Source organism: Dermacentor andersoni, chromosome 10 (assembly GCF_023375885.2).
Source record: "Dermacentor andersoni chromosome 10, qqDerAnde1_hic_scaffold, whole genome shotgun sequence".
NCBI lineage: Eukaryota > Metazoa > Arthropoda > Arachnida > Ixodida > Ixodidae > Dermacentor > Dermacentor andersoni.
The window spans coordinates 19,724,728-19,789,763 of record NC_092823.1 but is presented as its reverse complement, the minus strand read 5'-3'; the positions used below and the strand labels follow the sequence as shown (position 1 = coordinate 19,789,763).

General features: G+C 45.7%; 1 protein-coding gene across 1 annotated transcript; it reads left to right on the top strand.

The window, feature by feature from the left end:
- Positions 1–8,400: 8,400 nt before the first annotated feature.
- Positions 8,401–56,164, top strand: LOC126519145 (uncharacterized). The gene is made up of 3 exons (XM_055065212.2): positions 8,401–8,678; positions 32,939–33,082; positions 55,971–56,164. The coding sequence occupies exons 1-3, from the start codon at positions 8,471–8,473 to the stop codon at positions 56,111–56,113; spliced, it is 495 nt and encodes a 164-aa protein (XP_054921187.2). The 5' UTR covers positions 8,401–8,470; the 3' UTR covers positions 56,114–56,164.
- The last annotated feature ends 8,872 nt before the right edge of the window (positions 56,165–65,036 follow it).

Below are 65,036 nucleotides of genomic sequence, written 5' to 3'. Positions count from 1 at the left end.
ACGAAACATAACCTTGCGTCCCAGAAGGCTTTTAAACAGCAGATTCGAGATGCAAACAGTTGTTCCCGTGTCGACTAAAGCCATGGTGGAGATACCGTCAATGAGCACACGAACCCTATTCTTCAGCATAAATATAGTTGGGGGTATATCATCATCATCATCAGCCTGGTTATGTCCACTGCAGGGCAAAGGCCTCTCCCATACTTCTCCAACTACCCCGTCATGTACTAATTGTGGCCATGTTGTCCTTGCAAACTTAATCTCATCCACCCACCTAACTTTCTGCCGCCCTCCGCTACGCTTTCCTTCCCTTGGAATCTATTCCGTCACTCTTAATGACCATCGGTTATCTTCCCTGCTCATTACATGTCCTGCCCATGCCCATTTCTTTTTCTTGATTTCAACTAAGATATCATTAACTCGCGTTTGTTCCCTCACCCAATCTGCTCTTTTCTTGTCCCTTAACGTTATACCAATCATTCTTCTTTCCATAGCTCGTTGCGTCGTCCTCAATTTAAGTAGAACCCTTTTCGTAAGCCTCCAGGTTTCTGACCCGTACGTGAGTACTGGTAAGACACAGCTGTTATAAACTTTTCTCTTGAGGGATAATGGCAACGTGCTGTTCATGATCTGATAATGCCTGCCAAACGCACCCCAGCCCATTCCTATTCTTCTGATTATTTCAGTCTCATGATCCGGATCCGCAGTCACTACCTGTCCTAAGTAGACGTATTCCCTTACCACTTCCAGTGCTTCACTACCTATTGTAAACTGCTGTTCCCTTCCGAGACTGTTAAACATTAGTTTTCTGCAGATTAATTTTTGGACCCACCCTTCGGCTTTGCCTCTCCAGGTCAGTGAGCATGCATTGCAGTTGGTCCCTTGAGTTACTAAGCAAGGCAATATCATCAGCGAATCGCAAGTTACTAAGGTATTCTCCATTAACTCTTATCCCCAATTCTTCCCAATCCAGGTCTCTGAATACCTCCTGTAAACACGCTGTGAATAGTATCCGAGAGATCGTATCTCCCTGCCTGACGCCTTTCTTTATTGGGATTTTGTTGCTTTTTTTGTGGAGGACTACGGTGGCTGTGGAGCCGCTATAGATATCTTTCAGTATTTTTACATACGGCTCGTCTACAGCCTGATTAAGCGGGTATATCAGTTGGGATTACGGGGTATATCAGTTGGCAGCACAGGTTTTCCAGCGACCTCACCTCCATCGGATGTGCTGGATAGTTTTCCGGCGGGGGTGACGTGAAGCGGCGCCGTGGCGATGATGACGTGATGCACCGCCGGGGAGATGGTGATCAGTGCTCTCGAAAAGCTGGTGGTGGTGTCAGAGTGCGAGCGAAAGCAGGCGAATGGTTGCAGGTCCTTCCTTCTTCAAAGTAGCTTCATAGGTTGGAGTAACACGGCCTCTTTCTCTGAAGTGGCCTTCTAGAGCGGAGTTCCCTGGCCGCTGTGTGCCCAAGATGCGACCACTGTGCCACGTACACGACATCGATTGCCCATAGCACGATGGGTGGCGTTGCTTGCAGTATCAGGCTATGTGACCTGGTGAGCCACAGCTGTAGCACACTGGCATAGGGCGAACTTCGGAATGCTCTTGACAATTTTCTGCCGCGGCCGCGCGTGGAGCGTAACGAAGATTCGCGCCATAGGCAGTGGCTGGTCGTCGAGAACGAACGTAGCGTGGGCGCTGATCAAGGCTTCGGTCAACAGAATCGCTATAGGATGGTTCGCTCAGGGTATAATGCGGGACGTCTCTATAGCTGCCAAAGCCCGCAGTGCTAATGGAATGCTGTCAGTGGATGGTTTGCACAAACGGCGCGTCGGAAAGCGCAGCAGCTGTAATGTGGCGCCACAGAACATGGTTGTTCTTCATGTTCAAGGAGCTCCTCACGAACAATCTGACGAATGGTGGACGATGAGTCTGTTGGAGAACTCGTGTCCACACTTGCCACAGTCGTCACGTTAGCTAGCCGTCCGAATTTCGGTGTAATTCGACAAATCCTCATTATTTCGTAGGTACGACAGTACCGTATCACGTATGATACCGTTCCCAAGTTGTCTTTTCTACTGAGGAAGTTATACACGTCTTCCGCGATTCTCTTTAAATGTTGTTCCACCTTCGAGGGTTTACGGTCTTGCACAGTTTTAGAACGTCCTCGATGAATGGGGTGCATGTCTCTCTGGGTACGTGAGCCCTCTGAGCTAACTTTAATTCTGCTCGTTTCTGCGGAGCATCCGAACAGTGCAAACGCTTCTTGATCTTCTCAACGAAACAGGCCCAGGTAGTTAAGCGTCCGCATGGTTGCCATACCAAACCATCGCCATGTCGCTGAAAAAAGAAACAACGTTCCTCAGTTGGGAGGCAGTAAATTGTGATTGTACTGCCTTACCCGCTCATAATGGTTGAGCCACTCGTCGACATCTTCTGCCTTTGCGGAGAAAGTACGTCTCACTCGGTAGTGCTGAACGGGGCTGGTCCTACCGATGCAGTACTAGGAGCATCTTCATCTCGAGGCATTTATTTATTTATTTATTTATTTATTTATTTATTTAAGATACTTTCAGGGCCCGAAGGCATTACAGAAAGGAGTGGGTGAACATAACAAAACATTTGTGCAATATACAGACAGATTCAACGTGGCGTTTCATGAATGCTGGTTTTGAAGGTGTCGGTATCCAGGATGGCTGCAACGGTGGCGGGAAGGTGGTTCCAATCTTTGCTTGTGCTAGGGATGAATGCATTACTACAAAGTTTAGTACGTGAAGACGGCACACCAACTTTGAAACTATGGTCAGAGCGAGATGATATGTATGACGGTTGGGTGATAAGCTGTTCTTTCAGCAAAGGGTTGTGGTGGTAGATTTTATGGAATAGCGAAAGGCGGAAGCATCTACGATGGAAAGAAAGTTCTGGCAAGTTAAGTGTTGTCTTCATTGAGGTAACGCTAGCATGTCGAGAGTAGTTTAATAAGATGAAACGCGCTGCACGATTTTGAATGGCTTCTATGCTGTTTATGAGTGTAATGTTAGCCGGGTCCCAAATGGCGCATGCGTATTCTAGTTTGGAGCGAACTAATGTTTTGTAGAGAGTTAGTTTCAGTGACGATGGTGCGGATGAGAAGTTTCGGCGCAAATAGCCCAACATGCGATTGGCATTGCTACATATAATGTCGACATGCATGTGCCAGGAAAGGTTGCTGGTGATGTTTAGTCCAAGGTATTTGTACGACGAGACAACTGAGAGAGGGCTATTATTCAGGAAATATGTATGCAGATTAGTAGTATTAGTACGCTGTGATACCCGCATGCATTTACATTTGCTTAAGTTAAGCTTCATAGACCACTTGATACACCATAACAGAACGTTATTAATGTCGTCTTGGAGTTTACGAGAATCATTGAGGTCAGTAATTTTATGATATATAACGCAGTCATCAGCAAAAAGTCTAATAGTTGAAAATTTCACACAGGAAGCAAGATCATTAATATAGATTAGAAAAAGTAGAGGACCGAGAACCGACCCTTGCGGCACGCCTGACGTTACCGCGAGGGGCGCAGACGACGAATTGTTAGCGATTACGTATTGTGTTCTATCAGCAAGAAAGTTTTTAATCCAGTCCAGTACTAGCGGGTCAATCTTAAGAAGACTAAGTTTATAGATTAGTAGGTTATGGGATACGGTATCGAAGGCTTTAGCAAAATCGAGAAAGATGCAATCGGTGTCAAATCCTAAGTCGGTGTTAGAAAAGAGGTCGTTAGTAAAGCAAGCTAGTTGCGTTTCACAGGAGAAGGATTTCCTAAAGCCATGCTGACTGTTGTTAAAAAAGGAGTTCGTCTCAAGAAAATCAACTATGTGGGAATATATTATGTGCTCCAGAATCTTACAGGGAATGCTGGTTAGTGATATGGGACGGTAGTTTTTGGGACAATGTGTGTTACCTGATTTGTGAACAGGAACCACCTTCCCCACCTTCCAGTCGCTTGGTAGTGATGAGCAGTGTAATGATTGTTGGAACATCCTAGAAAGAATAATTGATGAATACAATTCAGTACACTTTAGTATTTTTGAATTAATTTCATCTGAACCCGCCGACGAAGATATTTTCAAATTACCGATTAGTTTTCTAATGCCCACCCAGTCTATAAGAATTGAATCCATAGGGGTATCATAAACTGTCGTTGGAGGCGGCAAAAGCATAGGTGCAGCGTCATGAAAAAAGGAAGCAAAGATATTATTAAAAATTGTGCAACACTGATCACTTTGAACAGGGGTGTTAGACTGGGACAATTGTATTGCGGCTGGTGTATTACCACGAACAACATTCCATAATTTACGTGGGTTGACATGTAAGTATGATGGTAATGTAATGTTGAAAAATGTTTGCTTAGCTTGGGAAATAGCGCTACAATATTCATCGTTGATGCGGTGATATTCGGCCCAACGAATCGGGTTGTTAGAGCTTTTTGCGGAACGAAATAACCGTTTTTTCTTGCTCCGAAGACGGCGCAAGGCGGCCGTAAATCAAGGCGACTGTGGATTACAGTGTACTTTTCGTTGCGGAACATATTTTCGAATTAGGAATAACAGTTTGCATTTATAAAGGGTCCAGTTTTCTTCAAGTGTTCGTTGGTCAAAATCGGGCATCACTGCATCCATAAAATGCTCCATTTCTTGCGTGATTGCGGGAATATCAGCTTTGGAATAATCGCGAATTGTCTTAACCTTCTTTGTGTAAGAAAAGCGTGTTTTTAAATCAAACTGCAGCAATGAATGATCACTTATCCCAGGAAGATAAGTTAAGGAGGAAACTAAGTCGGGGGTAGTAGTCAGCACTAGGTCAAGTGTGTTAGAAGATGTTGGAGTGACTCGGGTTGGTTTGTGGACCAGCTGTGTTAAGTTGAAGTCAAAGCACAAATTTAAGAATTCAATGGGCTCGGCTGAAGTACGTTTAAAATTAACACAGTCAGTCTCCCATACTATATCTGGAAAATTAAAGTCCCCCAAAATAAATAACGGAGAGTTGGGAAACCTAACAATCAATTTGTTAAGGACATCATGGAAATCTGCAGAGAATGTAGAGGACGAATTTGGTGGTCTATAACATGCACAGAATATAAAGGGACGGTCTGAAATGCTCACGCGCACACAGACTAATTCTAGGGGTGATGTAATGCTAAGAACAGGTGAATTTAGGTTATCTTTGATGTCAATCAAAACGCCCCCTCCTGACCGGATATCGCGGTCACACCTGTAGATATTATAAGCACTTTCGCAGTCGAATATTTCACTGTTCTTTATTTTTGCGGAAAGCCAAGTTTCAGTAAGGACAATGACGTCAGCGGAGCAAGAATCGATAGTTGAAGATAAAGCTGTTCGCTTGTTGGAAACGCTACGCACATTAGTGAAAAGAACAGAAACGCTATTTTGACAAGGTCGACTCGAAGATAGCTATGCAGAATGAGAGGAAGGATTTATAGGACCTGTGGCATCGTTATTTACTTCAGCGGCGAAATCGGAAGAATGAAGTTCGCAGATAGTATCGGTGACAGAAGAATACACATAGGTTTTCTTGTTCATGACTAATTTATTTGTCCGCAAAGAAAATGATTGCCCGCTCGCTTTTCCGAATTCAATTAGTTTCTTTCGAGATTGGCGTGTAGCCCTGCAGAAATCTTCTCCCACCGATACTTTTGTGGCCTTTAGTAGGCCTTTCAGTGACAGGATCTTTTCTCTTGTCTTGAATGATGAAAACTTGATAATAATGGGGCGAGTCTTGCCGACCACAAAAGAGCCAAGACGATGTGCCCTAGCAATCGCTTCATCAAATATGTCTAATTTTAGATGGTTTTTAATAAGATCGCGCACGAGGATTTCAGTTTGTGCCCATGTTTCAGAAGCCCCATCAACAACCCCATAGAACAAAAGGTTGTCCCTCCGGGATCGATCCTCCAAGTCGTCAAGCCTTGATTTTAATTCAGAGTTTTCGGTACTAATGGCAGTAGTAACTATTTTGGATATGTCCGTGGGAGGCGTGGAAGATTGAAGTGTTTCCACAAATGTTTCAAGGGTTAGCAATCTGGTTGACAGGTCCGACACTTTGTGAGTGAGGGCTTCTTGGGTTGCTTTAAGTTCCGAAAAGGAACGCATTACGTCTTCATGACGGGACTCAGCTAAAGCGGATAAAGCAGCAATGGCAGCAAGGACTGGGCTAGTTACATCATCAGGCCCAGGATTCATCTCTACATCCCCGCAGAGAACGAGCAGTTTAGAAACGTGCGCACAATCACAAAAAAATGGTATATAACACACTCGGGCACGGCAGGTGCAGCAAAAAGACGTTATTTGAACGCTTGCAATGCAGTGACGGACTGCCACTAACCTGCACATAGAAGAAGGAGACATTGAGCGGCGAGCGCATTTTGGCTGCTCCTCCGTGCCCACTGAAGGCGGCTAGGCCGTGCCAGTCCTTTAAGTAGTGGCACCGTTGTGACGTTGCGTGTGACGTGTTGAAGAGGGAGGCGTGGCCGGTCTCATGGCGATGACGACAGCAGAACCCACACTGCTCGGCTGATGTCGAAGATGGAAGCACTCGTGCTGACTATATCTGGTAATCAGCAGCTTGTGGTACCGAGCCTAGCGATCCGCCAAAGAAGAAAATCTGCACATAGAAGAAGGAGACATTGAGCGGCGAGCGCATTTTGGCTGCTCCTCCGTGCCCACTCTGGCATGGTGGTGGTCGAGGGCAGAAGTCCGGCAAGGTGGTGGCTTCTACGAAGATCTCTTACTGACGGCTCCGTTGTCTGTAGTGGGAGTTACCCCGCACAGCTGCACCAAATGTTATGGGCGAAGCGTTTACTTAAATATGCAAGGCAGATCAACGGAAACGGTTAGCGTTTTTCGGGACCGGTCCAAAAGTAGTCCGCCGAACGTCGTTCTCTTTGTCCACTTCTCGTCTTTGTTGTCATGCGCACCCCTTCTTCCCTTTGTTACGATAGCTCGTGACAATGCGTTGCCATAAAGAAACAGGAAGCGACTAATAAGGTGAGGGCTGTTTTTCACAGGTGTTTTAACTCCTCTCCGTTTCTTTTTTTTTCGCCCTTAAGCTGAGATAATCAGCTTTCAGTCAACCACCAATGTAGCCATCTCCTCCGTATTAGTAAAAACAAAATGGTCAATAACTTATCCATGATTTGCGGGTGTCAACGTAACATATCTGACAGCGTAATAGTGGGCCCCAGAACAATCTCTTTCTTCTGACTCCATTTCTTGTTTTTCTTGCTCCGTATCCCATCGGCCAAGACTGCAGGGGCCTGTACTCACAATGGACAATTGTACAGAAAGCCGCTGCTGGTTGTAATGATCGCGAGGGAAATGCTATTTATTGTTTGTGCCTTCCTAATGCGAAGTGATCTTTGCCTTACGCCAGGCATTTTGGGGCAGGTAATCCTGAATAAAAAATGCACGTGTACGATGAAACTTGGCCTTCCTGCATAGCAGATCAGTGTTCAAACCAATAAAACATCTTTTCTATTGCCTGTTTTTGCATTTAATGCAGATTATATACATAACCTTGAGTCGTTGGTAGGTTCCAGTAGTGTCAGTTAGCAGCAAAAAAAAAAAAAAAAACAGTGTGGGCCCTATTATGTCCAATCCCAGGCACGCCTCTCTATTTACAACTGTAGCACGACTAACTTTCTTTTGGGCCACTGACCAGAGCAGTAAAGCAATAATGAAACGCGCAAATGACGCTCAACCTTACTGCTTACTTTCACATAGAACGCTCTACTAGAATATTGACGTAGAACGTTGTCTTAGAAGTATGTCTAAAGAATGTCAGTAAATCATAAATTTGCTGCCGTATACACACATATGCATATGCTTCAAAAGAAGCTGATTTTCCTTTGTAGGCATTGTTTCAAAACGACATTGTTACTTTCATGACATAGCAGCCACCGCTATGCGTACTATGGCGCAAGCAGCTGTGCGAATAGGCGCCGACTTTACCTTTCCGATTTTTGAGCGTTGTTGATATTCCCAACTGTACCTGTAAGCTTAGAAGCGGGTGCTGCGCCCACCGTCAATGTAACCTCGGGGGAACAGCTGCTTATTGTTCTTCGTAAAGCTGCAAAACACTCTTTTTTTAAACATCGCTGCTGCACGCACCTGGTGCTGTGACACAGGTATATCTGAAAAATTTGCGCAGCGAGCTAGCACAGTTCTTTTCTTATTCATTTTTTACCACGCTCAACAGATACAGAATAGGCACATCTTCTCTCATCGTTGACTTCATTTCGCCGCTCTAGGAACTAGGTGGCCGCTATAGTCAAAGGGCCATTTTTGAAGTTTAGCATTTACGCGATTCTTGTAAGTGGTTTCGTTTAAAATAGGGTTCAGAGCATTGTGATTCGTCCACAGCAACACTCGCAGGAACTCACTGGCTGGTGTTGAGAACAAATGGAATCTTCAGGCTGCCGAGCTTCAAGCTACTTGACGGATCGATGCTGGATTATACCGGTTGTAGCGGGTTGCGTAACATTTGCAGCCTCATTGCTTGAGTCCAGCAGGGGGTACCTGTACGTCCTCTACATGGAGAAGTTCAACGCCGACCACGGAGCAGCGTCTTGGCCAGACAGCATATTGGTAGCCAGCGAGCATCTGTCAGGTACGTAACAGTAATCGACAAAAAAATTTGTATCCCAGCATAAGGCAAGTATGATTTCAGGCAATCGTCGTCTAAAACAGCATTTTTCTAGAAGCTGCACTGCACTCCCTGCAGCGTAAGTTTGACGATCAGTAATGCATTTTGGCATATGTCTATAAGCATCTATAATACCCAGCAATATTCAGATGCTACCTCTGCCCCAAAACAACCAACGTTCCGGGTGAAGTGTAGCTGCCAGCCCATGTTGCAGCGTCAGAATACTATGGTGCTAAACATATTTCAGCGTCCTGGTTATGGGTTGTTAGAGCGAAGCTGTAAGCCACTCGGCGGTCGGTATTTTTCATGTCCAGCCATGAAGAAAAAGTATTATCGTCACCAATGGCTCTTAAAGCTCTAAAAAAGCAAAAATGCAGTGGCTCATCCTTCACTTAATGCAGAGGCTACGAACGCTCAGCAGAGTGACACGAACAGTGCATACGTTCATTACAATCACGCATACAACGTACAGAACAGCGTACGCTTCGATAAAGAACGAGCTCAAAACAAGCATCTGTAACAATCGCCGGTGGCTCATACCCGATAAGCAATCGAAAATGCAATGGATCATACCCACAACAGCAAGCTATAAATCCAATGGCTCATACCCCCTTAAGCTAGAGGCTACAAGCGCTCAGCAAAGTGATATGAACAGTGCATAGATTATTTGAAATCACCCATAAAACACAGAACAGCATACGTTTCAATAAAAAAACAACCTCAGAACAAGCACCCGAACCATCAATAAAGCATTGTATACCCCCTTCAGCACTTGTAGTGATGGTTGTGCAACAGTTCCTCTGGACGTTCCCTTTCGCAGGGCAGGGACAGCGGGTCGCTTATTTTAGCTTGTATTCAGTAAGCACAGTCTGCCAGCCTTCAGAAAACTTCCGATTAGCTCAAAGTGTAGGCCAACCGCCCCACAAAGGTTTCGGTCACGGATTTGTCAACGAATCAAGATGCGTATCACTTTAACCACGAGGCTGACTTTTCTGCTTAACTCTTTTTCAACTCTCTTCAAGTGTCGGGTGGATGACGTTTTTTTCCTCTCCAGAAACTTCCTCTACTAAACGGAGTAGCGCATTACTGATTTAACAGAAACGCCGCTTGTTTTTTGGACGTTACCTTTGTGTCGTACATATCGGCGGCCCGATTCTTCTGGTCAATTTCACTGGCAGCGCAGCCACCTCAATGGCGGGAAAGAATCTGATATTGTCTCTACAGTCATGCAAAACATGAACTGTTGGATATTGAGCTTAACGTGGACCAGCATTATTTATTTCATGCGCGACTATATTTACTCAAGAACACTAGAAATTATATACATACTTCATGCTTGCTTCATTGCTTGATTATCTCCGCAATGACACTGGATATTATCTATATTGTTTATGCTGACTTCAGTGCTTTGATTACATTTATTGCCATTTCAAGTTTATTCGGCTTGATCGACTGATTCAATTGAAGCGGCTGCTGCCATTTTGTTAATTTCGCTTCTTTTAAAGCACAGTATCCTGCCGACAGATGTAGGCTTCTGTCAAGCGGCAGCTCTTTTTCTGATGTTCCATAGGTAAAGGTATCTTCACTATTTTTTATTTTACATAATTGCTTTGTCTTCCTTACTTATGGCATGCTGTCATTTTTAGGCAACGTCCAGCCTGTAGTTACTTTTATTAAGGCGAAGGACTTATATGGCCCATGAGACGGAAAATAGCATCTGGCGTTAACAACCGATGGCAAGGAAACCTACGTAGCCGAGTGATGACGTCACGTTCCCGGCGCTGGACCTGTTGCGATTCGCACTGTGAGATCCCACGGTGCGCAGCCACGCGTCGGACGGACGCCGTGGCCCACACACAGCAAATTGACTTCGGCCAATTCGAAAATTTATATGACCCACGTTCAAAACCATCCTGGCCCACTCCCAAAATTGACTTGGACATCCCTGAAAACTGACTTTGCCCAATGCGAGTACATGGCCAAGTAAAACGTATCTCGCGGAAAAGTCATACTGCTTTCACATCCTATGCACGTAACGAGACTTAAGTGCCTTCGTAATTGTTTTTTTTATTGCGATACAAATTATACGGACAGTCCAACCGCATCTTTGCCGTCGGCGTCGCCGTCCTCGTAATGTTCTGGATAAATTTTAATGCCGATATCATCATCGCCGCGCGTCGTATGCTGTATGTGCGAGTGTCAGAACGCGAGGGAAGCCGATGATCGCGGCTCAAGCCGGCACGCGCGAAGAAGGAAAGCGGAGAGCAAACGCGCCGCCTTCCATCGCGCCAAAGGTTGTGGCAGGATGCGAGGTAGGGAGAGGGGCGGCGGCGTTGTTCCTGCAGCAACTGCGCATTTCGCGACCGGGCGCAAGACGAACTGACGAACGCGGCTCAATCTAGCGCGCCGTGTATGGATGAAAGCGGGTAGGCAGCGCGGGAGGGAAGGCGGCCGGCTCCGACTCCGCCAACAAGTGCGTACTTTGGACGGCCGCGCGCGCCCTATATTGAAAGAGATCCACAGAGGGCTCATACCTTTGTGCGCACTGCGTTCTCGACGCCGCGGCGTTGAAGCGATAGACAGCACGAAGGTCACTTCGCTCGCTGCTGCTGACACGCTTGCACACACCAGCGTTTTTTGACAGCGAGTGTCCCCGTTCATGGAGTGGGATGTGTTCATGCTGGCTTGTGGACGCTCACACAGTGCATGTTAATTCAGTCAGTAAGCGAATGTTTCCAAGATTTATACGGTCGATAAAACCAATATCCTAACTTCTTACAGCTGTATGCTAATGTCCTATCGCAGTGGATGCTTAACCTTTCGGGCGAGACTGCGACTTTTTGTTTCAATGCTCGATCAAATTTTCAGAAGGCAATATTTAGCGCATTCTCAATAATGCCACATATACAGATACAAATCACTAGTATTCCTTTGGATGTGAAAAATTTGAACTACAGCACGCAGAAACTTCGGATTGAAGCTGATGAAGCCAACAGAGGTGATTGGCTGGTATGCTCCAGAGGTGGGCTGGTATGTGTCCCCTATGCATATGTGTGACACATATGTGTGGGAATGCATTAGAAATTTTCCCTGAAGGATATAAAGGAACGCTTCTCGTATCAGTGAGTTCTTGGAATACATCTGGCTGGGCATAGTGGTAACAACTTGCAACTATTTTTATAGTTCGGCAAAGCCAACAATACTCATTCAGAATAACCCACAAGTTATATTTTTCACTTAGCGTTCACTCGGACTCAGACTCACCAAAAGTTCTACTCAGCCGGGCTCGCCCGGACGAAGACTCATTGGGATTCTGCTCAGGCTGGGTCACTCAGACAGAAACTCGCGAAAGTTCTCCTCAGTCGAGGTCCCTTCATTATACACTCAATATTCTTCTAGTCATTCAAAATTCTACCCAGCCTGGCTCACACGGTATCAATAACCAGAATAAGGATAAGAAAGCTTTACTCGGCCTGGCTGTCGCTTGCTGAAGCTTTGTCAGAAACAAACACACCAACTATTAAACACATTTGTACCACACTCACCACGTGACGCGCAATCCGTAAGGTTTAGCCGCTGCGCACGCAGACTTGTACGCGAGAGAGTAGACCGGATAGCGTGTGGCGAGGCTCGATCGTGACGAGGGCGCCACTAACAGCCACCGGCTACAAAAATTTGGGGGACGCTTAAGCTTCACCTTTAAGAGCAGGACGCGCTAGCATTCAAAGATCCCTGACTGCTTCTCACGCTTCCTAGCCACGAACGCTAGCCACGAACGCTATGCACGAAGGCGAGCTTTCTGGTAGAGACAAGGCCTCTTGCGTGGAGCGCAATGCGACGGAGGCGAGCGCCAGCTGGAGGTATTGCAAGGAACCGGGCGCACCGCTCCGTGGCTCCCAAGACACCCATCGCACCGGCGCGCTCAAATAGCGGACGCCGCAGCCGGTCTGTGTGTGTGAAGGGGTTTCTTTGAATTTTCGCGTAACAGAATGATGCTTTCTCCTATAGTCAAATTACAATCCGAGAGCTATCATGCCTATAGGTTGTGTGTAAGTCCTAGCTTAAGATTTTTCCACACATTTTGCATGATAAATTCAAATAGTTCGGAAAATTCCTTGCCTCGCATGGAGGGCCTGAATTTGGAGGGGGGGGGGGGGGGTGCGGTGTGGAAATCTTTTGCCAAAACGACGTTCGAAGCCGGACGCAGACGCGGCATGCCGACACCGGATTCTCTACGACACGGGCTCCTTAACGCTATCACGTTAAAACAGCGTCTTGAAGCGGTCCGGAAACCGTAGAGCGCCTGCTCTCCAGCGCTTGATTAAGAGGAGGGGGGGGGAAAGTCCTATAGCAGATGATGATGAGTCTGATGGCAGAGTCTAGGCGGGAAAGGAAAGAAGACGTCACACGGGCTTTTGTCCGCGTAGCGTGCGGCATGGATTGTTCTCTGTTAAGGCTAGGGTTGTGGAAGAGTGAAGGGGGAAGTTGGAGAGCTGGACACAAACGCTTGTCTCCAGGGCCCATTACTGCCTAGTGGCTGCGCACCCTCACGCGCGCTCGACGGAAAAAGTAGGTCAGACTGGCCGCCGAACTTTCCAGAACGAAGTAGGAAAAGATGACTCAGAGGTGACGGAAGGCACCTAACTTCACCCACGCTAGGAGTCGCCCTCTCCTCTTCGTTCTCGCGCTCGGCGTCGATGGGGCGAAAGAAAAATCGACAACCTCCCAGAACAGACAATTGCTCCTAGCCAATAGGAAGACGAGACCCGAGCGGGTGAAGGAGGGAATTTGTAGAAGGAACTCTATGCGTATGTGAACGCCTGCTTTGGCGCTAGTAACAGACAGACGCGGCGAGCGTCTATAAAAAGAAAATTGATCGTGGGCTGCGATTCGGCCCCGAGCCGCCGACTAAGCTTGCATATGCCCGCCCGCTGAGGAGCTCCCGGGGGACGCACCACTCTCGGCCAGCCACGGACCATCCGGGCAGCGTGCGCCATTCATCGGGACGGCCATTGTTGGACACCTGAGGTCGCGTCGGACTGACGAGGTGCTCGATGAACAATTAGCATCCATCCATGCCAAAATACTCGGTCGGAAGCATCAAAGTGGTGCGTGTAAATGAAAGGCGAAGTTAGAAAGAGAAGAGCGTGAAAAGAAGCTACCAAAGATGACAAAGTACCTACTGAATGCTGCTTCCGCGGAGCAGTACGACAGCTCTACCCAGAGTCCGTGTCAAACTCCCAATAGTACCGACTGTGCTTCTGTGGAGGACTTGTCAACTCCATCACCACGGTTTGCTGGCAAGAAGCAAGGCTTGACTCATCTTGGTTGTCTGGATCCTGTGAAAACGGTGCCAACCTCGGTAGTCCATATTTCTGAGCAACCGACGCTAACCGAGCCCTGTCCTGTTCCTGAGTCAGCAACGTCTATGCTATTCGCTTGGGCCCCTGCCACAGAGCTCCAGGTGTCCGGTCCGCCAGGCCCGATTTCTACTACTGCTGATTAACAGGTGCCAAACCTCCCTGATGAGCCTCCTTCTACTGACGAGCGCCAGGAAACAACACTCCAAGAACCGACTCACTTGTTTCCTGTTAGTTTGGCTTCAAATAATCATGTTCCCACCCACAAAGTGTGCCTCGAGAGGACGAATGAGACGGCTTCTCGTTGCGACATTAGGGAACTACAAACACCCCCGAAGCAAGAGGTACGTTGCGAGATTCTCCGAAGTTACCCTGCTAAGTGGCCGGACGTTATTGCTGACAGCTTTCGGATTGTATGCCTTGAGAAAGGGCCATTGTATTTTCAAAATCGGGCAGAAAATGTTCCGTCTTCCGAAAGGCAATACAAAACTCAGAAACGCTATATGTCACCTCATCTTTTCGTGCGAAAGGCTGTAAATGCGGAGGCGTACGAGCGACACTGGTTAATGTACTCGGAGTCCAAAGGTTACGTTTACTGTTTCATGTGCAAACTATTTTCGATTTCGAACAACCCCAGTGCTTTCACCACGCACGGCTCTTCTGATTGAAAAAGAACAGAAGAAAAGATTTCCGCACATAAAAATAGCGTCGAGCACCGGAACTACGTAGCAGCATGGCTCGCCCGCTCTAACTCGAGCAGCACAATTGACAAAGAGCTGGTTAAGCAGCTTGTCACTGAGTCCACTTACTGGAAGAGGTATTGAAGCACATAGTCGTTGTTGTTAAGCTTCTAGCTGAGCGAAACTTAGCATTTAGGGACAGCGAGGAGATTTTTGGTTTACTGAGAAATGGCAATTATATGGGAGTGCTTGAGGCCATTGCCAAGTTTGATCCCTTCCTAGAGGAGCACAGCAAACGCTACGGGAACAAAGGAAAAGGTCAGCCATCGTGTCTGTCAAAAACAATTTGTGATGAATTTATCGACCATATGGCAAAGGCTGTCAAGGAGCATCTCGTTGACGAAGTGAAACGCGCAAATTCTTATCTTTAATTGTTGATTCGACTCCAGACCTGAGTCACGTTGATCAGCTGTCAGTTGTGTTACGATACTATTTAAAAGGGAAAGTGCACGAACGCTTTCTTGGATTTGTTCCAATTGAATGACATACCGGCTTGTATCTTTTCGATACCGTGATGTCCCTCTTGACAACCAATGGCATCTCTATTGATGATTGTAGTGGCCAAGCTTATGATCATGCGAGTAATATGTAAGGAAAATACAAAGGACTGCAAGCTCAAATCAAACACCTGAAGGAATTGGCTGTCTACGTCCCTTGTGCTGGTCATTCACTGAACTAAGTTGGCGCGTGTAGGGTTGACAGTTGCCTTGAGGCAGTCAAATTTTTCACTGTTTTCAGACACTGTATGTGTTCTTTTCTGCCTCAGCTAAGCGATGGAGGTATCGTTTGGACAGCATGGGCGGAACTGGCCGGCGGCTTGCTTTGAAAAATCTCTCTGAGACTAGGTGGTCAAGACAAGCTGAATCATGTAAGGCCATTCTGAAAAATTTCAATGCAGTCTTGTGTGGCCTTGAAGCTATCTCAAAGAACGAGGAAGAAAACAGTGACACTAGGAACGAAGCGCCCTCTCTCTTCAAGAAAATGACAATACTAGGGACTGCATTCATGGCGATTTTCTGGAGTGAAATCTTGGAGTCCTTTGACAAAACGATCGCAGCACTTCAGAAACCAGACCTAGATATTTCAACTGCTATAGACATGCTGAGCTCTCTAGGAGGCTTTGTTAATTTATTGCGACCTCCCTTTGATACCTTCGAAGAGAGAGCACGCACGCTAAGTACCAATCAATGTTATCAGAATGAGGGCAAACGCATCGTTTTGAGTAAGCACCCGGACGGAAAAAGCGATAGTGCGCTACAAGGTAAAAAAAAAGCTCATCGTAGAGACCTACAATGTTGTACTTGGCAGTCTAGGCTCTGTTTTGCGAGTGCGAAAGGCTGCCTACACTGAACTCTGCGAAAGGTTCGGATTGTTGAAATTACTGACACAAGTTGGGAGCGAGGCCTCTCTGGCATAGCAGGCTGAGAAGTTGGTGAAAACCTACAAAAATTATTTGGAGCCAGCATTTTCCACTGAAATCGTTCAGTTTCCGGACTTTCTGCACAACTCTTTGTGCCAGGGCACGAGTCCCCTGGGAATAATGAAGTTGCTGCACGAAAGAAAGCTTATTGATGTGTTTCCGAACCTTTCTATTGCTTTGCGAATGTACTTAAGAATACCCGTGGCAAACTGTGAGACCGAACAATCGTTTTCCAAGTTGTCGCTGATAAAAAATCACCTTCGTTCGAGCCTCCTTGACGACAAGGTGAACTCGCTTGCTATCATGTCCAACGAAAGTGACCTCCTCCGCCATCTATCCTTCGAACAAACTGTATCTGATTTTGCCAAAGGGAAGGCGCGAAAGATGCCATTTTAAAAGAGGACTGTGTGCGCTATACATAATTAGTTCCAATAAGTTCGTTGTGTCGCCTCCCAGCCTCCACGTTGCCATTGAAACGCTGAGCAGTGTAATTCAAGATATACAAATCTTCGTTGTTCATCTCTTGTTTGTTCTTCTTGTGATATTTAGCGTAGCTATAAAGAACTGTATTTTTGTTGTTTTTGATAGTGCCACGTTTATTTGGTGTCGTCCTTGCTTGTCTTACCTATAACGAAAATATTTTCAAATAATGTTTTGTAATTACAGTTGGTAATTTTCATCTGTATTCTAGTGCATTTTTATGGTGTTTGTATTGCCTTAAGTATATTATATATCTATTGCATATATATAGACTAACGTGTATAACGATTACTGCAGTGTGATGCTTGAATTTTAATTAAGAATGTTTGGATACAACCATGCGTCGCCTCACGGGGTTAAGCTTAGTGATGCAAACAAAGCCTAGCTTCAGAAGGACCGACATCTTAGCTTCGTTGTCTTTTCTACGTTCTTGTTCGTCTTGAGTGCACTAAAGTTTTCCTTGAAGCCTAGGTTTTGCTGATAGTAGAGTGCGGATTAATCACAAAGTGTACATATGTGTTGGTGTTTACAACAGCACGCGTTTCAAGCAAGTTTTGTTGTTTTCCTTATAATAATAACAATAATAATAATCCCGTTGAACTCACTTCGTTCTTTTTAATTTGGCGGAATTGAAATGAAACATGGCATATTTCCAGTAGCGTAGCAGGTGGCAGGGGGGGGGGGGGGGGTCTGTATAGAGAAAAGGGGCCAGCATGCGCATTAGCCCAGGGCCCCAAGTTTTTTTTAAAATCCGGCCAGCTGCCCTCCAACAGTTATCGCGCACATTGCATGGGCGAGAAAGGGGCGGCGCCATCAAAGAAGGCTGGCTTGACGAGACTAGCCGCCTGCCATCATGCTCCCTCCCAGCTTTCTTTTATTGCGATAGCATTTATATGGACACTCTAGGCCCATTTCCATCGTCATCGTCGGCGTTGCGGTGATGTTTCGTATAAAGTCCAAGTGCGATAACATCGTGACCACGCGCCGTGTCCTGTCTATGCGAGTTAAAGCGCGTAAGTGTGAGCCGAGGATGGCGCCTTGATCTCGCGCGCGCAAGAGAGGAAGGCGGGGAGGAAGTGCTCCGGCTTCCGTCGCGTGCAAGGCATCGACGGGGGAAGGAAGGGGGGATGGCGTTCTACTCAGGCGGCGGCTGCGTAGAGCGCGGCCACGCTTGCCCGATCTTGAAAGCAACCCCCAATGAGGGCAGAGGCTAGGTGCACCGAGGGCTGATAGCTTCATGTGACCTGTGTTCTTGTCACTTAGTTCACGTTGAAGCGTGAGGCAGCACAAAAGTTAATTCGCTCGATGCTGCCGCTCCTGCTCACGCCAGCGTTTTGACAGAGAGCGTCCGCGGTCATCGCATGAGATGTGTTTATGTTTTCCTGGGTGTACGTGACACCATGCTTGCTCATTTAGTAAGCGAATGTTTACTTGTGTATACGATTGATTAGGCCACTCGCCTTACTTAGCATAGCTGTCTACTAATTTGCTATCACAATCGATGCTCTGCCTTGTGGCCTAAACTTAGACTTTTGTTTTGAAAGTGAAGCGTTCTTTGTCTCATTCTTTAACTTTTCCATTGCTGATGATGCGGCTGCGCAAGCAAGCACGTCTTCTGCCGGCTTCCAAAGGCAAGCCACAGCCCCTACTATCATTGCAGACAAAACTAGAGATGTTTAGTGAGCGCTCAGCGAACACATGTGGGCGCTCTCCCTTGATCCTATCTATTCCGTGCAAAGCTAAAGTGATAATTGACATAAAAATTGTAACAGCGCCAACACATGCATCCACAAAGTAACAAGGACGAGACGCAAGCGCTGAAGAACACAGAAGGAAGGGCCCACACTATTTTTATGAGAAGTATGCGCCAACTCACCCAGAAAGAAGTTTTAACTAAAGTGGTAAGCTGGAAAGATCACTGTCTATTAGCTTAGCAAAGATTTGTTGTCAAGATTTGTTGTCGACATTTACGATTTGACCACATACAACATCGCCTCCGTCATGCATCAAATAGTTAATGAAAAACTAGCCTTGACAACAGTCTCGTTCCGTCCCTCACTTCGCATTGTTGGGAACGCTTCTCGTTGTCGTTTTTGATTGTCTAAGGTAAAAACTAATTACAGTCGCTCTACACTACAGTTTACAGGCACCTCAGTTTGGGATAGGCCTGATAGTAACCTAACCACTCTAAGAACATGGCATACATTTCTAAAACAATTGAAGCACTCACTTATTGACAATGCGTAGGATTGCGCATGTTTGCACACATCCTCACTTTTTTTTCCTGTGCCGATGTTGTCAATGATAAAAAAAAAGAAAATTGTTAAAAAATGTATCAAGTGTGAAATTTTCCCTACTACTGTACTTTCTTGTTTTACTTACTTCAGATATCTCTGTTTTATGTGATTTTGCAGTATAAGAAAGCAACTGCCAAAAGAAGTGTTTTTCCCAAATTACAATCGGTAGGGACCCTCTAACAAATTTGTTGAGTCCCGATAATGTGTACCTTGCAATTGTATATGCTATTTATGTTAAATAAAAAATAAACAAGATACGAAACAGTTCTGATTTCCTTTTGTTTGATTTCTTTGTGTAAAACTTTGCTAGTTACCTTTGTAGTTTTCAATCTAAAAAAAAGATTTGTTTCGTCAAAGAAACAATTACAGTGCAAAATGCTCTGGCTATTGCCACATTTAGCGAGTGCAGTATTTTATCGCTGTCAAACGATTATATTATCGTGCAATAGTCTGGGCATTGGATAGAGTTTCAAGCACCACGAAAGCAAAACACATCGATATATACACCGACTCTCAGTATGCGCTGCATGCCTGCAAATCGCGCCATACAGCATGATCGGAAATACTCCCAGTCAAGCAGGCCTTCAGGCGTGCGGAGGCCCACGGGGTCACTGCAACACTTCAATGGATCCCTGGTCACCATGGCATCGAGGGAAATGAGAGAGCCCGCGAGGCGGTGCGCGCCCTCACGACGAATGGAGCCCCGTATGACCCAGACAGAGTTTGAGAGCAGCAGCCAACCGATGCAAGAGGGAACCCCGTGCGAGTGTGCCCTCAGATCCAGACCCACTTCCCGCGGGTCTTCCCAGGTCGGGGCAGGTGCTGCTGCATAGGCTCCGTTACGGCTTCGTCCTGACACCGGATGTGCTGGAGCGGTGGCGGCAATACTGGCCACGCCGGGAAAGAGACCCTCCATCTCCGTCGCCCAACTCCCTTCCATCGCAGGAACCCGGCCCTCCCACAGCCTCCGGGGACCAAGAAGTATACCAGGCGCCACACAGGTGCCTTGACTCTGACATGGCCACGCGGCCATCCGCAGCCCATCTATTTTGGGAGTGCCAGCGACACGCTCAGCAGCGGGACCACCACCCGAGGGCGGTGCGAGTGTCGTCCTACGAGGAGTGGATTAGACCCACAACTGGCTCGATGGATTCCGACAGGGTCATTCTGTACTCGCTCTTGGCTTTCGCCAAGGACGCGCAGCTCCTAGGACGGCTCTGAATACGCCTCCACTTCCTCTTCCTATTGCCCATTATAGGCCTTCGAGCCATTCCTTAATAAAAACAGAAAATCTCAGTTGGTACCTTCATATTGATCCAGTCTGCACTAAAGCTTTTAAATCTCTCTGGTTCATTGGACGAAAGCTTTCAAAAGCCCCTATGAACGTAAAATTAGCAGCAGATAGACCATTGGTCCGGCCATGTCTTGAGTATGCTTCGTGTATATGGGACCCTTATACAGACAAAAAACGTTGCCAAATAAGAAAGAATTCAGAGAACCGCGGCTAGATTAATTTGCAACCGATATAAGCGCACTGACAGCGTGACAGAAATTATTGCTTATCTTGATATCGATACGCTTAAAGCTAGACGTACCGAATGCAGATTAAACTACTTGTACTTAATGTATAACAACATAATACAAATCAACAATTCCAATTTCATTACTCCTCATACTCTGTGCACAAGCTCGCGTTTTGATAATGGGAAAATGTTACAGGAATACAATGTTCTAAACGATACCTTTAAATATTCATTTTTTCCGAAAACCATACGCGCCTGGGATAAATTACCGAAACATATTGTAGACAGTATAAGGGTCGAGGGTTTCTTACAAAATTGAAAACGTATGGGTAAAGGGCACTTACATTGTGTTACGTGCAGTGTTTCATGTCTTGATTTATTGTATTTGCTTTTTATTGCTGTTGTTGTGGATTTCTGATGTATCTCTATTTGTGCCTGCTGCATTTTGTTACATACAGTGTTTTATGTCTTGATTTATTGTATTTGTTATTGTTATTTATTGCTGTTCTGGATTTCTGATTTATTTCCATTTGTGCCTACTGCATTGTGTTATATGCACTGTTTCATGTCTTGATTTATTGTATTTCGTTTTTATTGCTGTTGTGGATTTCTGATGTGTTTCTAGTTGTGTCTACTCCGGCTTGGAGTCAAGAAACTCTGCAGTATTCTTAAATAAAAATAAATAAATAAAGATACCTTTTGTGATCATCATCACTCCAATAACATCAGTCATATTCCGATCGGGTTCCTTCCTTCCAGGTTTTGTGGCCTACGCCGCATATTATTGACCGAAGTGCAGCAAATAATCCGACTGTTTTGCCATTTAAAAACCCTTTGAAGTTCAACTTTCTTTTGGAGTGCGCAATAGCGCTTCCTCAGCTTCAATGCCAGGAGTGACGGCAGACGTTCAGAGCGGTTCGCAGCTGGTTTTTCGGCGTTGTGTGTTGTCTGATGTGCTTTCTATGCTCGGGTCGTTCTGTCTGCGCTACAGCATACAGTAGAACAATAGCGACGTGGTGTTGGCCTCGGCGAGGGCATTCCAGGCTCTACTGACCTTTTTCGCGGAGCAGTTTGTTTTGGAGAAACGAGATGGCGCTTTTGGCGGCGCACCGCATGTTGCCTCAGCAAGAGCAGACGTATACGAAACCATTACCATTTCCACCTAGCCTCTGTGCGATCGGTTGTTGGAAATGCAGCTGAGTTTTGGCTAACGCACTCTGCTGCAATCATGCCGGAATGCATCATCATGTGGATTGAAGACGTGTGCAGTATATGAAAAAAATTTGACTGGCATATTAAGAAATAGAATGAATATGTGCAGCCGAGTTCATGAACCGCTGATGCAGCCGTCTGTATGTGTTACCGGCACTTCGATATGCGCGGCTTTCTTCGAAGATATAGAGATTTGCTCATCCGTCAGCGTTGTATCGCCAACCTTCAACGATGGCAAAAGTGAGTACCGCTCATTAAGCAATGGCAAAGGGAGTAGCGCCACTGCCTGTGAAAGGACGTTTCGCGCTCTGTATCTACACCCATCTCTACAAACTGGTACGGAATCTTACGGGCACTCTATCGCCAACGTGTCAATAAGTGAATGGGCGCACATTTGAATGTATGTTGACCATATACGCACAATAAATGACGGACTACACCGATAGCGTAGGAATGGTAGAAACGGAATGTTTAGTGACGGTTCACAAGAATAAGCTAGTTACTAGCGATAATAGATCTTTGCTAAAAGGTATCGCAATGTACAAAACGGCTACGCTGCAAGGCTTGCGCGCAGCAAGAAAAAGCATATCGGAACTGAGCACACCCGGCAGAGATTTGGCAGAAATATTCAGACAGTATCCGCACCAAGGAAATTTACTGAGTCAGAAATGTTACAAGCGGCTGCTTCAAAATATTTGCCCCATAAAAAACGAAGAGCAAAGCACACTAATCCTGATTCAATTCATGAGGAGAAAGTTTGGATATCTTGCGATACATATTTAGCCTCGCTTTCATAACAAGCACCATATATGCTGCTTGCGCCCTGTGGACATCACTTATTCAGCTTCGAAAGCACTTTTGCATGTTCTCTCAAGCTTCGGCCAAAGCTGCGGGTCGTCCATCCAATCACCGTCTAGGATATGTCCCAAACAGAAGTTTGCTAAGCCCTACCAGAGCCATTCACACCCATTGTAAACGCCAAGGCAACGGAGGCAGTTGCAGCAAGCAGTGGACGCGTCACCACGTTATCATATATGGCAGCGCCCACGGGGTTGCCGCAAAAAGGTCAATAGGAGATGCCCCCGCCAATGGACTTCAGCCTTCAGCAGACTTGAGCACAAGTTGGAGGGTGTGTCGCTATCCGCCAGGAAGCTTGTAGAGCTGACCGCTCCATCTCGATGCAATTAAAACTTATTTGTTACTGGTTACGTGAATCGTCTCGCTTCTCTGCCTGGTGCCACCCGTTGTGGTCCAGCTCCAGGCCGCCTGGCCCATGCTACCTTCACCGTCCTAGGTTCACAGTTTTTAACATAGCATTCTCTATTTTAATAACTTCAACTGCAGTGCGCAGATGTGTGAGTTCTGCAGGCGTAGATGTCGTGACATGAGACGCCTGAAATCGCAGTGTTACCCCTCTTGTCGGCATAAACGCAGCACACAAGCTGTGTACAAACCCAACCTCTTAGAATTTACTTGTGCATTAGATAGGTTACATTTCTTGGGTATGTTGTGGTTTGTGGGGGTCTTATACGGTCTAATTTAGCAACCGCCGCTCACTCCCTATTGGTAGTGCGTCTTCTTATTTCGTATAGGTTCTTTGAGCGCTATGTTGAGAAATTACCCACCCTACTGGTGATACCCGGGACTGCTGTGCGCGCCTAAGGCCTGCCGCCCTCGTAGGCTGTTGGGGCCTCGCCGCTTGCACTACCTATTGAGACTCACCCCTTTCGACGTGGTCAAGAGGCTTCAATATCCGTCTTGGCTGCTGTCCGAGTCTCATCACGCCATTTCTAGACTGTACGGGTTAAATGTGGGGGAGGGACAGAGCCGAGCAAGCGTGACATTTCTGCACGAAACTGCGCATACGCACGGTTATAATTTCTGCTGAGCATCACTTTCAGTGTGATGAAAATATACTACCATATCATAGTGATCTCTACGAAACGCGACCAGGCCTGCCGCATGAACAAATGTGCTGCCAAACTTTACGCCTCTCTGAAGCAGCGCGCTAGATTAAATTTAGCTCCCATTGCGACAAGCATGGCGGGGCAACAGCGCCATCTGTGAACACGGCACGTGCTCTTGCAAAGAGAAAATTAATAACACTAGAAAAAATTTTCTTTACATGTGGTTTTAGCAAGTCACTGCCTCTCACCAATTTTGGAGACGTTTCACACCGAAACGCATAAGACAGAGATGCGTTTAGAACGACAGTTTCTAAAAGTGATGAGTGGAGAAAATTGATTTCTCTCTTTCTACAAGGACGTGTTGCCGTGTACAAACTAAACGGCCCCTGGTCAATTTATGCAGATGTATATGTTCATGTGCTGGTAAAGGTTTCGTGGTTTTTGCGTGTCTTGTTACGAGGTTTCTTTTTTTCTCCGAGGATACAGCAGTACCTCGCAGTGCAAAGGCGACGAGAGAGAAGGAAACGCTGCTGAAACTGTTCGTCCACCAGGCGCTTTTGAGAGCCTCCTTTTATATATTGTAAAACACACTGTCTTGTCCTTTTGCGTAAGTATAATTCCAGTGACAGAAGTTGCTTGTGTCTCGTCATCTTCACAGTGCAAAGTACTGCTGCATTGTCGGCGAGTTCCTGCAGAAACGCCTCCTAACGATATTTTATGACGCATTTGATAAAACAGGTGTTATAACGTTCTTTCTTTTACTACCGCTCGTGGGTGTAGATGTAGACGTAGATCATTGTGATATGCTGGCACATACGCACTCTGGGGGATTGGCCAAGAATCAGGTAGGTTATATTAAATTCTAAAATAATTCAAAATTATATAATGGGTAAGCTATTATCGAAAGGTAGAGATTGTAGAGCCTGCATGGTTTTATGAAATTGAACATTATACCATGGTCATGAAGTAAAAACAATTCAAGGTCAGTTTTGGCGAAAGAAAAGCAGGGTAAAAAATTTTGTATTCGGAGTTTAAATCTCATTGATCCTAAAAGGCTGGAACCGGCGAACGTCGTAGCGGCGCATGAGCGGAATTTCCATCACCACGAAGCACCGGATAATCTACAATCACCGTCATGGGCAACGCTACCCTCTCACCCAACGGAGACGTTACAACGTTACCACGTGACCAGAGAGTGGATGACGACATGGACGGATTCCGCTATAAAAGGCTTTCCAGCGGACTTGCCTGGCACTGGGCACGGCGGCATCACCACGATGTGGGTCGCATCTAATCCCTTCCTGTATTTGGTACAGGTAAGCAAACGATACGGAAAGTGCTTTCGTTCTGACGATCCATTTTTGGTGGTGTTGCCGTGCCCACGGTTGTTCGGCTCCGGAATATGTTGCACTTTGTTCGATACTGCTTCATGTGTTCGATGGTTACTACTGCTTTGTGGCGACATCGAAACTAACCCCGGCCCTGAACTCGCACAAATAGCAAAACAACTTAGTGAGATTGCAATCGACATTAGGGAAATTAAAGAAAAACGCCTTACTGATATTGACAAAAAATTAGATTCCTTGGCCAGTCTAGAAATTAAGGTTACGTCGTGCCAGGAGCAAATTGCTTACCTTGAAGCAAGAATTGATGACCTGGAGAACCGAAGCAGAAGGTCTAACATCATTGTTTACGGACTACCTGAAGCTGAAGAAGAAAAAACCGAATCGCTAGAAGGTGCTGTGAACAATGAGATAATAAAAGGTATTCTTGAGCTAGAACCAGTGGCTATAGAACGTATTCATAGGTTGGGACGGCCATCCCCTGGCAAGGTTAGGCCTGTTATTCTCAAGCTCCTAGATTCAAGAGACAAAATTACAATTCTAAAGCAGGGTAGCAAACTGAAAGGCACGAATTACTCTATTGGCGAGGATTTTTCGGTAAGAGTACGGGAAATCAGAAGAAAGCTATGGCAAAGCTGCAAAATGAATCGAGAGAACGGCGAGAAAGCCTCGCTGGTATACGATAAGCTATATATCAATAAAAAGGCATACGTTTGGGACGAAAACAAAAATGATAAAGTACCTATTCAAAAAAACGGAAGCAAAAAGCGACGCACGGCGGCAAGCGAAACCCGACGGCCAAATACTCGAAGCCAAGCGCCATTGCCGCAGACATAACTGAGCAATGCGACCAGATCCCTCGTCTGGAAAGCACATCCAAAGTAAAAATCGCTAGGTCCTCCAAAAAAGCCGGAGATGTAACCAAACGGAAAGAACTGAGGCTACTTAACATAAATGCGCGCAGTGTCACTAATAAAATAGATAAGTTAGAAACCATACTTATGCAGCATGATCCTCACATCGCGGTGATAACAGAAACGTGGCTGAGAAAGGAAATTAGTGACGATGAAATCTTTCCCTCATGTTACAACGTATATCGAAAAGATAGAACTACTAGAGGTGGGGGAGTAGCTATCCTTGTTAAACCCGTAGTAGAAGCTACGATTACAACTGATGTTGGCATTCCTGAATGCTTGTGCGTACAGTTATCCTGTTGGGGACATAGCTTCATCTTATATGCATGTTACAGGTCGCCGGACGCGTGCCCGGAGTATTTAACTGTGCTCAAAGAACATATGTCACAGTATCATAATAAGAAAATTTTCGTGGTCGGTGACCTTAACTTGCCAAGTGTGGACTGGGAGGGACTGTCCTGTTCCCAGGCCAGTAAAAACGCTAACATCATGTTTGATATCATGCTCGCTCACGACCTAACTCAAATAATCAAACAACCCACACGCGTACAAGGACATGCAAGCTCGGTTCTAGATTTGGTTTTTGTAAATAGGGCTTTTTCAGAACATACCATTCTAGTGGAACAAGGGCTGTCCGATCATGAACTTGTAAGCGTGTCAATTCCTTTTCTTAAATGCAGTAGCTACCAAAAATCTCCCATTCGGTATTTTAAGGACTATTCCCGAGCTGACGATGCTCGTGTGCTTGAATACATGGAAACCGTACTTGCTGACTTTGATGAGGGCGCCCCGGACACGGGCGCTCTTTGGGACAAATTTGTTGAGACGTGTCATTATTGTATGAGCAACTTTATACCCAGCAAACGCAAACAAACACATAGGCGTACACCCTGGATGACTCGTGAAATCATTAAATTGAAGAGAAAAGTTAAACGGCTAAAAAAGCAGCATGCGCACTGCAGTATTATCGGCGATCACCAAAGAATCCTTGCACAAGCGATGCATCACGCAAAGGATTACTACTTTAAAACTGTAATGCCCAATTTTATAAAGAATGATCCTTCCAAATTCTGGAATTATCTCAGTGAAACCAAGAAAGCAGTTTCAAAGATATCAGTTGACGGTAGCATAGTCACAAATTATGAAGATATAGCAAATCATTTTAATGCCTATTTTCATAGCGTGTTTTCAGTATCCGGACCATGTACGCTTACCACGATGTCCTTTCAACCATACGAAGTCAATTTTATTTCGTATCCTGGTTTGGTTTCTATGCTTTTAAACTTAAACACGAAAAAATGTTGCGGTCCTGACGATCTTCCAAATGTGTTTCTTCGACGATATGCCGAATGCGTTGCCAAGTTCCTTTTTATTATTTTTAATAGTTCCTTGTCAACAGCAACCTTGCCGCGTGACTGGAAGACGGCCCGAGTAATCCCTATCTTCAAAAAAGGCGACAGATTATTACTATCTAACTACAGACCGATATCTTTAACTTCCTCATGTTGTAAACTTATAGAACATATTATAGCCACTCAAATTACAGAATTTCTTGACAAACACTCCATATTAACAAGTTTTCAGCACGGTTTTAGAAAGAAGTATTCGACAGTGACGCAACTCGTCACTGTTACGCATGAGTTTGCCAAAGGTCTTGATAATAATATTCAGATAGACACAATTTTTTTAGATTTCTGTAAGGCATTTGATAAAGTTCCTCATGACAAACTAATCTATAAACTAAACAACATTGGTCTTCCGAAGGTGTTGGTCGCTTGGGTGGCTGAATATTTGAGAAATCGGGTGCAGTTTGTCACAGTCGAGGATCAAAATTCGCGCCTTCTACCAGTCACGTCGGGTGTGCCCCAAGGCAGTGTGCTAGGGCCGTTGCTATTTTTGTGCTATATAAATGATATCGTAGATATAATTGATCCAACGGTTCAAATTCGATTGTTCGCAGATGACTGTATATTATTCCGTGAAGTTTGCAGCATACATGATCAAAAAGAACTAAACAAAAATCTAGATTACGTATACCAATGGTGCAACCAGTGGGGCATGGTCATAAATGCACAAAAAACAGTTTCCATTTCTATAACTAAAAGAAAATCCCCATTTCAGTATGCTTACTCCATAGGTTCATCTACAGTTAATCATGTCGATAACTACACATATTTAGGTGTAACGTTCACGGCTAACCTCTCCTGGAATTCACACGTTGATAACATTTGTTCCTCTGCTTTCAGAAAGTTGTGTTTCCTAAGACACAAGCTTCGTAATTCACCACCAAATGTAAAACTTCTATGCTATCAATCATACATCAGACCAAAGCTAGAATATGCAAGCATAGTATGGGACCCCTACACAAAACATAACATTGATAAACTCGAAAGAATTCAAAGAAAGGCTGTTCGATTTATCTTTTCTAAATTTCGTCGTGTGGACTCTCCGTCGGAACTAATGACAGCCAATAACATACCCCCCCTTCAGTACAGAAGAAGGCAATTTCGCTTGGGCTTCCTGAATTCTCTACTTAACCAGCAATTCGCTATTGATCCTTCCTTGTATTTATCCCCCCTATCCACAAGACCTACACGACATCAACAACCAAGATCTTTAACGCCATATTTCGCAAAAACAGATGCTTATAAATTTTCCTTTTTCCCGCACACAGTGTCTCAATGGAATTCTCTACCAGAGCGCGATCGTCTTGCCATCGTATAGCATTGTATACATTTAGCCATTGTGTTCATTTTTATTTATTTGTATCTGGATGTAAAACATAATGTATGTGCACCCATATACTGTGATATACTGTGATTTATACTATGTGATTTGTTAAAAATGCCCGTCCTGCTTGGACCACGTTATGTGGTCTGCAGTATGTGTAAATAAATAAATAAATAAATAAAATCTTGGATGGCAGCGGTAATCTTTCCGTCGCTATGCCCAAGTGTAGAGGCACCCAAAGAAAGCAGATTTGGAACAGATAAATCCAATCCAAGAAGGTGGAGTGGCGTTTCTGGGGTTCGTTTTCTTAAGCTAATTAATCGTCAACAAGAAATAAAAAAAAAGATTGCTATGTTTTAATCTTCCCTACACAGATGAAAAATCGGTGAGGGTGCCTGACCAGCCCTGTATAAATAAAAAAATTAAATAAGGTATGCGACAGCGACGCCTACTAATAGTTACTTCAATTTTTCTAGGTTGTGAAAGAGTGCTTTTCTAGATGTACAATACGTGTTTAGAATCCGATGAAGTTGTTATAGATGGATGGATGGAATAACTTTAATGAAAGGTCCTGCGAGCTACGGGGCTCAAGGTCCCATAGAGGGGGCTACTCCCACGTTGGGACCGGGAGTTGTAACTCCCTGGCCGCATCGTGGGCTCTCTGGACAGCCCAGAGCTGCTTCGCCTGGTCCGTGCTGCGTAATGCTTCTTGTACCTTAGCGGAGTCTTGATCCTTGTTTGCGTGGGTCCGAACCACACGGCCAGAGCAAGTGATGTACGTCTAGTGTGCTATGGCAATAAAGGCAATATGATGTTTTGTATAGGTCAGGCATGTAGTGATGTAGTCTGTTCTGCGTGGGGTACGTGTTTGTTTGAAGCATCCTGAACGTGAGGGCTTGAGGCCTGGTAAGCTTATTGTGAGGTGTGCTGTATATTCTGCGGTCTAGATAGTAGAGCTTTTTGATCTCGTTGTATGTGGAGGGAGGGTCCCGATTATCGCTGGGATGGTCACGACTAGAATAGGCGGCGTCGCGGAGGGTTAGGTCTCCCGCGCTCCTGTGAGCCATCTCGTTGAGATTGCGAGGGGCGTCCTCGATCTCTCCGAGGTGTGCCGGGAACCAGCAGATGGAGTGATGCTGCAGCGGTGCGTATCTATCGATTATTTGTAGTGCTTGGCTTGCAACTGCTCCTTTCTGAAAGGCTTTGACGGCCGAGCGTGAATCGCTGTAGACGTGGGTAGTGGTCGGGTCTGTGAGCGCGAGTGCGATGGCGACCTGTTCATATGGCACAAAGAATTCTTGCATCATTTAAGTCCGAAATCTTGCAGCTATAGTCAAGGCTCATGTAGGGAGAATTTGAATAGCTGGGCCACCTAGCAACGCTGTCTCCAATGAATAAACCGTTTCATTTAGAACCAGGCTTCTATGCCTAGGTACCCAGACTAGATAGATGGTTGAGGCACTAAGGATTTATATACTCGAAGAGGCCGATATTCATTAGGTGCTGTGAGTGCAGTAGACAAGAACAAAAAATCAGGAACAACGACTACATAATCTATTGTTGGCCTTCATTTAGGAAGGGCGAGTACTAATGCTAAACATTCTGCATGAAATATCGGAACCAAATTTGGAAGCAGCAGGGAAAACGACCAATCGAGAATAGGGCGAAATATACCAATACCACAATTTTCTTGGATCTGCGTGGCGTCAGTCGCTATGACTACAGTTGTTTGTGATGTTGTTAAAGAATCCTGTAAAATAGCAGTTAACATTCGGTAAGTTAGGTGCTCTGCGTTGCGTGGAAAAAATATCACGAAATTTACGTTAAGCGAATTTTTCCCGCCAGAAATAAGCTTTACCACTCTGATCCTAAGGTTCAACAGATCGAAAAGAGTTTGTACAAAATTAACTTGAGGAGTGTGGAATTGAGACCAATATGCATCGAAAAACATACTAAGCTTAGAAATGAACACTGTTTGACAAGGTCTTATTGGCGATTTGTACGCCCTTAAAAATGTTTGTGCCGCGAGCACACGAAACCGAGTTACAAGAGAAGGAACTCTTGCTTCTGGACACAAAATAGTAGTTGCTGCAAATTTAGGCAGGCCTAAACATAGCTATATTGCCTGCTTTTCTAGAAGAACAAGGGAGTGAAGCTTAGATGCAGGCACCACAGCGTGTAGTACAAAGCCGAATTTCCGGACAGCTAGGGCCTTCATAAATACGGCAGATTGATAACAAGGTGGCCCTGTGCATCCCTGATTGAGTGCTGCTCAGTCTACGTAACAAATCCACCGCTCGAACGCCCTTAGCTGCAATATAATCTACGTGCGCCACGCTATGAAAGCGAGCTGTCGTATATAACACCAAGATACCTAACGGCCTCTACTTGTGGAATGAAATCGAACTGTTACGACAGAGATATATGCACAGAGGTAATACAAGCAATGAGCACTTACTCACGTTTAGCGCCATACGAGCGGAATTTAGCCAGGCTTCAAGAACAGATAAAGCGCGTTGGAGGTTTTCGTAAAGTGTTTGAATATCATTTGCCGAAGAGAAGAGTGTAATATTGTTCGAATGCACCTAAGTGTTTGGTGTTACACCTAATACACCTAATACACCAAAGTGTTTGGTACGTCCTCTTGGGACGGAACAATGTTCAGTAAAATATTGAATAAAACCGAGATAGGACTGAGCCCTGTGAAACTCATTCTGCCTGCCTGTATGTACGCGATGAAGAGCCGTCTGGAAGCAATACAATTCTCTGCCACTTAATAACTGCGTAATCCATGCTTACAAATCTTTGGGGAACTCAAGTTCTCGCAGCCGCCTTCGCAATATTTCGTGTTCGACGCTATAGTACGCATTGGTGATATGAAGAGTAACCAATGCCACATACTGACCTTGGCGCCGTGCAAGTTGCATACGGCTTTCCAGGTCAATATGCACCTGCCATATGGTGCACCCGCGTGGATCCAATTTGACATGGACTAAGAACCTTTCATGGATTATTAATACTCATAACGCCAACATATAAGGCTCTTAATCAACCATACAGAATTTGATGTAAGGGCGATTGGTCTAATGTTGTGTGGGGTTTAACCCTCTCCCGGTTTTTCAGTTAATGGTATAGTCTTTGCAACCTTCCATTCTGTTGGAATCCAAGCTCCTCTGGGTGAATAATTTATGATGTTTGGTAGATCGTCAATCGACTCTTGATATAAAATTTGTAAAAAGGCCGAGCTGACTCCATCAGGGCCTGGAGCCGCAGTGGGAATTTTCTTTAGGACGTGACAATTCATCCACAGTTATCTCCGTAAAATGCTCATCAATATGGGAAATAACAGTAGGGGGACGAACATTAGAAGAATATCGATGCTCCAGTCCTTTAGCCAGAACTCCCAATGATTCTATCATGTCATGCGGTGATGAAACTCTACATTCGACGTTTACCGCCAAAGGAATTGTTTTCTTGCATGTAAGAAAGCCGAATAGCGCTCGTTTGCTATTGGGTTTGGCAAGAAAATCAAAATTCTTTATGTCGTATGCATTTTGGCTTTTGATACAGTAGGTTTAGGTGTAGGCGCATCAAATTTAGATTCTGACCAATTTTTCGGGCATTGGCTATGTAACAATTTTTTTCCAGGTGGCTTTTCTTCTGTAGTCCCGCGAGCAGTCCTCATTTCACCAGCGCGAGGAAGATTTATTTTTACCTGAGTCAACCTCAAATTCAGCTTTTCTTCGGGTGTCTTCTAAGGCTGAACAAACGCTTAATGTATTTTGTTTAGAATTCACTTCAGATAGGGCAGCCAATGGTTACATTGTAATTTACTGTAATTTATGTATGTTCGCGCACGAGACACTAAGAATGCTACCGGGCATATAATCTCAAAAATCGCTGGAATCTGGTCACTATTTGGGGCACAGTAAACAGTCGACCAGGTGGATACGCAAGGACCTGAACCTGAGAAAGTTAAATCTAGAACACAAGTAGGTAAACCTCTAACAAAAGTAGGATGACCTGAATTTCCACATACGAGATTATTGTCCTTAGACCAGTGCCACAGTCAAGTACTGCACTGATCTGTTTTTAGCCCCATGTGAGATGATGGGAGTTCAAATCGCCTGCCAATATGGCATCATTTCAGGTAATAGAAATTACACTAACCAGAGGCCATGTGTTGTGAACTCCTTAAGGATAGTACACATTACGCTTGCGTCTCTGTGCTGCCTGTAATCTTCTTTTTCGCTTTTAATGACTTACCTGCACGGTTATTTTTCTTACTTGTGTTGCAGGGTTTGCAATAACACTGCTGCAGAACAAGCTTTCCGTCTTCTCTATCACGGTACTTTCCGTCGCTGCGTGTGGAGGTGGAGCCATAGCAGGTGCCTTTTGTCCAAATATCACCTGGATGACAGTTGCAGTTGGAGGACTATACGGTACGTGTTAGGCGAGGCCTGATGTCAATAGAAAAAATAGTAGGCACTCAGGCATTCTCAGTTACCAAATTCGAGTGCGAATAATAGGCCGAATAATGCATCCGAAGACATCTAGAAGTAGCGAATAATTTTCTACGGGCAAAACTCGAGGCATAAACACACTTGTAAAGGTCGCAAAAGGGTAAAAGCTGTCATCACCCAGAGGAATCGATTGGTCTTCAAAATTTAGGACTTAATCACTGTGTGCACTGAAGCATATACTCTCAAGTGACGAACATTATTAAATGATGATACTCGTTTTATCATAACATGACAGTGATAAATCCAAGCGACAAAAATACGACGACACCTAAGCAGTTACCCGTTGGGAATGCGAAAACAATAATGCCCAAATGAACGCCGCTGAACGGTCATTCGAGCCACGAACTCCTCGCGGTCAAGCGAGCGCGGTTAGGCGCTTGGCGCGTGTTGATTTGGCCATTGATTTGGCAAGAGCCAAATCAAAGCCAAATTGCTGGCACGAGCTTGTGCGGCCATGGAACGCACCGATAACAGAGGCTTCCGAGAGTGAAAACGAGGGTCAAGGCGTAGCGCTTTAAGCGTTCACGTTGGCTTTCTAGCTCCAAGTAACTTCGCGTAGAGCATACAGTTCCTACAGGGAGGCTTACACAAATTCAGTGACGGCAGCCTTTTATTTTGCCTGTTTTTATAACTTCTCTTTAACTTACCTAAAGGAGTGCTAACACCGTACCATGACTACTCCGAATGCATCGCGTGTGCTACAATTACGCACGTAACATTTGTCAAGCGCGTGTCGCAAGATCAAGTTGCGAATGAGTGTAAATAACATCGTTAACGATAGAATGCCAGCATTCTTGCCTCCAGAAAACCACCAGTAATTAAACAAAGTAATCCGCGCCCTCCTTACCATACATACAATACGCGGCACGTAACCGCTATCGCGTACAAAGGCTGGCCGAAGGTCACCAGCGATGTGAACGTTCGATAGAGTCTTGCAAGCTACAGTGCCGCCAACGTGTGCGCTTGCCAATCTTCTAAGCACGCGGAAAGGCTCCGAGGTGGGAGCTGGAGCTATTATGTTTTTCGTGCCTTAAAGTCAACAGAAATACGCGCGGCCGATCATCGAGTTAGGATTCTGCGTATATAGAAAATACAATCAGTTGTTAATGCACAAGCATTCTTTGTCGAGCTTCCTAGCGTCACGCGAAAAGTGTCAATGCCTTGTATCTGCACAAAAATGCATTATATGCAAAGCTGGAACATTTAATCGTTATGATAGTTTAAATGTAAATGATTGGTAGTTTTTAAGCAATAAGGTACAATTGAAAGCAACAAATATGAAAAGGGAACACCCATAGAGATACATAGGGATCGAGATTCAGGGATAGTAGGGGTGGGCGTACTGAACCTTGGGGGTGGGTCAGCTCTAAATTTGAGGTTGGGTCAACTTCGAATTTCGAGGTGGGCCAACTTGAAATATGGGGTGGACCAATTTAAATTTAGGGGGAAGGCCAACTTGAAATTTATACATGGGCGAAATTAAAATTGGTGGTGGGCCAACTAAAATTTGGGTGTAGGCCAACCTGAAATTTGGTGGTGGGCCAACCTAAAGTTTAGGGGCGGGCCAACTTAAATTTGGGCATTAGCCAAGTTCAAATTTGAGCGTTGGCGAAAATAAATTTTGAGTGGGCCAACGTAAAGTTAATGGTGGTTGAAATTGAGATTTGGAGGTGGCGGTGGCCCAACCGAAATTGGCGGGTGAGCCTACTTGAAGTATGGGCCAACTTGAAGTTTGGGCTCCGCACCGTCCAATTGAACGGTGCGGAGCGTCGTTCGAGCTATGAAAATCTTCCAGGCAAGCGAGTGCGTTCAGACGCTTGGCGCGCTTTCATTGTGTCTTACGGAATCGCAGTCAGAACTCAGGTGTGAGCTTGCGGGGTCATGGAAAGGCCGCATAACACAGGCTTGCGAGGGTGACAGCGGGGGTGACATGGCATGGCGACGATGCACCCTCTCCTCACGCAACGACTCATGCGCTACTGCCACAGCAGGTGCTCGCGTTCTTATATATTTGTTTATTTCACAATACTGCAGGCCCACGTGGCCCTAGCAGGAGTGGAATTACGATGAAATGGGAAAAGAACAGCACAGAAATAATTTCCGACAACATTCGCACGACAATATAATACATCGGTTTCTCTATGACGATATTTATCACACACACACATAAAAAGAAGAACAGAACATAAAAAATTTACAAGAGTACTTGCACTAGAAATAATAACAGTTTGGCGAGGTTGATATTTAACACAAGTGTAGTTCAAGGGCTTCGTCAAAGTTTTCAGCCTCACAAACAAACTCAGGTAGACTGTTCCGATCCGAAACTGTGCGAAAACTCAGTTTAAAAGCCTCTGTTTCGGCGAAAATTGGTTGTAGGGAGTGTTTGTGAGTGTTATGTGTTGGTCGTCTTGCGATGGGCTTTAAATATGAGGTTACAGATATACTTATTTTTCCAGACAAAATATCACGCACGAATTTTAGTCGACTGATTTTTCTGCGTGCAGCTAGTGTGGGAATGCTATGCGCACTCATAAGCTCAGTTGGAGAATCCATCCTTTTATATTTATTAAATATAAATCTGGTTGCTTTCCTTTGCAGGCGTTCTAAGCACTGTATATCTTTCTTTCTTTTCTTTTTGTGGGGATCCCATACAACGGATGCATACTCCAATTTAGGTCGGATAATGGCATTGTATGCTTGAAGTTTACCATTCACCGTTGCCTTTGCAAGCTTCCTTTAAGAAAGACATAGCTTCCGAAAAGCTGTTGCGCAAATTTCGGAGATTCTTTCGAGCGCTCAGCTCCGTCAAGGCATGCTCGTGCCCGGCGTTCCAGCTCGATTGGCACGATCGCACCGAAGACGCCAGAAGCGACGGCATAGTCTGATAATCGTCTACTAAAGCCTCGGTATTCTCTGCCACCGGAGAGGCCATGGATAGGCGCGCGTAAGCATGGAAAATTCAATTAATCAGGACTACGCAAAAAACGAAGTCGTTGCCGAGACAAACAATGCTTACGCATTAGCAGGCAATTCTCATAATTTCTGCAGTTTTTGGCATTCGTTCGCGTAGCCGGAACGCGGTATCAGCGCTTCACTCATTCTCAAACAAGAGCGTAGTGAGCTTACGCTGAGTAACTTATTTTTTTTTCATGTAAGTCCCTCATGACGAATAACATTCCATCGTGCGTTAGCACATCCGTTCACGATGTGACGTCCTTGTCGCGAGCCGAGTTGCACTGAGGTGCATGCACTGAGCACCGTTGCGCTCGCTCCGGCATAAGATTTACGAGATATGACTCTAGTGAAGTGATGACCGCGCGAAGCATGGCCGAGCTATGACGCAGCCGTAGTTGCGGTAAATGAAATGGTGCAGTCATTGATAGTTAGGCAGTATTTGTTCTCTCACTACGTAATTAAGTACACCAGCCTAAGTGCCCTACAGCAAGTACGTCTCAGAGACATAGTAACCGCTCTAATAGTTGAACGAGCGAGCAAGCGAACCAAGATTAAACCAGCCAGCGAACGAGTGGCGACCACACATTTTTTGGGGGAAGTGTTCCCCCCGCCGCATCTTAGCCTTCACCCAATTGAAAGGTCGCGCGGATTAACACGTATGTCTCAAAGACCTATGATGCGAACGCACGTCGTGCCTCGGTTTCGGGAGAGCACGCACGTTTTTCATCGATGCGCCTTTGTAACTCAAATCCAACGGGCCACTGCCAATGTCGAACACGAATAACAGAAGCAAACAAGGCTATTCGCTTTAAAGAAGGCTAGTAAGTAGGCATAAAAGGTAGGCAGTTTATTTCCTAAGATGAGTTTCCGCGCTTGAGCATCAAATTTCGCCAAAATTCCTGTGCTGAATCTTAAAAAAGTTTCGTAGTCACGTTTTCTCACGCAGTCTGACGTGCCCACAAATTCAAGCCTTTTGGCGTACTAAACGATTAAGCGCACGAAATAAGACCACGTTGTGTTTATACAAACAACGCGCGCGTCACGTAGGAATTGTGTTAAAACGTGCAGATAAACGCCAATATGCTCCATGAACTGTGTCATAGCTGCTGCGTTATGATCAGCAGCGAATTATGCAAGCCTCGGCACAGACTATAAGAGACTCTCAAGTCACCTCGCATAGTCCTAGGGAGGATGTCGGTCCGACGTTCTCCCTCCGAATTCGACAAATCCATGTCTTTCTTCTTAACCCGTCGCGCTTACTGGACGGTATCGAAAAGAGCTCCTTGCCTTTGCTGAAACTATTTTTTGGCATCCGAAGGCACAGCACGTCACGGTGATGAAAAATGCTTGCCGAAAAACTTAGTTCAATGCGTTCGCAAACCAAAAGAACGTGGAAGAGTAAGGCCGCTACTATGTTCACCTCGACTGTCGGTAGACGCTGCTCAAGCGAAAATGGCGGTGGAGCGTGACTGTAAACAAATTAGGCAGGCGCCGTGGCTCACGTGATGCCATTAGCCCAATAGCGACGCGGCGTCGGCCAGGGCACGACGGAAGGAGGTAGCATTCTTCGAAGCGTGTCGCTATTTTACGAAGTTTGAGGGGCTTTACTTTGCGCCCGCTCTGTTGCATTGAGAGGCGCGCTCTTGCCGTGGCGTCACAGCCAACAGGAATTTAGGCTCCTACAAATGCCCGACGCCGGATTTTTTGCTCCATGAGCCGGATGACGCTTTCGCATCGAATACGCCCAGACAGATACAAAGGTCAACAATGGCTATCTTTTTCGACACCAAGCAAAGGCCGAAAATTACGAGCCATTCCAGTCTGTGAACGTGGATGGCCAGCGAAGCTCTTTAGCGTACGACACAGCGATGACACAGAATTTTCAAAATAAGTACGTACTGATTATGCCTAAGGGCATGCTTTCGAATTAAAAAAAAAAAAGTACGTACTGATTTAGCGCGATTTTTATAAGCATTCGCGTGGGCGATGGGACCGCCGCACCGAGGAGCCGGAGGAAAATAGACAGGCGTGACATTTCGATGGTACCGCTACACGGGAAGGACGGAAGGAAAGGAAAGCGCTTGGAACGCCGACAAAAGGAGGGCGGTGCGAACGTAGACACGGCCGACGCGGGTGAAATTGTAGCATCTGATCTTATCAGCTCACTATCAGATACGGGGTGTATTTGGACCCAAGACATTAACCTTAATGTTGCATGTTGGCTGAGCCCTTCAAGCCTGGTTCACTTCCGCAGCAGGTCGGCCCTGTATTGCACTGTCTTCGGGATCGGTCCGTGGTGTACGGTCGTCGGACACCGATCCGCTGGAAACTAGTCATATACAACTTCGCTGCAAAACTTTATTAATGCGATTACGCTAAGGGCCTCATGTCGCACAAGACTCGGCATCCCGCGTCGAGCTTTCACCGTCTTGCGAGCAAAGAATCATTCCCAACCACGCTTCGTGTAGCGCAAGGACGCTGCTGAACTAATTGAATTTCTCAAAGTAGAATGCTTGAGCAAAATTGTAAAGCACGACTTACACGCAACCTACAGGCACGAAAGCGTCGCATTGAAATTTGCATATACGAGAGAACCTAAGTCCGTTACGCTGAAACTCAAACCAAAACCCATTTTTCTGCATTTCTACCGTTCATAAAGCGGCGCACCCAATTCCTCGCAACATCATCCAGATGGCGCTCGCCTCCGCGCATCCGCTGCCGACGCTAGAGGCCGCATTCCTACCACAAAACTCGCCGTTATGCATAGTGTTCGCTGCCAGCGTTTCCCGGTAAACATTAGGGTTACATAAGCTGCAATTGCCGGGTAGCATGAAAAGCAGCCAACGTTCCTTAAATGCAATCGCGTTCCACTCAAAGGCGAAGCTTAAGCGTCCTCCAAATTTCTGAAATACATGACAACTTACATGTTTTTAAGAATAGCATCTGGCATACTGAAAACAGTTATGCAGATTGCGCGCACTGTAGGAATAGCTGATATGCAAAACATTTTTCAAGATTGTTGTCTAAACAGCACCATCTGGGGTGCTCTCAGGAGTTACCAAGTCTACCAACTTGTATTTGTAAGGCGTGTGGTTGTGTGTGCGCCACGAACATGTGTGGCGAACACAGCAAGACGACTACCACGACAATATCACGCCGATGGAATTGTGAACTGTTTTTTTTTCTACACCGGCTGAAAGAAATGTCACAGCGTCTTCCGTTATAATGTAGGCCTATTCCGTAGGTGGTATTTTCTCGCGCAGCGTCTGCGCAGCGTTTGATGCAACGCTGGAAAGGACTAGGAAGTATGGGCTGGCTGGATGGATGGAGGTTATGAGCGTCCCCTTTGGAACGGGGTGGTGGGTTGCGCCACCAAGCTCTTGCTATTATACTGCCTAATGTCCTGCCTAGGTTAAACAATAAAAAAACACAATGAACTCACACAACCAAATTTTCTGATCCCCTATTGCGAACTGTGCGTTTGTACGTCTCCGTTTTTTGTCGTTTCGCTACTTTTCTTCCACCAATCCCCCAATCGCCTCTTACTAATCCCTATTGCGGACATGTTTACTTTTCTACTGCTCTCGCTGAACGCAAGGGCTTCAAGGAGGCCAGTGGTGCCTAAATCGACCGCTGGGTTCACATTCCAATAAAACATGCTCCGTAGTTTCCCTAGCTTTACCGCCGCAAACACATGCTTCTTCTTCCTTCTTATATCTCGCTTTATAGGTGCGTATTCTAAGGCATCCCGATCTCGCTTCGAAAAGTAATGAGCTTCCCTTTGAGTTATCGTAAATTGTTTCTCAATTTTGTCTAGATACTCAAGAAAGAGGGGCCCTCTATAGGCCACTCGAAGCATCAGCCGCCGTGAGAAAGAAATCTGACAGGCTGTCACTTTTATGAATAATTTGTTGCTACGCAACTTGTCGCACGTGATGGACAGCATCAGCGCTCGCGATCACGGACAACCGTCAGCGGTCGCGGTCGCCATGGCGGATCACATTTATGATGTGTACGGGCGCGCGCATAACGACGTACTATAACGACTATAGCTATAACTACAGCTTTAAGGACGTACTTTCGCCACATATACACTCACTGTCTCCTCGGGTACGCCCATGGAGCCTAAAAGCAGTGAAGAAGAAACTAGCAATAGGCAAGAATCAGATGTATGCGTTAAGAGATAAAGCCGGCAATATCATTACTAATATGGATGAGATAGTTCATGTGGCTGAGGAGTTCTATAGAGATTTATACAGTACCAGTGGCACCCACGACGATAATGGAAGAGAGTATAGTCTAGAGGAATTTGAAATCCCACAAGTAACGCCGGAAGAAGTAAAGAAAGCATTGGGAGCTATCAAAGGGTGAGAGCAGCTGGGGAGGATCAGACAACAGCACACTTGTTGAAAGATGGTGGGCAGATTCTTCTAGAAAAACTGGCCACCCTGTATATGCAATGACTCATGACCTCGAGCGTACCGGAATCTTCGAAGAACGCTAACATAATCCTAATCCATAAGAAAGGGGACGCCAAGGACTTGAAAAATTATAGACCGATCAGCTTACTGTCCGTTGCCTACAAAGTATTTACTAAGGTAATCGCATATAGAATCAGGATCAACTTGGACCTCTGGCAACCAAAGGACCAGGCAGGATTCCGTAAAGGCTACTCAACCATAGAGCATATAAACACTATCAATCAGGTGATAGAGAAATGTGCGGAATATAACCAACCCTTATATACAGCTTTCATTGATTACGAGAAAGCGTTTGATTCAGTCGAAACCTCAGCAGTCATGGAGGCATTACGGAATCAGGGTGTAGACGAGCCATATGTAAAAATACGCAAAAATGTCTATAGCGGCTACACAGCCACCGTAGTCCCCCATAAAGGAAGCAACAAAATCCCAATAAAGAAAGGCATCAGGCAGGGAGATACGATCTCTCCAATGCTATTCACAGAGTGTTTACAGGAGGTATTCAGAGACCTGAAATGGGAAGAATTCGCGATAATAGTTAATCGAGAGTACCTTAGTAACTTGCGATTAGCTGATGATATTGCCTTGTTTAGTAACTCAGGGGACCAATTGCAATGGATGCTCACTGACCTGGACAGGCGAAGCAGAAGGGTCGGTCTAAAAATTAATCTGCAGAAAACTAAAGTAATGTTTAACAGTCTCGGAAGAGAACAGCAGTTTACGATAGTTAGCGAGGCACTGGAAGTGGTAAGGAATACATCTACTTAGGGCAGGTAGTGACCGCGGATCCGGATCATGAGACTGAAATAATCAGAAGAAGAAGAACGGGCTGGGTGCGTTTGGCAGGCATTCTCAGATCATGAATAGCAGGTTGCCATTCTCCCTCAAGAGAAAAGTGTATAACAGCTGTGTGTTACCAGTACTCACGTACGGAGCAGAAACCTGGAGGCTTACGAAAAGGGTTCTGCTTAAATTGAGGACGACGCAACGAGCTATGGAAAGAAGAATGATGAGTTAACCGATGGTCATTAAGAGTTACGGACTGGATTCCAAGGGAAGGGAAGCGTAGCAGGGGGCGGCAGAAAGCTAGGTGGGCGGATGAGATTAAGTTTGCAAGGACAACATGGCCACAATTAGCACATGACCGGGGTAGGTGGAGAAGTGTGGGAGAGGCCTTTGCCCTGCAGTGGGCGTAAGCAGGCTGCTGCTGCTGCTGATGATAATTTGCGAATTGGCAACAAAACTGCCCAAGTTTCACAGAATACACGTCTCTCTTTCGTGTTATGACCGATTTGTCTGGAGGATAATGGAACGATATTTTTAGGCGAATACATTCCATTGGCTCTTCCGGCTGTTTTCGTCGTAGGTCGGTGGTTGGTGCGACGGTGGTCGGACTTGGGCGAGAGTAGGCGAGGAAAATTTCACCGACAATCGCGATTCTCCCTAATACGAATTTTGAGCGCAGCTGTTTAGGTGTTCGGAATTCGCGATACAGAGGGTGTCTTTTCAGGGTGCGGTATTATTTTTAAATTAGGAAAATGCAAATCACGGTTGCGTTAGCCTTACTATTCGAGTGTAGGGATTGACAGCTTATAGATACAGAGCAATTTCCGCACTTACGTGCGCAATTAACAAAGTTGCGGCAATTAACTTTCTAATTATCAACAATTGCTGGCTACAGCGAATGAGTACTTTGGGGCCCGTCCTCGACACTAGCTATATGAGCAATCAAATTTTGCTGAGAAAATCAACAAAAGAATTGAAACATTTGTAGCGCTCACGAAAAGGTCTAGGACAGCTTAAGTTTGCGTAATTAGTAGCTTGTCTCTTCCCTATTCTTCTTTATGTCGAATCTTGTCCGTGGATCACATAATTTATTTTTCGAGGTTGTGATGACGAATAAGCACCGCGTGGTATCGGGAGGCTTTCACATTAAGCGGTATTGAGTATATTGGTAGGAAAGATTTCACTTTTTAAATGTAATCTTCTATTGTAGTTGGTTTTAACATGTAAAATCTGTATTTCTTTCTAACAATGAAATGAAATAGCGACAGATAATACAAACTTGAGAATAGGATGATTTTAACACGCGTCTTTCGTTGCCATTTGGGAGGTCGTACTGTTGAAGCACTTAATGAAATGTATGGGAGCCGCTTATAGCATAATGTAAAAAACAGATAGATAAAACCAGGTTAGTTTCACAATATATGCACTTCAAATGACCACGAAAAAATCAAAATTCGCAGTTCCGACCGGAAGGCGAAGCACTGATTGCGATAGCAAATTAGTAGGTCGCTGTGCAAAGTAGTAGCCTTCTTGGCCGTGTAAATTTGTAAACATTCACTTACTAAATAAATGAACAATGATAGAATCTGTATGCGTGACTAAACGAGGACGCAGAAAGAAACAGACACACGGAGACAGCGCTGTCTTTCTCTATCTGCTTTTTTGTACGTCTTTGTTCAGTCGCGCTTACACATTCTATCGAGGATCTATCGTGAACCAACTAGCCCGTCAACGTGTTTTAACTAAATGAAATAGTACGCCATGTGACGCGCATGCGCGTAAACATGAACACATATCACTACATGACAGCGGAAACTGTCTGTGAAAACGCTGGAAATAGCAATCGCGGCGGCAACCACTAGCCAATTTATTTATTTATTTATTTATTTATACACATGCCTCACAGGCTCCAACTGGAGTATTGCGTGAGGGGGGTAAGAGAAACAACATATAGCGGAAACAGGAGCAAAAAACATAGCTAACAACAAATCAAAGAATAAAAGAAAAGCAGAAAATTGAATCGAAAGACGCCGAACAACATCGAGCAAACGAAGAACAGCAACACTCTGGAAGATCAGAAACGCGCATGGCTCATCGAACTGCTGCAAAGAACTGCAAACGCATGTCTATTTATAAACTGCTTGCAATGATAGAGAATGACAGTCAAGTCACATGGTACAAATGAAACGTGTGCGCATAACAACGGAATCAATTGTTTTAATGTTTCTCTGAACGTGTCCAGATTATTAATTTCAACAATGTGGCTTGGAAGATTGTTCCAAGCTGCTATTGCCAGAGGCAAAGCATACTTGTTAAATGCATTTGTGTGGCCAAAAACACGTGTGAAACTGTGTGTGTTATATAAGCGGCGAGGTGAGCGAAATGGGCGGGAAAGGGGTAATGTAGTTGCGTGTTGACTGTGAGTGATTTTGTGCAGTAAGCAAAGCAGAGCTATCGTCCTTCTAGATTCAAGAGATGGGAGTGATGGTGATTTCATTATAGCAGTTACGCTAGAATGCCTACTGTAATCTTTCGCGATGAAACGCGCAGCACGGTTTTGAACAGATTCGAGATAATTTATTAAATATTCCTGATGTGGCGACCAGATGGCGGAAGCGAATTCGAGCTGAGGACGAACAAAGGTTGTGCACGCTATTTCACGAGTGGCTGAAGGGGCTTCACGTAGGTTTCGTTTTAGGTAACCAAGTGTGCTAGATGCTTTTGCTGTAACATGTTTTATATGCGCCTTCCATGATAAGTTTGTTGTAGTATGAATACCGAGATATTTGTACAAGGGGGTGATAGTGACATCACTGTTATTAAGCGAGTAAGTGTAAAGAGAGTTAGTTTTCTTTCGGCTGACAGTCATTAATTTGCATTTTTCTGTATTTAGTGACATTTGCCATAGCGTGCACCAGTTTGTAATCTTATCTAGATCTTTTTGAAGAGCGATGTGGTCGTCGGGTGTCTTAATTTGGCGATAAACTACGCAGTCGTCAGCAGATAATCTGATTGCTGACGGTCAAAGGCTTCAAGGTAATTGATCACCGTGCATATATCGCTTCAACGCGTACGAAACGTCGAAAGCACAGTGCATGCGAAGATACCGGCACTACGCGCATTCTGCAAACATCGCAGATTGCTTTGAAGATGAGGCCCGCGCGGGCGCTCACTTCAGCCACGTCGCAGACCACTTTCAAGACACACAAACGCAAGCAACGCATCTCTACGGGGGTCCGCCAAAGGCGTCTACTACGGCGTTCACGATTCGCGGGGCCGACGCCGTAGTAGACGACGCGGTTGTCACCACTGTACGGAGCGGCGGGCGAGGAGGACATCGAGGTGCCGTAGCAGGCGTCGGACAAGAACGCCCCTCCTCCCTCGCCTCACTCCCCGCCTCGCGCACCAGAGTACGCAATCCGGCACGCATCCGGGCCGCGTTCCTCGCTCACGCACGCGAGAATGAACCGCGTTCACCGGCTCGCCCTCACAAGCTTTCACTCATACGGAAACTCACGGCGATGGCGACGCCGACGGAATTAATCCGGCTGGAGTGTCCATATAATAGCTATCGCAATAAAAAATACCAGTTGGTTGTTTTCAGCCTACTATGATGTTTTGACTGAGCAAAACATTCAATTTCTTTCTGTGAGGCATGCAATAATTGCTGTGGCATGTTATGTTATTGCAAAGTAACTCAGAAGAAATTAATAACACAACGCATATGATCAGTCATAGCATTTCATTGCACTTTCTTAAGTTATGCTTTTTCTAAATTTTCGGACACTAACAATATTGTCAAGTAGCAGTGACGGTGAGGAAAGCAGCAATGCTGGCAATGATCAAACTAGCGTTTTATTGAACGAACTTGGGCCCTCAAAAAAAGATGGCAGTCAGCTTTTGTACATCAGTCGTTGCGCTCCAGAGTAATCGCTGGGACCCGCGTGTCTTCCACAATGTTCTACCTTATTCGCCTCGCGCATACATGGATTCAGATTACACAAGGTTCGGTCACAGACAGCGGATGGAACCATCGATAACATTACAGAAACTTCCTATGCATGCAGGCTTGTTCTGCGCTATGCGATAAGATTTGTTAGGCGGTGAAACGTGTCGCTCCATAAAGATAACGAAGTACACGTGTCCATATTGTACAAAAGCTACTGCAGTGAAATGCTTTGAAAAACACGATTTTATACAATTATGACCAATCAATCAAACGTTTATTACAGTGTACAAAAATCGCTAGAGTGCCTTCATATCGTGGCGTTAAAAAGCAATATGCAAGCCAAAATGGATGGAGAGCACAAATGTGGTAGACAAAGCATGCGAGATACAAAGAAAACGAGGAAGCGTAAAAGGGATTTAATCATACAACGTCATTGTCTACATATATACAAAACACAAGAAATGGACTCTTAAATATGTCAATACACACACAATTCTTATTACATGTTTTGGAGTAAAGCTATATGTAGGACAATCTTTAATGCACCAAGGCCAGGCAAAGAATGCGGAATGATTCTTGATGTACCGTTGTGGCAACGAAAAATTGAATATGCCATAGACCACGTTATACAGGAACATGAGACCTGATTAATTAAGTATTGAATCTAGAAGTGCCAGTTAAGGTATATTTGAGAAGACTGAACTAGGATCGCCGGAATGGTAAAAGTTGCGCTTAAAGATAGATATAAATTTATTTTGGACGCGTTCAATGAGGTCAGAATTAGATTTGCACTTGCACTCCAGTCTACAGAGGCATACTCTACTATAGTGGAATGCGCACAGCAGAATACAATTTCGGGAAGAGAACAGGTGAGTGGAAATCATGCAATATACGACATACAATTCCAAAAGCTTGAAGGGCACGTTGTGCATATTCAAGGTGTGAAAAAAAGCTTTGTATTTGGTCGAATTATACACCAAGATCATTCAGTTCATTGACCCTAGGCGGTCGAGCATCCTGAAGGGTGTATGGTAACTGCCCTTGGCGTGTTTTCCACGTGTGAATTAATGCCCTAATCTTGCAAACATTTAAGAGTACCTTATAATTTCTGCACCAGTTAGAGAGTGCAAAAATCTATTTTTCGCGGTCAATGCAGTGGTGAACACTGTTGACGGCCTTAAATAGCTTGAATTCGTCGGCATACAAAGCCGTGTTGTTCAATTAATAAAATGTTCTTAGCGCTAACAGAAAGCAGGGAATGCAATAGGGTGTCTAACACTTTGGACGCAGCGCAGAAGATAGATAGACCGGCAGTTAGAAACTGCACGTCTAGCACCCAATTTGTGCATGGGCAATATACATGCTACCTTCCAAGTACTAGAAAACGTGCTTGACTTAAGTTATCTATTGAAGTTGCTTGTGAGAGCAGGGAACAAGTATGCTTTCATAAGTCTTAATTATTTGAGATTCCACTTGATCCGATTGATTGAAAACTTGCTTTCAGCGCATTTCTTGCATCTTCAGAACCAGACATCTACAGCAGCAGAAAAGATTAGGAATTTTCCATTGTTTATTGAGTTTTGACAAGTTTACAGAATGTGGAATCCATGGGAGAAATCACTAGGGGAACATCAAATTTTACAACATAAACTATTTCATGTTTTCAAAAGCTTGAAAAGCACTTCAGAACTATGCCTGCTGCATGAAATTGTGAAAAACAATGAAAGACATGAACCCACTACATACAACATACTGAAACTGAGTAAAACCATGTGACTGCCGGCCTTCCCGCACATTTTCTTAAAACATTCTGCACGGTATTCAAAACTTCAGCACAATTTTAATAATAAGTGTTTCATGATGTATGCGACACATCTTAAATATAATTACTTTTACCAGTGCTTCTGCTGTACAGAATTGTATACACAGCGTCTGAAAGGGTTAAACAGTGGAGAAGGGATACCATCAGCACCCCAGGAAAGGGTGATGAGTGATATTCATACACATAAACACAAGGTCTTTTTTGACTGATGGCGTTCTCATCGTGCCAGAATGAGAAGGAACGTTATTTGGAGCATCTTTTAGACCATGTTGGCACGTGGACTTGTTTATCTTTTTTCGGGTGAGCGCTTTTCACCGTCTAGCAAATGTTATCGCTGCACGTAGGACGCACTAGCATGTAGCGGAAGTGTCTCGATTGTTATCGATGATTCTGTTGTCACCGAAGCTTCTGTAATCTGATCTGCCAGTGAAGCACGTGGCTTTTATACACGAGTCATCGAAGGTTCCAGAGTAATCGGTGGTGCCCGCGTGTCCTCCAAAACAAAATTTTTATGCAATTCGCGTCGCACGTGAAATCAGATTACAGAAGCTTCGCTGACAACAGAATCATCGATAACATTCCAGAATCTCCCGCTAGATGCGGGCGGGTCCCGCGCTGAGCGCAACATGTGCTAGACGGTAAAAACGCTCACCCGAAAAAGATAAACAAGTCCACGTGTCAATGCCTCCCTATCAAAAATCATCGTCCCGATGCTACAAACAGGAGAGCGAAACTTAAAATGGCACTTAGTAAGGAAAACAACAAAGAAGCAAATTCCAAAGTAGCACACTCCAAAAAAAAAAAAAAAGACAACAAGTAAGTCCAAAGTTCCCAGCTATGCAATGTCCGAAAGTTCGTTAGGCGTTCTGAATGGTCCTTTAGATTCGTCAGCCAACACAACGTCTGATGGTCGCTGACTCCTTTGAGCGGCCTGCAATGTTGGTAAGGGCGGACTTTCGCTATAGGCCAAATGATGGCGAGGCATTCCTTTTCGGTCGTAGAACAATTGCCTTCAGCTTTTGACAGCGACCGGCTAGCGTAAGCTATCACCCCTTCAAGTCCGCCTTTCCTCTGGACTAGGACGGCACCGAGGCCTAGGCGACTGGCGTCAGTGTGGATTTCGGTGTCGGCGTCCTCTTCGATATGCGCGAGTACCTGTGGTGACTGCATGCGTCTTTTGAGTTCTTGAAATGCGTTGGCCGGCGGCTTTTCCCACTTGAACTCGACATCACATTTGGTTAGTTGTGTCAGCGGTTCAGCGATGGGTCAAAATAGGCGCACATGCCAAGGAATCTACGCACTGCCTTGTTGTCCACGGGCTGCTGGAACTTTGCGATGACAGCCATCCTCTGCGAGTTGGGGCGAACTCCAGATTTGCTGATGACATGGCCCAGCAACAGAAGCTCGTCGTAAGCGAAGTGGCACTTTTGCGGCTTCAGAGTGAGCCCTGATGACTTGATGGCCTCTAGTACTGTCGCAAGCCGCCGGAGGTGATCGTCCAAATTTCCGGCGGGGACGACGACGTCATCCAAGTAAACAAGACAGGTCTGCTACTACGATCCTGCTAAAACCGTGTCCATCACGCGCCTGAACGTTGCAGGCGCCGAGCACAGCCCAATTGGCATAACCTTGAATTCGTAGAGGCCGTCTGGCGTGACGAAGGCTGTCTTTTCGCGATCTCTCGCGTCGAGTTCTCGCGTCTCATCATCTGTCAGGTATTGCCATACCTTTAGGCTCTGTACCTTTCTTGAAGAAAAATTTCAGGAAAATTGAAGTATCTGACTCTGACTCTGGCTTCTATATGCCAGTAGCAAGACTTGAGGCCCATCGACGAGAAGTATTTAGCGCTGCAGAGCCAGTCCAATGCGTCGTGTGTCCGAAGGAGGGGTTATACGTCCTTCGTTGGGATCTTGTTAAGTCAACCATAATCGACGCAGAAAGGCAGTGCACTCGAGACAGCTCGCTACACTAAAAAAAAAAGGCTGATGCCTGTACGCTAGAGCGTCTGAGAGCCAGCCATATAGAGTAGAAATTTGCAGGGTGCGGAAGGCACCCCCACCCCCCCATGCGCGCACACACGTACCCACATTTTCTCAATCGCAGAGCACGGCACACAGAGACACAGCTGACGGGTGCACAATACGGAGGAGTGCGAGTTTGGTCCGGTCGCAAGGAAGGAGAGTCCGAATGGTCAGGGGGGTGGACAGAAACCTATGTATGCCAGATATGAACATGGAGTTGCGGTGTCACACTGTACAGGCGTGATGGGGCACAGTCAGTCCAGACCGTTTGTTCAGGCGTACTGAAAAAGAAACATGAGCGCCGTACAGAGAGCTGGCATGCATCCTGCAGAATAAACAAACTAATGCAATGTTGCATTGGTGTTGCAAGGTGTGCCACTTGGCGGCATTGCGGCGATCCTCGTACACTGGCATAGGGTTGAGACAACCAAAAAGACGGGAGTAGAGGGTGCTTGTTGTCCAATTCTCAACAAGCTAAAGTTTGTCAGCGAGGCGACTTTGGTAAGGAGATTATACTAATGAGCAGTACTCTAGCCGTGGCAGTATCATAGAGTTGTACAATCATCCAGAAACTACAGATTGTCCACAGGCAAAGCAGACACGGGACACAAACCCAAGAATGGGTCGAGCCTTAGAGCAACTGCATGTGACATGCGCGGAAGAGTAGAGAGAAGGGCCCGGACAGTCTTCATAGGGGTTCCTACGAGGAAGCAGGTTGGAAACACAGCAGTTTTGTTGTGACTTATACGCAAGGTAGCACTTTTGCAGTGCCAGTAAAAAGCTTTTATTGTAGGGCCAATCGGCTTAATGTTGCGGTGGAAATGTTAACTCATGAATCAAACACATTCTGTGTAGACACATTAGGAAATTGGTTTAGAGTTAATCTTTTTCCTGACTACAGTATATAGCATCGCAGCGAGAAACATTTTAGTGGAAGCTGAAGAAATATGGGCAGTTTAACTATAACGACGGCAAAAAGCACTGTTGCCACTTTGTTCCCTTCCCCGCAATGCACTCACTCCATCTGCTCTTTCCGTAAACAAAAGAAGAGATCGAAAGCCAGTAAGTTTTCTTTACTGTGTGTATGCTGCTTCTCAAGCAGGCATCGAAGCAATCCTGGTATACGCGGCTGCATGCATAGGTCTTCCATAATACAGGTCCTCCGATGCATTGCACACGGTACACATATTGCAAACAGATCATTTCTTTTTGTGATGCTCAATTATAAAGACACACTGACTCAAACATGACTGCGCTTTGTCATGTTTCCTTCAGTGCGTTTGCGTTCTTGAGTGCTGCACGATCGATACATCCCCAACTAGCCCATAAGGCGAATGCATTTGAAAAAGAGTGAGTGAAGGAGTACTGTGCAGTTTTACTGAAGTGGATTAACATGCCGAATAGAAGAGCGCACTGTCAGCTGAAACCGACACTATGGCTGATGATGTATTTCCGATTGTTTGGCTACTAGTGTCTTCCGCTTTCGCAAGCTATCTTTGCCGCTGGAAACAACGCAGAGCTCGCCCATCAAAATTGAGTCGCCTGAGACGACATGAAACACGCCATGGTTCACCAGCCGAAGTTACACAAGGTTCATTTACCAGATCACACAACACACGAAGTCAGAAGTCCCATATTGTAGGTCGCTGCAGCGCCATACGGATCTAAGAATTCATTTCCGCCGCCGGAGTTTCTTAGCTGGGCTCGCTCACTCGCCAGTTAGAAACTCGATAGACGTTCTAGGCCTACGCGTAATTTAAAGTACATCGGCGGAAGACGAGTGCTGATTATCCAGACTGCTGAGTGCAGAAGCATGTTTCCATTCGTTTCGATCCACGACAAAATATTCATACATGAAGTAAAGACGTTGCCGCAGTCATGATTTGGTTGGATGTTTTAGCAGACGATTGCCGATCTTCTACAGTCTGTTCATGTTATAGTTAAAAGAAATCCTCTTCAGTATGTGAACAGCGTCCGCCCGCACTAGTTTCTAGGAGCTTTTACATACGACAAAACCTTTGCACAGCTGTCCCTTTGTGCTTCAGGACGTGCTTCGTTGCATGCAATTGAAATAATCTTATCTTGTCATCTTTTTCTGAACCCACATTTAAACACAAAGTGTGATATATTTGTATAATTACTAGACTATAACCAGACTTTATGAGCAGCCATTTTGTTAGCGAGTGGTGTTTAAAGCAAAAATTGAATGCATGAGCTCCTCTGAAAGTGGCCTAAGTATGCGGAAGCAATGGGCCACTTACCTCCTCGCAGCCAGATGTAATTATCAACGCATCATCAATGGTCTGGTCAGCATAAGCACTTATCAATCCTCATCGGCCACAATCAACCTTGTCGGACAAGATCCGACATTTATCAACTCTTAATGGTTGTTAATTATCAACCTTATCAATCTCGATCCGAGCCTTACCAACCCTTATCCAACCTTACCGGAACGGATCCAATTCCAATCAGCCCTTATCAGCATTATCAGACTTTATCCGAGCCCTACCAACCTTTATTGGTCTTAATTAGCCTTATCAGACTTGATGCGACGTTATGGTGCTTATTAATCTTACCAGAATCGCTTCGGCCATTATGAGGACTTATCGCTCTTTAGCACCTTATCCATCCGCGTTGAATCATTACCAACCGTGATGAAACCCATATAACTCCTCATCACTTCTTACCATCTTTATCAACTCATTGAGTGCTGACCTGTCTGTGTTGCGCGGTGTGAAAGGCATGGGCGCTCAAAGGTTGGTGGCATTTGGGCAAGTGAAGGAAGGACCTAACAGGCGCATTCCGCGACCACCGAAACGTATTGGGGATGTGGCGTGTTTTCACGAAATGTTCGCAAAACCAGTTTTTCATTATGTCTACAATACCTCAACTAGGCTCTATGTGTTCTCCTAGAGAGGTTTTTTTTTATTCCGCAATCACTAAGTCTATGAGAAACATCTTCGTAGAAAATGTTCTCCTTTGACATTTGTTATGTACCGCTGGTACAACATATTCATATGGTATAGATATATCCACACTCTGCGAGCGTTGGTGTTCATCCCAGTGGGCAATGCACTCGGCCTTTGAATGTGGGGTCGTAAGTTCGAAGCTCACCACCACCAATATTTTCTTCCCTTAGAATTTATCTTGTTTTATCCATTACTTTCTTCACAGTGACTCGTCTTACTTTATATACGGACGGACGAATCGGTTTCCTCGTAGGGTAGGCATAGAAATGCTACGCATTAAAATAATCGCTTACTCTACGCTGAAAAAAACGGTGCAAGATTTCTGTAGGTTGTTACTGTGTAGTCATATGCCATCAGATGTAAACAGCGGCGAAGTGATAGCAAACATTAAATGCCAACTAGGCCAAGAAGCATTTCTTTTGGAACAAACTATCTGGGCTAATGTGATCTCATTTTCTTAAATTTCAGGTATGGGGTTCGGCGCCACAATCACATGCTTCTCGACGTACACACTCGTCTATTTTGACAAGTACCGGGCAACCGCTACAGCTGTTAAGTACGTGGCGTGGAGTGCCGCCGGACTCACTGGTCCATCCATCACGTCCCTCATCGCCGGTTATTACGGCCTGCACGGAGCTCTTCTCCTCAGCGGAGCGTTCATTATTCAATGCGCACCACTTTTACTCCTTCTCAGGCGTCCTCGTCCTTTTAATATTTCGCGCAAGGTACGTTGTGCTGCAAGTAACAACGACGCTGCAGCCAACACGACGAAGCCGCCTCCGACGCCTGAGTGCAGCACAATAACCGTGTCGTCCCAAAGTTTCGCAGAAGCGCCCGCGTCTCAACTGGAAGACACTAGACTGTGCGTTGGCTTGTCCAAGAAGAATGTGTCAGCACTGTTCCATACGCTAGATTTTTACATCCTGGTCGCTTTCTTGGTGTCTTTTGACTGGTCCACTTCGGTGCACAGCACAACGGCTGTGGACTACGGACAAGCAAAAGGCGCACCGCTTGAGGAGGCAAAGTTTATTTTGACTATCAGGTCTTTCGGTTATCTCGTGGGCCAGACAGTGGTGCCGTTTGCAGCGGACCGAATAGCGTTCAGCCGTGCACCGTTTACCGTAGCTGCCCTCGCCACGTCGTTTCTGACTTTTTTAGTACCATCTATGATGCAATCCTTCGAGTGGTTTGTTGGCCTAAACATGATCCTCGGTGTCTGTCAAGGTTATGTGTCATGCATGAGGACCGTACTGATATCAGAATACTTGGGTATACATCGTTTGCCGGTCGTGTCTGGCTTTGCGGGCGCCTTTCTTGTACCGATATCAATAAGCGGCCCAACGATTGTCGGTAAGTAAACGCAACTCTCTTTAGCTTTCTTTGTTATGAGCTGATTGTTTTAAGATTTTAACTGTACGCTACAAGAACAAGTCCCACCTATAGGTTCCAGGTGCTACATCTTTTGATATTGTACTCTATATTGTGAAGGACTTGACTTGCAGTAAGTGACCCTCCACGTATATGGCACCTTGCCAATTCTTTTCCTTTGGGTACTTCAGATTTTAACATTGACCTTTTTGTTTAACTATGCTACAAATGGTTAGATAACGGACAATAGGAATTGCACAATAACAAAGGAAGGTGACAGAAGGTAGAGCGGTCTGCCTATGATTACGTTGCGCACAAATTTGACAGCCCCTTATACGTGAAATTCAGAAACCAAGAGCTTAAATATTATATTTCGGCAAAAAATTTTAAAGGGAATGATGGCTTCAAGATCACGTCAACAGATCTATCTTTATCAGCACTTCTCTACAATACAGTGATTAAAATATTAGCCTCTTTACCTGAACTTACAGGCTTAATCAACTAATTTTGAATAGCTAAATATTGAACTGTGATAGCAACTGTTCTTTCTAGTGTTCGCTGCACTAACGGGTCGAGTGGCGAAGAGATATCTCCCATTATTTAAATACTTTTTTTAAAAGAGGTTTCCTCTGAAACATTACTTGGTACAGTCAGCGTAATGTCTATTTCCATTAGCAAAACATCAATGGCACCATTTACAATCTTTGATTGAAGCGCTACTGCATTCATTCTTCAATATTCATGTTAGTATTGATACATCAGATGAAGCATAGAAATAACCTTTATTTATAACTACTCACAGCGCCAACTACCCTGTGAGAAACGCATTTAGACGTCGTCATGACAGGGCTGGCGGGCAGGCAGGCGGCAGGCCCACAAACAATGAAATTGAAAGGAAATATAGTTGGGCTAAACGAACCACAGCTAGCCTTGAAGTGCTAATATTGGCAGTGGTTTCAGATATTATCAAATTTAGTGACGCTGCGCAAGTTTTTGGGCTCTTGACTTATGCATCGAAGCAATTTACGGAGCCGTCGTAGGTACTCATCTGCTTGCATAAGGGGATCTACTGTAGCTCCCGCTGCCCGCATGCGATTTGAGTAGACTCGCCCGCCGAGGTATACGTATTTGACATAGCGTAGCACAGATCCTATTAAAACCCACAGGTTCAAAACATGTTGGTTCATTAGGAGTTTAATGGCGTTTTCGACTGGACGATTCGGAGCAGGATTTCTTGCTCCATGGCAAGGAATCCGAATTTCACTGAGCGATCTGGAGCGGGTTCGCGCTTTCCGCTGGTCGTTTCAGATCAACTGGCTCCGCATCGGATCGCTCTCACTTGCTCCGCCATTAAGACGCGGATTCGGGCGGAAATAGTTCGCGTCACTTCAGTCTTCAAGCGACATGTTGTGCGTACCCGGTTGGTACGCACAACATGGTGTTTCGTGGCAAAATGGTGGTGTTCGGTGCTGCTGCAGAGCTCGCGTTTAGCGATGAGATCTCGGACGCGAGCGATTACGTGGTGACGCAGGTGCTGTGCGAAGCCTTCTATGCACGCTGTCCATGCAGAATCCATGCGAGCGCGACATGGGAATGACGGACTCTGTGACTGCCGCGGCCAAATTATGCACGGGGGATGGCGGCTTTGGTTGCCGTGTAAACGTACAGAGCGGAAGTCGGGCATGGTTTCCGGAACCGGTTTTTGTGTCACGTGTACGCAGACTTCCTGTGTGATCCCCCGCGGAGCGATTTTGTGCTCCGCTGGGCGATTCGGATTTCTGATACCCGAGCGCTCGCTCAAGGATTTCGGCGGCTGCTCCAGATCGACCAGTGAAAAATGCCTTAAGAGTCTTCCATGTGCCGCAAACAGAGTATACCGTGGACAGAAAAAATAAAGGAGTGCCGGTGCCACACCCGATAAAAGACGAAGTGACATAATTTCCTATTCCACTTGGGCGGATACGATATTGATGGCCCGCGGTTAGGTCCATAAAGTGATTTTGCCACTTCTGAGTCACAGCTCCGAGAAAATCCGAAATCCCCGTCTGTAACACTGCTGGCTAGGCTTTTCAGCAGAAACCGTGTGTCCAAGAACACATGGGCTCGCCTGACCCACAAGGAATCTTTCTTTTATATTCTGCCAGAATCTATATTACGACTTCTTGTGATACGCAAATATTTTTGCAACATTTTACATAAATCTCGTTGATCGAGCTCAGTCTGTATCATTAAGTGTGTGTTAGGGTGTGTGCTACGAGCGAATTACATTGGGGCACGCGGAGTAGCATACTTCTAAGATACAGGCGGGACGTGCGCTTCGCAGTTGTGTAATGGAGAAAAAGCAAAGCAAGGAATTTCGAAAATGGGGAATGGTGTATTTGCAAATTGTTGAGAAAGGATTGTCATATTGTACGCTGTATCAGTGCCGGTTTTAACTAGCTTCTCTCACATTTCAGGTTTCTTCCGGGACACCCTGGGATCCTACGACAACCTCTACGCCGTGCTTGGTGCCGTAAATCTCCTTGCTGCAGCGATGGTGTCTACACTCGTTTACCGTGGCTGTGCTCACCATAAATCCAAATGGAGGCTGTCCAACTGAAACGGACCACTGCGTTACATTGGCGAATCATAAAGTACTGACTATAGCTCCTGTTTTCGTGGGAACGCCATTGTTTATCGACAAATCTCAGTACTTTCCATCACTTGGAAATCACACTACATAGCTTCATACTTGAAAATGGACACAGTAGAAATCTTTCGCGATCACTTCATTCGTTCGTAGTTGCTACACAAATACATATTGTTACAAGGCAGACACCATCTTTGACCAACGCGCGCAGGTTCGTGCACCCTGCAAGACCACAACGACCCATTGGTGAAAGAACAAAGACGAAGAAATAATGGCACGTGCATCCGCCGCACCCACTCGCATCGTATGTGACCGTTGTGAGGGAGGACAAAAAGAGGAAGAAGGGAAGCGCCGCTCAAGAGAAAAAGAAAGCTATTCCTGATCTCCAGTTTGGAACGCGGCAGTCATCTTTTTAATTAGTCCCCGGGCACAACTTAGCCCTCAATAAATAGTTGTATCTTAACTCCTTGGACTGTTCGTTACGATTCTAATGGAGGGGGGAGTAATGGTTTCCAGCCTCATTTGAGTTGCAGAAAGCAACCCGGAGCACGCCTATTTAGACCCAATGAGCTCACGCCTGTCCTCCAGCGCACGATCCGTCGCCTACGCGGTGAGCCGCCTTAGTTTCCCATTTTGCCGGAGCCATCTAGAGCAGCAGCAGTGGACAATACCAAAATGACAGCCCAGACCGCCTGAACCCGCATCATCGTCGATCAGCCGCGGACGCCCGAGCCTTTCCACGGCGACACTTTCGAGGACGCCGAGGACTGGTTAAAAGGATTTGAGCGCGTCGTGGACTACAATAGATTGGACGAAGACAGGAAGCTCAGCAAGATTTGCTTCAAGTTGCAAGAGTGATGGAACGTAATTATAAAACCATAAAGCTGCCTTCAGGTCATGGGATGACTTCCGACGCCAGCTGCTGGCCACGTATCCGAGCACACCCCGCAGGGAAGGAGCTGAAACTACTTTGCAAGCGAGAAGCCAACGAAACAACGAAAGCGTGGCCATGTATGTCTAACATATGTCCCGCTTATTGCGCCGGGCCGATCCGAGCATGAGCGAGGACAAGAAGCTTCGACATCTGATGCACGGTGTGAAGCATGAGCCTTTTTTGCCGGTTTAGTTCGAAGCGCTCTATGCACCTTCGCCGAATTTCGCTCCGAGGCGACAACATTGAATTGAATGGACACTCCAACAGCGAGCGAGGCTCTACAACTGCGATATGAACGTCGCATCTGTGGATGAAACAACGACTAATTTCGGCAACAGCGTTGAGGTCTTACGAGAACTTGTAAGATCTGTGGTTCGACAAGATCTCCATAGGCAACAGCAGAACAATGGCCCTACAGCAGTCTCTTTATTGGTAGAAGTAGTTCGCGAAGTGAGACGAGCAGTTCACTGGTACGGCCGACGATACCGTACGCCGAGGTACTCTAAGGAACCCCTGGACGTACTTTCGTCGCTGCAACTACCCATGTACCCGAGTCTCGGTTCATGCCACCTCCGTCAGAGACAAGATTCCGGAACGCTGATGTGTGGCGCACTCCTGATAGAATCCCACTGTGCTACCACTGCGGCAAAGCTGGTCATCTCTGCAGGATGTGCGAATACCGCAGAGCGGGACTTCGGGGGTTTACCGCAAACGCTCCTTGCCCAAGAAACGGTGAACGCCCTTTCGAAATCCAGAAGTATTTTTCAGCGTGTCGCAGCCCTCACACATCACAGCAACATCAACTTCGGTCAACAGTGCCGCTGATGTATCGATTACGGAGCGCGCGTCCATCCTCAAGCTCCAGAAGGCGACGCTTCCAAAGCCCACGTCAGGAAAACTAATACCGCGACGTGTAGAGGTAAGACCGCTGTCGACCCAAGAACAGAGCCTCCATTGCTGATTTCGAACTATAATGACGGACGCGAGAGCAGTTTCGGAAAGAATGACGTTGCTTCCGATTTATGCGCGTTTATAGACGACTGCGAAATTAGTACTTTTGTAGACACAAGCGCAGACCAATCAGTTATGAGAAAAGAACTTGCCAGAAGACTGAAGAAAGTGTTGACTCCTTGGAGAGGACCGCAAATTCGAACTGCCGGAGTATACCTTATCGACCTGGTGGGCAGGTGCACTTCTAGAATTTGTGTACGCGGGTCCACATGCGTCGCTATTTTCATGATCCAGTTAGAATGCTCAAGAGGTTGAATTAGTGGAAAGGATTCTTTTCAGGCGAATGGTGCAGTAATCGACTAGCAGGAACCTTGCGTGTCGTTCTCAACGAAGCACGCCATCGTGATGTTCAAGCGTGGAGAACAATTTTATGCGTTTCAGATTATAGACAACGACGTCACGATACCTCCAAGATCCAGAATAGCTGTTGCCGTAAGAGGCACCGTATTCAGCGACTCTGAATGAACAGCAGACAGTAACACTGGGCTCTTACTCGGAAAAGGGATGTGTATGGCAAAGGGTCTGGTTCGGCTGAGTGACGGGTGTTCAAATGTCTTTCTGACTAATTTTGGAAATGAAGTTCCAGCATGTTGCGAAGGAAACTGTCTTTGCCCGCCTTAACAATTACGCACAAATTACGGATTTCAGCCATTCTAATGCTGGACTATTCAATTCTGACAATGTAGACTCGATACTCGCATCCATCAACATTGAAACAGCGCTATCACCGAACCAGACGCAGCAAATAGAGAGCCTTGTACGAGAATTCGCCTCGTATTTTTCAATGACAATACAAGTCCAGAGAAAATCCATCGCCAAACACCGTATCATTGTCGACAAAGCTGTGAGGCCTATTTACCAACATCCCCGCCGAGTGCCACCGGAGGAGAGAGGTGATCAGCAGCCAAGTTGAAGGAATGCTTAGAGACGACGTAGTTTCACGGTAGACCAGCCCGTGGGCTTCGCCTGTGGTGCTGGTAAAGAAAAAAGATCAGACTTCGCGCTTCTGCGTAGATGATGGAAAGTTGAACGTCATCAAAAAGGGGGATGTCTAACCACTTACGAGGATTGATGACACCCTTGATAGACTACGGGATGCGACATTCTTTTCTCTCTCGACCTTAAAAGCGGATACTGGCAAATATAAGCGGACGAATGCGATCGTGAGACGACAGCATTTGTCACACGAGACGGGCTATACGAATTCAAGGTACTTCTGTTCGGCGAATCGAGTGTTGAGTGGTTGTAGGCTACTGATGGGATTAGCCTTGCAGTTGCTGCCGGCAATTGCTCCACCGTAGCGACACTTGAAATAAAGGATTCACATAAATCAGACACAGACCTCACAGTTACCAATAGTTACTCCTAAGGCCACCATGTGGAGGCCAAATCCGTGTCCTACAGGTAATTTAAAAGAAGGCGAGAAACCTCCTTCCTACACAACTGGTTCCCGCGTGGGACAACAATGTCCTGAAGAGAACTGTGAGGAACTCCTGTCTTCTTGAGGGACCCCAATAACACACTCCTTTCCGCGTTATACAAAGTACAGGACATAACGTAATGTTCTACGCCATCGCGCACACCACACGTTGAGCATAATGGAGACAACGCCAGGCCAGTCTTGTACATCTGCGCAGCGGTACGAGCAGAGCCCATGCGAATGCGGATCAGTAAAGTGGCTTATTTTCTTTTGAGGCCCTTGGTCACACATGGCTTAGGAGGTGAGCTCCACAAAGAACTGAAGGGGCACAACACCGCTTCTCTGAAGAGTCTCTTGTCCTCTTGAGGCACTTTTCTCAATGGATTCCCAGACAGCGCTCTGTGGGCGAGGCTGTCCGCCATCTCGTTGCCTATGATACCTATGTGTGAAGGCATCCATTGGAAACGTATGGAGAAGCCTTTGATATGAAGATTGTGCACCGAGCGTAGGGAGCTAAGGCACGAGGCATCAGTAGGAAACCCGTGCTCTAACCTTTGAAGGGCAGATTTTGAATATGTAAGAATGACAACATCTGTAATCTGTAAGAATGACAGGTTGAGGCGTACAAAACCGGAGCTTCTTTAGAGCTGCCTCAACGATAATGCTTTCGGCGGTTGTGGAGGACACGACTGCACTCAAGCGAACAGACCAATCTTCCGTTCGGCCTCTGTTCCACACCTGTCACCTTTACGCGTATGATGGACACTGTGCTCTCCGTGTTAAATTTGCAGTCATGTCTTGTTTATCTTGATGATGTGATTTTTTCTTCCACTTTTGATCAGCATGTGGAACGACTACGGACTGTGCTCAAAGCTATTAGTTAAGCAGGGCTGACGATAAAGCCACGAAAATGCCACTTCGGTTTCCTCGGCCATGTGATTAGTTCTCAAGGCATTTGTCCTGACCCTGAAAAGACCGCAACAGTAGAAACGTTTTCTAGACCAGCCGATAAAAAGGCAATTAGAAGATTCTTAGGATTTTATACGTATTACAGACGTTTCGTTACTAATTTTCGAATATTGCCGAGCCTTTAAAGCGACTGACGAAAGAAGATGCACGCACCTCTCGTGTGGCTAAGTTAACAAGGAGATGCATTCAACGAGCTACGACGGTGACTTCAAAACGCCCTGTTCTTGCGCATTTTGATGACGAAGCGGAAACAGGCATCCACATGGGCGCCAGCAATTTGGGACTTGGTGCCGTCTTTATTCAGTGGTAAAACGCAGAGGAAAGAGTGATTGCATAGTCAACCCACACTCTTTCAAAGGCTGAAACTAACTATTCAGCAACGGAACAGAAAAAGAATGCCTCGCAGTAATACGGGCCATAGGAAAATCCCGACCATACTTATACAGTACACCGTTTTTTTTTTAAATTATGCGATTTTACGTGCCAAAACCACTTTATGATTATGAGGCACGCAATAGTAGAGGACTCCGGAAATTTAGATCACCCGGGGTTCTTTAACGTGCACTTAAATCTAAGTACACGGGTGTTTTCGCATTTCGACCCCCATCGAAATGCGGCCGCCGTGGCCGGGATTAGATCCCGTGACCTCGTGCTCAGCAGCCCAACACCATATCCACTGAGCAACCACGGCGGGTCGGTAGGCCGTACCAAGCCATCAGCGACCATCACTCATTGTGCTGGCTTGCCAACGTGACGGATTCTTCTGGGCAACTTGCCAGATGGATCTGAGGCAGCAGGAATACGACATATGCGACTCGGTACAATGCTCTGAAGGCGCGAACGAACCGTTTTTTTTTTACCCCGAGGCCAGATACCTGTCGAGATCCCACGTACGCCGAACCCGCGTGAAGACGACAAAGAAGGCCTTTCTTCAGAAGTGCAACGCTGTTGGCCTGCAAATAAAACGGCTTCGGGCACAGGCTGTATGACGTGACATACAAACGAGATTTTGGGAAACCAAGACGCCATGGCGTCTAACTGGTGTATGATGACGAGCATGAAAGTGTCGGTAACAAAGCTTTCCACTTTATGCGACCCACAATCTGCCATTCGAGGTCTTGTTGAGAAACCTGAAGGGGCTGCCAAAGCGAACTTCGGGCACAGGCTGTATGACGTGACATACAAACGAGATATTGGGAAACCAAGACGCCATGGCATCTAACTGGTGTATGATGACGAGCATGAATGTGTCGGTAACAAAGCTTTCCACTTTATGCGACCCACAATCTGCATTTCGAGGCCTTGTTGAGAAACCGACATGAAAAATTTAAAAGCCATGGAAGATATATTGAATCTATATACACGATTAAGTCTTCCATTCAAACGCTGCCCTCTTCCTAAGGCTTAGGGAGCTCCACAACACAGAATCATTTTGACATTGTCATTGCATTTGCACAAATAACCAGTGCTTCAGATGAGGTGAAAACGGTTTAAACCTGAAATCACCATTTGCTTTATTGTGCCTGAAGCAAACGTGATGAATGCAGAAGGTATCATAACCACCAACCAAAAAAATTAAAATTTTTCTCTGTAGAATTTTATCACCGTCTCCCAGTATAGCAGAGCAAAGCTGCGCCAATTAGTTGACAAATAAATGTCTCGCTTGATTGGGAAACAACCTTAAAACTGCATTCCTCGTGCAAGTTAACTCTTTCATATGCTGGCACATGCATCACTTCACACAGCAACCATTTACTTTTAAATATGAGAATGCGCACGTTTACCCATCCTTCATTATGAAATCTAGCACTTTGAGGCACCACGCGCCTTTGTAATCAATCCAGTTGACACAGTTCGTTGCCTCCTGGATTGTCCCAGATAGGCTGCAGATAGGGCGTGATTGGCGTTACGTGTTGTGTGATACTACTATGCAAGGCAAAAACAAAATACACATCTGCAACGCATTTCAAGCGCAGTCGCGCGTGCTATTCTCATACTTGCCGCAAAATGCAAGATGTAGCCATGTAAGTGTCGCACAATACGACTATTCAACTGTACAAAAAGAAAGAAAGAATACAGATGCATGGGCAGCGTTGTACAAAAAAGCATAGGCTTCGCTTTGGCAGTCATCTTCGATGTATCCTTCGAGAAAGTCTGGATGTATGAATGCTGCGGATGAAGTTTTTTCATGACTGATTTGTGTCACATTTCTGTACTTCTGCTGGTCGAATAGATACGTAGATTCTAATGGCTAGGACGAATTCCTTCTCTTGAACTTAGGCAGAATCCGTGGCTGGGAATAAACGGTTCTATTGCTCTACTCTGTCATACTCAATGTGAGTTTATTCACTCAGGCACACTTTCTGAAAGTCTACCTCGAAACGCACCTCGAAGTACACATTAATGCTAATCAAATCGTGAAGAAAGGCGTGTTGTTTGAACCTTTTAGTAAGCAATTATCACAAAAAAAGGATGTTAAAGACCAACGGTGTAATTAGCAACAATGAAGACGCTACTTTCACGAACATGCGCACCTATTTCTTTTTACACCCAGTTTAAATCTTTATTTCAGGCTAAACAGCGCCGTGGACGGATACTACGGCTTCCAGAAGGCTTTCAAATGTAAGGGAACGGTGGACGTGTGCGAACTATTCCCTCAAACCGTTGACAGCCTTAACAGCGAATAATTCTTTGTATCCCTTTTTATTCATGCAATTTACGCATTATTCGTCATCTCCTACCACTCCTACGTCCACAATATGAAACTACATGCCGACCAGGAATGGCAAAACCATGTACTCCTATTTATTACATAAATAAAATTGTAGCCATAGTTTTTGCGTCTGTACTATAAGTACAAGACGAAAAAATAATTCTCGCTTTTTAAAGTATAAAACACTTCCTGGCTATAATTTCTTGCTAAAATCGGTGACCGAGGTTGCGCAACCTCTGTCACCCAGTTGAATCAGTGAAAACGCACAGAACCAGGGTCATCGCGGGAGTTTTTAGGCTTAGCCACATACCAGGTTGACATTCATGAGGTGAAGTGGACTTTTCCTGACGGTGTACTTCTTGTGACATTAAAAGGCCTCTCACCGGGCCCTATACCAAATTTTTCTTACACGCTCAAAGTTGTTACGTGTCCTTAGGGAGCGTCTTGCCCCAATTTTTTTTAAACATCGGCTCATTAATAGCCGCTCATTAATATTTCAGTGCCGTGAACCCATGATTTCAGGAGGCGAGCTCCACTGCATATGAAGACACTCACGCCACTCACCCCGTCTAGCCTCCGCAAGCGAAATTCCTTTCCTGCGTTCTCCCATACCGGAACTCGAGGATCGCGTGACTGATACGTCACGGGCCCCGCCTTAATTTTTTTCTCCTCGAATTTTTTTTTTTTTTTTTGCGGCGCTGCGCAAGAGCTGTTCTGATGGTCTGGTTTCGCACAGCGCACGATTTTGCGCGGTGTGCACAAGGACACATGACTAGCGGTATATAGTGTGCTTCACAAATCCTGAGCGGAACAAGCGGATCGCAGAGCGTGATCACAGGCGCTGGAACACGGGCGCTGGAACACGGTAGAAAATGGCATAGCTCCGGTACTCGTGCACGTGACTGCAAGACCGTGCGAACAAGCAGAGGGACCGGAAGTACACCTCTCTTGCTTCGGTGTGAAGTAAAACAACAACAACAAAAAACACGCAGACATTCCGTTTGCGTGTTTTATTATTTCTCTAAACTTCAATTAGTCAATTGAAGCAACGGATCGTACAAATAACAGATGGTGCTCTGAATAATTCTCGAAGTCGCATGTCACCACGAACGACGTCACACTGCGGACTCGAGTACGTAGCCGCAGGGACGCGAGTACGTCACCGTCAGGCTTGGAGTGCAGCGGCCGCGAGGAGAAGGAAAAGCTGCGTTCGGATTGAAATTTCCGACCTTTCCGCGGCGCGAAGCGATGTAATTCTTTGCAAACACGATGGTTGACGCGCATTGTATGCTCTGCGCTTGTCAGCTCAAAATGGTCAGACCTGGTGAGGAGCGCTTTAACAAAACTTCTCGGGCTTTTTGAAGAATCTAGTAATTTCCTGACCTTGGCTCCCTGTCTTATGGCCATGAACACGGAGCCTTGCAAAGGATCGCCTGACCAGAAGTCCCCCCCCCCCCCCCCCCCATCACGCCCTACTCCGCGAAAAAGAGACGAAGTATGCTCGGCGACACCGAGAACACTGAGCTCTACTTGCCGCCAGGTGAAGACTTATCAGATGGTAATTCCATCCCGGTTAGTACAAAGAGGGCCAACAAATAGAAATGTCAATGCGAACCACGACAACTCTGAAGTCAAGGCCTTAACGCTGGCCTCCCGCCGTTTGTCATGCCGAATGAGATTAAGGACATCCGAATAAATACGCGGAAAAGTGTCCACACAGTCGCTGCTTCCAACGGGAGTGCGCTGAAAAAACTGCTGCAAAGCAAGGAGATAGGAGGCACCAAATTGCGTTCCGATATCGCGACGGACGATGCATCCACACTGGCTGTAGTTTATGACATTCATG

Bases quoted from the DNA above. Each gene is read 5' to 3' on its own strand.
- LOC126519145 (XM_055065212.2), top strand. From the start codon at position 8,471: ATGGAATCTTCAGGCTGCCGAGCTTCAAGCTACTTGACGGATCGATGC. The intron at 8,679-32,938 runs GTACGTAACAGT...CTTGTGTTGCAG, and splicing joins AGCCAGCGAGCATCTGTCAG to GGTTTGCAATAACACTGCTG. The intron at 33,083-55,970 runs GTACGTGTTAGG...CTCACATTTCAG, and splicing joins TGCAGTTGGAGGACTATACG to GTTTCTTCCGGGACACCCTG.